Genomic DNA, 72,089 nt, shown 5'->3' with positions numbered 1-72,089 from the left:
TATAGCAAGAGTATAAACATAACACTAAGAGTGGGCAGAGGTAAGGAAAAAACGCAAAGGTGAGCAATAAATCAAATTTACTTAAATGTCAAATGGTTAATTATAAATTTTATTACAACAAAAACTTCTAAGTTTAGCAATAACTTTATATTTATTCTGTGATAAAATGATGCCCTTGCTATTTATGAGGTTTGGCTAGCACAGTAGATTTTTAGTAGTTGAGAAAATTTTAGCACTGGGAGTGCTTAAATTTCCAAGTTTTCTGTAATCCTCAGAAGTTCTGATAAGACCTCTCATTCTACAGGACAAATATAGACAGGAGCTGAGAAGTAACTGCTTTTGTTACTAACGGGCAAATTTAATAATGTCTAACTTACCTTCTTTATTCAATTATATCACCTGCCTATGCTTTGCTTAAGAAAATAAATCAATCTCAAATTTCCTTATAAATTTATATTACTAGAAGAAAGAAAAGAAAACTCATTATGGACCCTGATTAACATATCAATTATACTTGAAAGGGACAGCACATCAGCTTATCATTCTCTTCAGACATTTTATTTCAGGAAATGTTTTTTCTTTAACAATGTTCTGCTAAGTTCTTTCCAACTACCTGCCCAAAGAGATGACCTAATGCTGACACACCCTGTGTTAATGTACTGTTTAGGGGTTATACAGGTTTCCACAGAAGTTTCCATGGTCCTAATGAAAGCATTTACGCAACTTGACATCACTGGATTCTGCTTTGCAGCTGAGAAATTTAGTCCTTTTATTTAACAGCCTCACAAATACCAGTTCACTTTTCTCTAAGAAGAGGGTATATGTAATCTGCCTAAAGTCGCTCTCAATATTTTGTAGGTAAATGTCAATGTCCTCTGAGAAGGTTATGCTCTTCTACTCCAGTTGTAAATTATTTGCTTCAGAATTGACTTGACTCTGAGAAAATTCTTAAAATATATGTTTTAGATAAGTAAGTAAACTTATAGCCCTTATTCCGTTCTATCCCAAAGTAACCTTCAAACTCTCAAAAGAAGGAAATACAGGGTACAAAAATATTTAACCAGCCATTAGGAGGATGGTCCTCCTCTAACGCTTCCCCTTGACCTTGCTGAGGTGGGACCTTTCATGCCCAGGCATAACACACATTATTGTTACTGTGCTCAATTTCCCAAGATTGCCTTTGTCCCCCAGATTCTGTACACTCCCTCCTCCTCCTCCTCCTTCTCATCCTTCTTCTCCTCCTCTCCTTCCTCCTCTTCCTCCTCCTCCTGCAACTGCTGTTCCTTCTCTTTCTTCTTCTCCTTCTCTTTTTCCTCCTTCTTCCTTTTCCTCTTTTTCTTCTCTTCCGTCTCCTTCTCCTCCTTCTTCAAATTCTCTGTCTTCTTGAAATAAGGATCACATAAGTTTATTCCTGTACTTATTCATAAAAAAAAATCACCGCGAATTACGAAAAAATACAAAATTGGTATGTTGTTTTGGCTACTTAGCTATCACAAGTTGCAGTTACTATCAGTGTTGTGATTTGCCAAAAGGATGAACAGTTCTTGTTAAAGCTCTGCAATAACAAAGTACAATATTCCCTTAACCTCCACTACCATTCAATTTCCAGAAAAATCAGTTTATGCTAAAGCCATGCAAAATGTATAATTTGTGTTGATATGTAAAATGAGGTCAGGTTCTAGGTTAAGATAAGTAGTTTTTTACCTCAATGAATGTCTGGTGGAATATTTAATCATCATGTTATTGGGGCCTTTTTCACTGTGTGAGAATGAAAACACCTACATCTTTGACTCTAGCCCATTAAATGATAGTGTTACTTCCCACTCTTTTGACAACCAGTAAAGCCTCTGAAATTTTTTGGAACATGCCCTAGGACTGGGCAGTATTTCTCTGTTGAGAATGATTGCCCCAGACTAGTTCATTAACAATAGCTGGAAAGCCTCCTTCATCACAATTTCAAGGGTTCTACTCTCTCAACAGACATTATTTCGCTCTAGGCTATTTCCTACAACCCTGATAGTGGCAATTCTTTAATTCCAGTGGGACCTACAATTCAGCAAACACATTGCCTCTTCACTGTCCCTAAAATCCATTTGTTTCTTATGCTTTGCACCTGGGAACTCCTTCCAAAGGCTGCCCCTGAGCTCTGCAACCACTTTTCCCATTCATAGCAAGCCAGAAGTGCCTGGGAGTGTGGCATGTCCACCATAGGCAGCCCATAGCCAGCCCATAGCCAAAGACTGATGGTCCCGGAGTGTAAAAGCCTAGTTCTTTTGCTCCAAAGTTTGACAAGGCTTGAGCTGTAATTTGTTCTCTAGAACTCCCCCACTGTATCAAGGCAAAGCAGGGAGTTCACCTGTAATCACACCATTGTGTGGCTTATTCTCCTTCCTTGTCCTGTTGCCTTTACTCCTTTGCTGGTCTCTTCTGGGGAAGATCCCTTTGTTAATGATTTGAACATGACTACTCCTCCCAGAGCCTGCTTCTGGAGAATGCAACCAACGATACTGAACAGAATAACACAAAATCTCACTTCTGAAGGTAGGTGTCAGGACGTCAAGGAATGGTCTTGCCCTGCTTTACAAAGCTGAGACAAGGAGCACCTGGAATCTTAACTCATCTCTCCCAGAATCTGTCTACCCAGAGTTAGTTATGCTGCCCTAATCTTTCTTAGGTAAGGAATCCTTGGAAAATAAGCACATCCCTCAAAGCAGCCACCACCGAGCAAAGACACTGTGCTGGTCCAGCCATTTCCGTAAGAAGATTCTAGAAGAACTCTCATTTTGAGTCTTATTTATTTTACAAAGATCAGAGAGAATAAAAGATAGTTAGCTGGCTTCTCATTAAGAAAATAGAATTCATTATGGCAATGAACAGAGGCAAGAACAATCCGGGGTTAGAATGTTATTTCTCAACTCCCTAAAATGAATGCTTATTAATTAGATCCAATCACTCCTTTCTCAATGATCTCATAGCACATTGTGTGTTCCTTAACAAAGTCTCTTGTTTCAATTCTGTGACCTACAGCTACTTTTTTACTAATTGTCAGGTGTCTTTATCTTCATCATCTTTATAGATGCGCTACAACAACGAACTTCTTGGTCCGCCCAAAGTAAGCTCTCGATAAATGTCAGTCTGTTGACTGACTCACAGAGTGATTGGCTGAATATCCTTTTCATGCTCCTGTTGTGGGAGCGTATGACTCTCTTATTCATCAAGTCAATCACATTCTACCATTAGCACTAGTGAGTGTCTGTCATATCCACCCATCTTGCTTCATCCCTCCTGTCATAGCCCAGGATCAGGGTCAAGGTATATCTCACCTGAACTCTTGAAATCTCAGCCCTGTTGTCCTGGCTGTCACTGATCATTTTCAGCTTCAGTCTAGCTTCCTTGTTGTGGTGATCCTGACTCTGAAATCTGGATATGCCAATCATGTAAACCCGTTAGCGCTCCCTACACACCTCTCTAACTTCCTTTCCCATCACACCTATGATCTTCTTACAAATTCCAGCATTACTGAACAATGTCCAAACATGCACCTCCCTCAGACCTTTTATTTCCATAGGCCATTGCCTCCAATTGGAATGTGCACCTGCTTCCTGTAAGCCTGGGAATGCCGCCTCTCCCCAGTTCCTTCCAGCTCCAAAGTGCCTTCTTTGAAATCTTCTTACTGCTTTAGGAAGAACCACAAAAACTGACTTTCATATCTCCAATGTAGTTCTCTAGACACTGTAATGAAATTTCTGTTTGGAAGTGTTTTTCACCCATAGACTGTGAATTCCTCCATGGAGGAGGTTGTCTGTGTTCTGATTTGCATTCCTGGAACTTGGTAATAACAGTTTGAGGGAGCTTAGCACAGAGAAGTTAATTAATTCCGGTGGAATGCCGGGAAGAATGAGGGTTGACTATTTCTTGAGAACTTTATTCATTCATTCATTCTTCATTCATTTATTTTGATTATTCTTTTATTGAGTGATTCCTAAAAATGGATAGAATATTACAATGGAAGCTCCTGAGAGGCCTAATATCATAAAACATGAGGCCACTTGTCAGAGCCAGAAACACTGAAAGCCAAGGTCACTCATCTCAGGATTTTGCTTAGAGCCAACCATGTAAATATAATAAAAAGAATAATATAAATAAGAATAATAATGAGATCTCACATGCATATATTACTTAACAGTTGTGAAGCACTTATGTGTTTTCAATCTATCATATCTTTGGGAGAGGCTTCTGAGTTATAATAATCCCCATATTATTGACAGCAGAACAGATTACATGATTTGTCTAAGTTTACTTGTGTGACAGAGTATGGAAATAGCAGTTTTTCACTGATTTTTGTGCCCTTGGTTCTGGCTAGATCACTTTGCAATACTCCTACTCGGACTCTGGCTCCAGCCACATGACTTTCTCTGGTCCATGGAATGTCACTGAGTGTAATATTAGCAGGGTCTTGAAGAAACCCTGTACAATTGGGCTTGCTCACTCTTGCCCTCACCATAACCATGGAAAAGGACCTGACCAGGGTAGCCCGTAGTTCCCAGGGAAGAAGGAAAACTACCTACAACAGAGACCAACCATGTCAGTGATCCCAATCAAAGCTAAGAGTCCAGATATATGAGTGACCCGACCAAGACTAGAAGAGCTGCCCAGATGTGTCTGGACTAAATCACCAGCCCTGAGAATCATGAGTTAACTATATCTTATTGTTTTAAGGCACTCAATTTTGAGGTGGTTCCTTATAAAATATTAGTGTGACAGTCCATTCATTTAACAAAATCAAAGGTGGAACTAGAGAAGATAATGAGTAAAATATTATTTGTATAGTAGTACATCTTTATAGATATTGGCTACCCTGTTGGCCATTAGTGGCCTAGGCATTGAAGGTGCAACATAACCAATTTAAAGAGTTTCAATTTCCCTCCATTACCTGGAGGATTATCCATCTTGGATAGCTCTGTGACTTATCAGTGGGAAAGTACAGAGATACTTATTTACATCATGGACTCCTCATGGTTTTCTAACCTCTAAATTATCTTTCTTATTGTAAAAGTAATTTCTTAATAGCCAATTATCCCTAGCTATCCTACATTAAGAAATATGTATCTAGTCTAGTTATGAGTGGTGAACTATTGAGATGATGGCATTCACTAAGGAGTCAGAAGTTTTATATGTAAGTTTCAGGGGAAGAAATATAAGATATTAAGAGATGGCTAGAGAGGTCTGTAGAGGAGGTTTATTCCAAGTTCCCTCTTACAATCAGATATGAAGAGCCTAGAGAGAGACAAGAAGATCACAAGGCATGAGCTGAAATGTGGGATTTAGATGGGGTTTGGCCAGGTGGATCATGGCAGGGTTTGGGAAGAAGGCAGAGGTAATGCTTTGGAGCCCAAGTAACAACCTTTTTCAGTGGAACATAGAATATGGCTCTCATGAAATGAGAACAGAGTGGAACACAGCATATGCTTGTTAGTAGCCCTGGACTTTAACAGCAGTTGAACTACTGGGCAAAATCCCTCGGGGGGGGGCACAATACTCACTTATAGGGCTTGGCATCCATGATTCTGATACAAGCACTTGTCACATGCCTTATGGGTAACAAACACTAATGAAGTGACCAGAAGATTTCCACAGATTCAATGGATAACCCAGAATAATTAGGTGGCTTTAAAGTGGGTGTTAACACCCTGCATTTATGTAGGTGGGGGCAAGGAACAGCAAGTTTTGGTGTTAAATATTTAACCTACAGGCTGGCAATGTCAAAAGATTTGGGTTTCAATTATTAAAATTAAAACAAAATATCACCATGATATGCTACCCTATCTAAGAGAATGGCTATGATAAAAAAAAAAAAAGGACAGATAATACCATGTGTTGACAAGGATAAAATGCAACAGAAACTCTCACACAATGTTGGTGGGAGTGTAAATTTGTACAACCCCTGCTGGGCGGTGTCCACTAATGCAGAATCTATGCATATTCTCTGACTCAGTACTTCTGCTCCTAGATATGAACTCAATAGAAGTATGTGCCTGTGTTCACCAAAAGATATATAGAAAAATTTTCATGGCACTGCTATTTGTAATAGGCAAAAACTGAAGGCAACCCAAATGCCCATCAAATTATAAATAAATAAATAAATTCGGAAGTGCTCACACATGGAACAGTATAGAACAATGAGAATCAATAACTTATAGTCATATTCAATAATCTGAATGAAGCCCACAAACTTAATATTAACCAAGAAGAGGACAAAGAGTACACACCATATAATTCCATTTATGTAAAATTCAAAAAGGGGCAAAATGAAACAGTGCTGTCAGAAGTGAAGAGCATTGGTTATCTCAAGGGAAATGGGCAGTGGTATCTAAAAGTGGAATGAGGGGTTTGGGGAGAATGGCCATGCTCTGGTTCTTGATCTGGGTGCGTCTACGTTATGAAAATTCATAGAGTTGTATACTTTTGATTTGTACACTATTCTATATGTATATTATATTGGAATTAAACATCAAGTCAAAGCAATATGATGTGATAAAAATGTGGTTGTCTTACAAAGAGTTGACACTGTGTCTTCATTGCTGAACCAGTAAATTGTGATTTCCGAGTTTTAGCTTTCTCATTTTAAAAATGGGGATAATGGGCCGGGCGTGGTGGCTCACGCCTGTAATCTCAGCACTTTGGGAGACTGAGGCAGGTGGATCATGAGGTCAAGAGATCGAGACGATCCTGGCCAACATGGTGAAACCCCATCTCTACTAAAAATACAAAAAAATTAGTTGAGCGTGGTGGTGTGCGCCTGTAGTCCCAGCTACTCGGGAGGCTGAGGCAGGAGAATTGCTTGAACCCGGGAGGCGGAGGTTGCAGTGAGTTGAGGTCGCGCCACTGCACTCCAGCCTGGTGCCTGGGGACTGAGTGAGACTCTGTCTCAAAAAAAAAATGGGGATAATGCTATCTGTTCTGTTTATTCATATGGTTGATTTAACAATCAAGTGAGTTCATGAGCATTTAAAAAAAAAAGACACTTGGTAAACCGTGTAAATGTATACACATGGAAGTTATCCTTATTGGAACAAAAGCAAAAGAGGGTTTTCATTTTAATTTTTAAATTATTTTGCACTGTTAAGGAATACCTACCTCCCTTTGGCAAATGATAGTAATTGTAAGTGTTTTGGATCAAGTTTTAAAAAGCAGGTTTGTCGATTATATAATAGTCTTTAATGTACCCAGATTGTTGCTTTTGTTTCAGAAAACAGAAAATTACATGATAGCTTGTAAATGGCAGATTGAATTTCACACACTGAGAATGCTGAAAAGCGAAAGGTCCATATATAATGCAGGAACTCAAATTTAATGGCATCAAATGATACATAATTTGATTCATTCAACCACATTTCCAGAAATTAATCACTAAGTGTCAGTATCTTTCTGTCCTTCATGACTCGATACATCAAAAGCAAACTACCCTTTTTTGCCATCGCACTACTAATCAGTAATAGTTTTTTCCATTTAGCAATTCAGTCCAATGTTCAGCATCTGGAAACATTTTTAAAGGTTAGACTGCTACTTCCTTATTCAATTTTGTAAAGTTTCAAAAACCATAATGAGTTTTCTTTATGTGCCTCCCAACATGCTTAGAATCACCTTTAGAAATAAATGGAACCTTTGTTTGTTAAAGTAAAAATTGAAAGTAAAGATTAAGAGAGACAATTGAAATGCATGACTGGCAGTTTCTTCCTCCTCCACTGATGATTCTTTAGATCAGGGTTTCCCAACAGCATCACAATGGAACTTTGAGGATGGCTATGGTTACGTGCATTGCCTTGTGCCTTGAGGAATGTTTAGCAGCATTCCTGGCCTCTAGGCACCTGATGCCAGTAGCACCTCTGCCCTCGCTGTGACAAGCAAAACCAGATGTTTCCAGCTATTGCCAAATATCCCCTGGTGGGGAGAGGAGTTGGAGAAGAGTCTGTAAAATCTCCTCCAATTGAGAATTCCTGTTCTAGATGAATCTCTGCTAGCAAACTTGGTCTTCAGATCTGCTTCCGCATACCTACACCTTCATGCAATTTCTTCCAGACTTTCTGGAAATCATTTGCATCTAAGGTGCCTTGATCAGAGAGTACATGTAGGCTGATGGTTTGGCAAACCCTGTATTTTTGCCTTGTTGTTCAGTGGGCGCAGTGGGTCACTTCTACTATGTCCACTTTCAGAGCATAACTCTATTGATGGTATTAAAATTTGAGAGGGTTAGAGAGGGCATTAAAGACAACACAGGAAAGAAGGCAATCCTTGAGGAGAATAAGGATAATATTCAGGTCTCCCTGAGAAGGAACTTCATGATGCTATGCTGTGTGTCTCTGGGTACCTGGTGCATACTGGTGTAAGAGTCCCTTACACATTCAAGTGCAAGAGAGATGACTTCCAATTACCAGCAAGTAAGATTCTTGCCTTTTTTTTCTTCTGGCCACAGAACCACATTCAGTTCATGAGCAGGGGCTGAATATAGGTACTAGGAAACTAGTTTCTCTGAGAACACCTGCAGTCTTTGATGGATGGAAACTGGCAGATAATGATTTCGGCTCTCTTGTGCCTTGATGAATGGGAGATAGTAAATAATGACTTCAGCTCCCTCCACCCCTCATCAGGCTATCCCTGCCAGTTCCCCCAGGCAGGATTGAGCTCTGCTGACCACAGGGTAACATGGTTGCCTCCTCTGCTTTGTTTCATTTCACTACTTCACTACAGAGTTTCCTCCGATCATTGCAGAATAAATTACTTTCACTTGAATCCTGTTTAGGGGTTGGTTTTGAGGAAAACTAAAACAAGAGGATGTGGTAGGATATGGCTTTGTGCTGTTACATTGGGCTCCTGTATGCCCCAAGCCCGTGAAGCTAACCTTGAGAGAATCCAAATCCATGGGGCTTATCCTGGCCCAAGTTATTATTTGATCAGAAAGAATACTTTCTCCAGCTATGCACAGGAGAATTTAATCTTTTCTTCCTTGCTAGGATTTGCACAACAATACATATTTTCAAAAGGAAAACAACATAACACAACTGGGTGGTGTTTTCTTAGTCTATTTTGTCATTTACTCAGATAGACACAAAATGTTGCATGGTAATTCCAAGCCCTATGAACTGTAATTTAATTTTATTAGGTTATAATCTAGGAACAAACAATTTAGAATGTCTGTATAAAGGGGAAAGATAATTCTATAGGATCCTGAAACACCGCAGACACAAAATAAGTTATCTTAGAGAAGAAAATGTACTTGTTTTACTTTTCAAACATAATTTAGTCATATTTCCAGTTGATCAAATACAATGACTTTTACTATAACGTCCAAGTTTGAGAATCTCTCCACGTACAACTCTTTAGCATGTTTTCATCAAAATTCAACCAAAAGTGATTTTACATGATGAACTGAGCTGATTGTAAAGGAATGCAGTGAAAAATGTACATGTGAACTACAAATGTTGAATGGACAATGAGTGGTAGGAAGGGAACATTTATCAATATTGTATGCCTATGAGGACTTGCTTACTTAATCTTTTTGAAATTGGGTTGCCTTTAAATATTTTTGGAACTCAAGACAAAGCATAAAGTCTAACACATTGCATCTGTTTACTGACTGCTTACTTAAGCAAAGATTGCATTCATTTTTGTTATTTATTCATATAATCAAGTTTAAACAGGAGTTTTCAAAGTATAAAAATGACTGAAACACACACACACACACACACACACACACACACACACAATAGTTCCAAACAACAGGATACTAATAAAACTTCAAGGGAAGCCATTTAGTTTGAAAAAAAAAAAAAAAGAAAAAAAGAAAAAGAAAAGAAAAAAGAAACAAAAAGGAGATCAACACTGCAATAACTAAGATAGATAATGTTTCAGAATGAGAGCAACCGAAATGGACAGAATAAAACATGGTAGGGCTAACTGAATAAAGCACTATGTGTAGTAGATTGAATATGCTAATACCAGTATCCGTTCCCTTTGGTAGTGTTCTCCCACATTGACTCTGGGCTCATCTTTGGGAATTGCTTTGGCCAATGAAACAGTGGAAACTTGATGCAATATGACTCGAAAGTGTGCTTCCTGCTTCATTTGGTCTCTCATGTCCCAGCAGGCTAGCCTGGCTTTGTTCTCAGAGCAGTGGCAGCCTTCGAAGAGAGACCACATGGAGCAGAACTGAGTTGTTTCATTTGAGGCTCTCCTAGACCAACCAGCCCCCAGGCACCCACCCACTAAATAATAATGCTTGAGAGAGATTAATGGAGACTGGCCCAGAAACAAAACTTTCCAGCAGACCTATGACTTAACGGAAGTAATAAAGATGAATTTAAAGCCACTAAGTCTTGAAGTACTCAGCAATGCTAAGTAAACCTGCTAGGTTCAGATAATGAATAATCACTGGAGTAGAAAACAAGATGGGAAATATTGGTTAAGCAAGTGGGTTAGCCTTCATACTTGTCATAGAGGGTATTGGACACAAGAGTTAATACATCAAATAAATATAGGCATAATGAAAAGGTTTCCTGGTCCACTGTCAGAGCCCTTCCTATATTAGGAGATTTGTTAAACAATTATAAAGGTAAAAAATCTTTGGGATCCACTGGGGCCTCCAGAATTGATATAAAAATTATTGTAAAATAAAGATATTCGAGATTCAATAGCTACAGAAAGAAGTCTTCCCAGGGCTTCCTTTATCTCAATAAAAACAAAAACTTCTGGGAATGAAGCTGCCATAAATACCCTCTCTGAGGGAGTTTTATAGCTATGGAGAAAAAAATGGAGAAGGCCACTTGGACCTGCATAAACACACAGTATTACAAACTTTTATCTCCTATTGGTGTTCCTAGAAACCCATTTGTTTTTCCCATAGAAGCCTTTTCTCCACACACCATAAAATTATGCATATAAACCCTCATCATTAGCTATTTATAGAGCCACAACTTTAGTACATTCCCACATGCATATGGATAAACTTTGTTTATTTTCCTGTGAATATGTCAGTTTCAGTTTAGTTTACATGTCCCCAAACACTGAACCTAAGAGGGTAGAGGCAAAGTTTTTCCTCCTCAATAAAACATATTCAGAAGTGCTAGTACTCAATAGATCAAGTGCTGAGATTAAATTCTTACCTGAAGGCTGGGCATGATGTCTCAGGCCTCTAAACCTAGCAGTTTGGGAGGCCAGTGGATCCCGTGAGCTCAGGAGTTCGAGACCAGCTTGGGCAACCCCAGCGAGAGCCATGATGAAACCCTTTCTCTACAAAAAAAATTAAAAAATTAGCTGGGGGTGGTGGCCTGAGCTTGTGGTCCCAGTTACTTGGGAGGCTGAGGGCCAGGTGGAGGTCTCTGTGCTGAGAATGTGCCACTGCACTCTAGCCTGGGTGACAAAGTGAGACCTTGTTTCAAAAAAAAAAAAAATTCTTACTTGGAATCATCCATTTACATCTGAACTCATGGTCATATTAATTAAAGCATTGACATTTTACTAGCAATTATTAATTTTATTAAAATATACCAGTGATGTACATGTACCATGCATACTATTTATGCTACAGCACCAGTATATTTCAGTATGATTTTTAGATGATGTCGGTTTTAAATAAAGAAAATATGAGAACAATTGCCACAGATTTTGTAATATCAAAGTTCTGATCATGCTTTTTTAAATATGTAGATAAGTGAGACTAGCAATTCTTAAACTTTGCTACATATTAGAATCACCTAAAGACCTTTAAAAAGACTCTCAATGCCTGGGTAGCACCCCAGACCAAATATGCTGGAATTATGAAACTGCAATATGGGTGTCAAAAATGTTTCAAGTTTCAAGTAATTCCAATGTGCAGCCAAGTTTGAGAACCAACAACCTAGTCCTAGATCTATGCTTTCCAGTAAAATAGCCATGAGTCACATGCAGCTAGTACGTATTTGAAATATGGCTAGTCTGAATCAAGATGAGCTGTAAGTGGAAAATACAGACCAGATTTTGAAGATGTAGTATAGAAAAAAGTAAAATATCTTGTTAATAATATTTTTATACTTATTACATGTTGAAGTAATAATATATTGATATTTGAGTTAAATACATTATTAAATTATCTGTTTTGTTTTACTTTTTGTTTTATTTTTGTTTTCTTTTATTGTATGCAAATATTGTATATAGTTCTATCATCATATATAGATAATTTTGTATATTATATTTTTTTTATTATACTTTAAGTTCTGGAATACATGTGCAGAACATGCAGGTTTGTTACATAGGTATACACACGCCATGGTGGTTTGCTGCACCCATCAACCCGTCAACTACATTAGGCAATTCTCCTAATGCTATCCCTCCCCTAGTCCCCCACACCCTGACAGGTCCTGGTGTGTGATGTTCCACTCCCTGTGTCCATGTTTTCTCATTGTTCAACTCCCACTTATGAGTGAGAACATGCAATGCTTAGTTTTCTGTTCCTCTGTTAGTTTGCTGATAATAGTGGTTTCTACCTCCTCCACGTCCCTGCAAAGGACATGAACCCAACCTTTTTTATGGCTGCATAGTATTCCATGTGTATATGTGCCACATTTTCTTTATCCAGTCTATCACTGATAGGCATTTGGGTTGGTTCCAAGTCTTTGCTATTGTGAATAGTGCTGCAATAAACATACTTGCGCATGTGTCTTTATAGTAGAATGATTTATAATCCTTTGGGTATACATCTAGTTATGGGACTGCTGGGTCAAATGGTATTTCTGGTTGTAGATTCTTAAGGAATTGTCACACTGTCTCCCACAATGGTTGAACTAAATTACAGTCTCACCAACAGTATAAAAGTGTTCCTATTTCTCCACATCCTCTCAAGCATCTGTCGTTTCCTGACTTTTTAATAATCACCATTCTAACTGGCATGAGATAGTATTTCATTGTGGTTTTGATTTGCATTTCTCTAATGACCAGTGATGATGAGTTTCTTTTCACATGTTTGTTGGCTGCATAAAAGTCTCCTTTTGAGAAGTGTCTGTTCATATCTTTTGCCCACTTTTTGATGGAGTTTTTTTTTTTCTTGTAAATTTGTTGAATTTCTTGTAGACTCTAGGTATTAGTCCTTTGTCAGATAGATAGATTGCAAAAAATTTGCCCAATTCTGTAGGCTGCCTGTTCACTCTGATGATGGTTTCTTTTGCTGTGCAGAAGCTCTTTAGTTTAATTAGATCCCATTTGTCAATTTTGGCTTTTGTTGCCATTGCTTTTAGTGTTTTAGTCATGAAGTCTTTGCCTATGCCTATGTCCTGAATGGTATTGCCTAGGTTTTCTTCTAGGGTTTTTGTGGTTTTATGTCTTTCATTTAAGTCTTTAATCCATCTTGAGTTAATTTTTGTATAAGGTGTAAAAAGGGGGTTCAATTTCAGTTTTCTGCATATGGCTAGCCAGTTTTCCCAATATCATTTATTAAATAGGAAATCCTTTCCCTGTTGCTTTTGTCAGGTTTGTCAAAGTTCAGATAGTTGTAGATGTGTGGTGTTATTTCTGAGGCCTCTGTTTTGTTCCATTGGTCTATATATCTGTTTTGGTACCAGTACCATGCTGTTTTGGTTACTGTAGCCTTGCAGTATAGTTTGAAGTCCAGTAGCGTGATGCCTCCAGCTTTGTTCTTTTTGTTTAGGATTCTCTTGGCTATACAGGCTTTTCGTTGGTTCTATATGAAATTTAAAGTAGTTTTTTCTAATTCTGTGAAGAAAGTCAATAGTAGTTTGACGGGGATAGCACTGAATCTATAAATTACTTTGGGCAGGAAGTCCATTTTGACAATATTGATTATTCCTATCCATGAGCATGGAATGTTTTTCCATTTGTTTGTGTCCTCTCTTATTTTCTGGAGCAGTGGTTTGTAGTTCTCCTTGAAGAGGTCCTTCACATCCCTTGTAAGTTGTATTTCTAGCTATAATTTTTCTCTTTTTAGCAATTGTGAATTGGAGTTTATTCATGATTTGGCTCTCTGTTTGTCTATTAATGAACTATACAGGAATGCTTGTGATTTTTGCACATTGACTTTGTATCCTGAAACTTTACTTTTTAAGATGCTACTACTAGAGAATGTAAAATTACTTATGTATCTCACATTTATGGTCCATATTTTTTTTCCATTAAACAGCACTAATCTAAACTGCCTCACTAAACTAGAATATGATGTATGGAAATACTTATTTTAATATTCATGTAATTTTACAAAAACTGACTTAATGAAGTATGTGTATACATTCTAGAAAACTGGATATAATATTCTATAGGAAGTTCATTTTCGAAGAAAAACTATAAGCCAACACTGGGTTTCTTGTCCTGCTTTTGTTGTTGCTTATGCAAAATAATTTATATCCATTTAATTGTTATGATTATACTCAACATAGTACTTTCAATGTTCCATTTACGTAAAGTTAACACAGAATTCAAGTTACAGATGTCATGAAAATTTGCAAAAGCCATCTTATTGAACAGTTGTGTGTCAACCAATCATATTTTGTCAAATAAAATCTTAAAGGTAACAGGAGATAGAACCTGTAAAAAATAGTCAATATTGTGCCTGCTAGGCATTTTATTAAATTTGGATTTTTTCATGATCAAGTACTCTTCCATAGATGCTCCTCAATTTACAGTGGAGTTACAGGCCAATAAAGTCATCGTAAGTTGAAAACAAAATAAGTGGAAAATGCGTTTAATATACCTAATCTACCAAACATAGTAGCTTAGCTTAGCCTATCTCAAACATGTTTGGAACACTTACATTAACCTAGGGTTGGGCAAAGCCATCTAACACAAATGCTATTTTATAATAAAGTGTTTAATATTTCATGTAATTTGTCAAATGTAGTACACTGTAGAGTATCAGTTGTTACCCTTGTGATCAAGTAGCTAACCGGGAGCTGTGGCTGACTTCCTAGCATAGTGAGAGAATATCGGGCCAAATATTGCTAGCCTGGGAACAGGCCAAAATTAAAAATTCAAATTACAATTTCTACTGAATTCGCATCATCATAAATAAAAAATTGTAAATCTAATCATTAAAAGTTAGGGACCATTTGTAGTAAGAAACCCCTACATTACCAGTCTCTTTATTGAGTGGGCAGCAGTCTACCCGTAATACTGATGTGGTTGAATTTTTTTGAATAGCATCGATAAAAAGAAAGACCAAGAACGGGAGAATGCTGCATATGAATAATGTATGGCTAATTCTGTTTTCAGTCTAATTTTAAACCATTTAGAGCTAGCACATTGATTAAATTTGCAAGGCACCATGCCACATTTATACGCATATATATTTAAAACTCTGGCCCAGTATATATTTTAACTTATTTCACATCTCCTAGTATAATCCTATTATTTATCAGATGTGGAGACAAAAGTGGCTCCATCTTGGATGCTAATCTGCAGTGTTAATTTCTGATGAGCCTCAGGCCTGTGAATATCTCCTGATTCCTACTTTACTTACTGTCCCTAGTGTAAGAAACGATACTCCTGTTTTTAGAGTAAAGCAACCTTGATGTTATCATACATATTATAGATTGTGACAAACATAGCACTCTTTCTTGTTTTGAACAATTGCGTTTCTATGTCTTGCTCGAATACATATACATTTTCCCTATAGTATATAAGTCTTGGCTCTGGGAAGTAACAGGTGCAGAGATCTACTTGTCTTATGGCCACCCAAGGCCATGTTTTCTGTCTTTAAGTCTCCGAATAAATCCACCAACACTGAAAAACTAAATTTGTCTGCCTCCTCTTTGGCTTCTTGGCTCCTTTAGCATTTAGATGTTGCTTTGCTTATATGACTCTTTCATGGAACATCAGATGATAATTATCATCCACGACTTGAGGCCATTTCTTTCAATTTCTAAAACATTTTCTTTCGTAGTACAGGGCTTCCTTTAATTCCAGATACATTATTTCCCAGGCCATTGTGGCAAAACTCATAAAATTAATATATTCACAAATTCTCATAATGAAATATCATCCTGATAATTTAAAATATGGGTATTTTCCCCAAATCATTTGCTTTTGTCAGTCCTCGAGTTTGCTTGTTCTTATGCATGGTGGAATATTTCATTCTCAGCCAAAAGGAAAAAGGAGTCACCTGTGACAACACTGGTCATAGGATAAACATGATTGTCATCTTTGTCCATCTGGTTAATGATTTCCAATTCAATCATTCATCACCCTTTCATAAATCCAAACCCCTACCTTTTCTTATCTTCATATTAGTTTCTATGTATTTTGCTCATAAATCCTCATTAAGTCAAAAAAATTATCTGTAATTTTTTTCACTCTAAAGTGAAATCTCCCTTAAACAAAATAGCTAAGACAAATGATGAGGACGAATAGGAGAAACTGTTACATTTGAATGGATTGTGTCTCTCCTGCCTCACCCTCTCTAACTGTATCCCACAAACGTGTACTGAGAAGCAAAAGTGTCAGTGAAATGAGAATGTTGACTTACTTGATGTTTACCAACTTTGCTCAAAACATATTTACAAGATGCTCATGTATATCATTGGCTTTTACCATAAGAAAATGTGTAAAGCTAGGATCCACTATGGAGGCACGATTAGGAAAGTGAGCCCTCAGTATTAGCTACCTGAGCAAGGTACAATTTGCCCAACCATTGACCAACCATTTATGTTCCCCTTAAGGTACTTGTCACATTCTGCCTTCAATTATAGTTATAGTTACACATTTTTCTTAGCCATTTGATAAATTCTCTGAAGGCAGGATGCTGCCTAGTACATAACAAATGGTACTATTTGTAGAATAAATGGAATATTTTAATCACTTTTGCATACTCCCCATAATAATAAGCTCATCTTGGTGGGGCACGGTGGCTCATGTCTGTAATTCCAGCACTTTAGGAGGCCAAGGTGGGTGGATCACCTGAAGTCAGGAGTTAGAGAACAGTCTGACAAAGATGGAGAAACCTTGTCTCTACTAAAAATACAAAATTAGCCGGGAATGGTGGCACATGCTTATCATCTCAGCTACTCGGGAGGCTGAGGCAGGAAAATCACTTAAACCCAGGAGGCAGAGGTTGCAGTGAGCCAAGATCGTGCCATTGCACTCCAGCCTGGGAAACAAGAGCGAAACTCCATCTCAAAAACAAAACAAAACAATAAGCTCACCCAGAAGCCTATTCAACAAACACATTGATTGAGTGCTTTAGCATGCACCTACTCTGAGATAGGGAATTATTTCAAAAGGAAGCTCTTTCCATGTTTCTCCTTCCTAGTAGCAAGCAGAGTGACTTCAACTGGAACTTAAATTGGAGTAAACTGTTCAGATATGAATTCATATCTCCACTTTGCATGTTTAGTGTTTTAGAGTGCAACCAGGGTCTATCTTTAGTTAATGGCTCTTAAGGAATTTATTTTGAAGTAATTGCAATATTTATCAGATTTTTAGTGTGTCAGAGCTAGGGACACCAAAATTTTCTTTTACCTCTTAAATTTGGTTTTTACATATTTATTACCCAGTGAACTGAGAAAAGGCTTTCAAAGTGCTAATATCTATCCTATCTCTTCGTTGGTTTTTCCCTTCAGTGTTCATTCACAAGTAATAGCTGTCATTTACTCAGACTCTGCTATAAACTGGGTGCTTTATACACTTGTGTTTAATTTTTTACAGCTTCACAAGTTAAAGATTACAATGCTTGTTTTTCAGATGAGAATTAATTTACATAATCTTCATAACCTTTCAAGGTATTAGCTAGAGTTCTCCAGAGAAACAGAGCCAACAGGATGGATATATATCTACATATCTATTTTAAATATATGTCAATTAACATGATTTCTCCAAATTAAGTTCAAAAATCTGATTGGCTTTTATTAGCATTTCATGAACTTGGCAGCATCCAGTCTACAACGCAGAAAGAAATTCTGATGAGCTAAATAGAGTGGGTGATTTCTATAGGCAGAAAAAAGAAGAGAAAAGCAGAAATAAAGAACAAATAGAGGGTTGGTCATTTCAAGGCTACTTTCTTCTATAGATGTAAGCAAAATCTTGTTGGCTTAATGGGGTTTCACTGTTACCTCGATTTCTCAGAAGGTCAGATCTTGCAAGTAAATAACTCAAGTTTTTGTTTGGTTATGTGACACTAGGATGAGTGACTCCATTTTTTTTTCTTTTTTTCAGTTTAGAGAGAGAAAAATAGAAAGAGAGAGAAAGGTATTGGCTTATATGACTGTGGCTAATTTTAAGATACTGACTTACATGATTGTGGAGGCTTGACAACTCCAAAATCTGCAGAGTAGGTAGGCAGGCTGCAGGCCCAGGGAAAAGGTGCATGCCAATGGCTGTCTGCTGCCAGAATTCCTTCTTGCCTGGGGGAAGAAGTCAGCATTTTTCTACTAAGACCTTCAGTTGATTGGATGAAAATCATGCACATTATTAACAGTAATCAGCTTTACTCAAAGTCTACTGATTTCATTGTTAATCTCATCTAAAAAAAATACCTTCACTGAAACATCTAGACTCATGTTTGTCCAAATAACTGGTTACCATGACCTAGTCAAGTTGACACATAAAACTTACCACTATACAAGGCAAACATTATGATCCCATGTTACAGATGAACACAGTAAGGCTCACAGATAGTAAGGAATTTGGACAATATAGTTTATTATGAGGTGTTTGGACTTTAGCTAAGGGTTTTTTGTTTTCCAAAGCCTAAGTGTCTTTCACTATATACACCGTCTCTCAAATTAATGGTTTTTCACCTGGTTCTCCCAGGGCCAAACTCATTCTAAAAGAAGCATTTAATGGTCCTAACAGTATAGGTCCAATTTATCCACTGATACACATTTTGCCAAGGATGACGATCTAATCTAATGAGGTAGGCGCCCGTCATAATAAACATCTCTCTACCCAAGAGGTAGTGACATGAGTTAGGGAGTCATTCTGTCCTTCACAGTCTCTGGAAACTTTTAGATCCTTTCCACTCCTGATACCAACCGTTGAATTTAGGACCCTACTACTTCTTACCTGGAACACATACTACCGCATTTCTATCTCTAGTCTCCACTTTATATTCCTAAATTCTGCATTTAATTAAGCCACCACCGGGCTCCCCTTCTCCACCTTTTTCAGTGCCTCTCAATTATCCACGGAATAAAGCTGAAGTCTTATGCTAAGCATTAAAGATTATTTCCAGATGAGCTTCAACTACCTTTCCGGCCGCTGTTTTCATCCTCCATTGAGAACAATACACTCAGATTGAACTTGTCCCCGATAGGGTGCATGGGTTTATATGCTGTTTGACTTTTTTTTCCTTTTTTTTTTTATTTTTGCCACTTAACGTCGTTATGCTCACGTTTCCTCTTTCGCTTCTCAATGAAGTTTTCATCATCAATCCAGCCAGCAGCTACTCTCCTTCCCCAGATCGCTGAAGAGTGTAGTCGAGGTTTGCAATTGTAGGTATTATGAGACCCCTATTTACGCACACTCTTTGTCTATTAGAGAGGGCTGGCATCAGTGCCTGAAAAGGAGTCTCAAAGCCAAATGCAATCGGCCCCCTATTACCGGAGGATGCCCTGTATCCCGCGCATCCGCTCTGCCAGTGCGAGTGTTCCATAAATGCTTAATATATTCATTGATAAATGACCGACCGTGAGGGAAAAACTGCAGTTTGTGGGACAAGGACGAAGTCGCCTCTTAGAGACTGAGGAGTGCTGGCTCTCCTCTACCCTTCCCGCCTTCTCCAGGCCAGGGTTCCCGGGTTCCCGCCCACCCCTCCAACTTGAGGAAAGGATAGACATTGCGCATGCCCCGTATCCAGGGCCGCCTCCGGGAGCACCGCCCCTGCCGCCCCGCTCCCTCCCGGTGCTCGGGCACGCGCGCGCGCTCCCGCAGAGCGTGCCCTGCGTGCGGGTGCCCGCCGAGCCCGCCGGGCGCTGGATCTCCGAGTGCCCCGGCCGGGGCTTGAGGAGCGGGCACCGAGCAAGGCGGCGGACGACCGCGTCGCCCGAGGCGAGGAGGAGCGCGGGCGGTGAGTGAGGGCGCTGCGGGCGAGCGGGTCGGCGCCTCCGCGCGTGCGCAGCGCGGGACCGCCTGGGCAGGGGCGCGCGCCCGGCGGCCGGTCGGAGGGGCAGTGCGAGGCGAGGCGAGGCCAGGCCGGGGGCTTCAGGTCGGCCTCAGGCCCTGGGGTCCAGGGGATCCCACACCCGCCGCTCGGGCTGGAGAGGCGCTGGCCGCGCGGGCCGGCTACCCGAGGGGGTCCCAGTGGGGCGCGTCGGGCCCGCGCAGGGGTCCTGGTGTCCGGGGCGGAGGGGCAGGCTTGCCTCCGCCGAGGGACCCCGAGGAGGGGCGCACGAGCCTTCACGGCCTTGCAGACGCCCGCGGGGTGCGCGACCCCGGAGGTGGCTGAGGTCCAGGCGGGGGGCGCGGTCGGGGAGCCTCGGCGCCCAGCAGGTGGCGGGGGCCGCGCCCCTCTCCTGGGGAGGCGCGCGGTGGGAAGCGAAGCAAACTTCCCCTGAGTAACTTTCCTGAGGCGCTGCCGGCGGGGCGCGGGGAGCTCGGTCTCGGGGGCGGGGGACTCCTGGGACAGACCCTTCGGATTAGTGCGGCCTCGGGCACTGCGGGACCCCAACGAGTGGCGGTGGGCGATGGCGGGGGCGCTTCCTTCTGGGGCTGGAACTCGTCCTCCGAGTTCTGAGTGGCATTCGTGGCCCGTTTGCTCTTAAAATAAACGTAGAAGTTTGATGTTCGGGAAGACGGATGTTTGCGCTCTTGGGAAGAAATGGCTTCTGCCTCCTGGCCTTTTCAAAGAAAGTATTGTTCGGGCCTGCCGGGGTTCCCTATTTATCAAGCAACCCATTGTCCTGTGTGTGCCTGGTGAAAGCGAGCTAATTCTATTATTAGTCCTCAAAAGACCAAGGGAGATCACGGTGCTTTTTCTTTTTTAAACACTCCCCGCCACCTCACCAAATCCTGTAATACAGTTTCCCCAAACTTGGCTGCACAGAGGAGTCGCTGGGGAGTTTTAAAACTCTTCATGCCCAATCGCACTCCACACCAATTAACACAGTGTATTTTTTAAAGATCCCCAGGTGATCGCGCAGCCGAGTTTGGAAACACTGGTTTAATATAAGAAAGTCAAGAGTTTAGTTTCACATAGTAGTAGCAATCAGTTTGTAATTGGTGGCATGAAACTCAAATTCGTTTTCCTAGACAGGAACTCACAAATGTGGGGATTGTTTCACACCAAGGAGAGAGGGAAGCGTCTCTAATGGTTCAAACTTTATGAACTATAATGTGACTCTAGCACTCACAACAATTGTTGAGGTTACTAAGTCCGCTTTCACTGAACCCCTGCCCAGCCAAAGGCTTTTCCCCTTCTTTTAACCCTACCTCAGTCCCTCACTCTACGCTCCCCCAGATCCCCTGTTTTAACCCTAACCTCGGGAAGGCTCTTCCTCCCCTATACATTACTGGCTTTAAAGGGTTACTGCGGGTTCCCATAGCAACGAGTCCCCCAGGGGAAGTGGGCGGGTCCTCTTAACCTTGGGTTTCTAAATGGGACTCTTCCTTTTCGGAAGATTTTTGAATCACCCTTTTCATTTCTTGGTCTCAGCGCAGGTAAGGGTGAGCTTATACAGTTCCAAGATTTTCTAGGATACTTACATATTATTTTTTAATGCCATTGTATGGGATAACTACTAGCAGCTATGTTCGTTCTCGATTTTTCATTCTTTCCCAATTTTTGCACTGATAACTTGTTTAACAAACTTCCCAAATGAAGTGAAAACAATGTTTTCTTTTTATTTTTTAACAAGTTTTCTTAGAGGTGCACATGCCTAAGAATTGTATGTACTATTTCTCTAAAGTCCTAAATTATACCTTATGTTTAAAATTTTAAAAAGTGAAATATAACTCCATATCAGTGCGGGAAAACTTTTGATAATTTGTGGCAAAAAAGCCATTATTAGCTTTTTTTGCCAAGTCATCCTTGAATCTACAAAACATAGAGAAGAAAGAAAAGAAAAGAAAAGAAAAAGCCATTATTAGCTTTTAAGTTGTTTTGTTCCTAGAAAGCACTCTGCCAGCATTCTTTACAAAATGTTAAACCGCTTGTAATATAATACTTTAACAAAGGAAAGGCAGAATTAGTGTACACATTCCCCTACTTCTGCCCAAACACATGCATCCAAAGATCATTTTTTAAAATGTTCATTTTTTAATGCTCAAAGCAGGTATTCTATGGGCATCGAGTTCCAATTTGCCTTGCAAGGAACTTTTAAAACTCTTCTGAATAAAATAGTACAGAAATAGATCATTTACATATTTCAGGTTTTTAATTTTTTTAATCTTTTAAACTTTGGTATATAAGTAATCAGAATTTAGTCAATTCTAAAATGCCTTTAGGATTCCAATGATTGTGAGTTTGTGTTGGGAGTTGAAATGGTTTTCTCTTACTAAAATCTATTTTATGTGCTGTTTAAATTTCTGTTAACTGGGCTATCAAGCAAATCCTGTAAGGTGAATTATTCTCATTTTACTATGAGAAAGGAATAATGATGGAAATCCCTCTTATGTGATTAACCTTGTGGTTACAGCAGTGATGCTGGCTGCTAAAATAATAATCTCTCACCTAATCTTCCCTTCTTTCATCACACATTTAAATGTGATCTTTAAGTCTTTTCACTTTAGTATACCTTTCAACCTCGTTGTCCAGTCACAAATTCATTGAAAGTGTGCATTAATGTGCATTTATTGACATGTCCTTTGTTTTTTCAAATTAAGCAAATATAGTTGAGAATTTCTGTTGTTGCTATGTTTCTTTTAAAAAAATTAAAGTATTTCTTGTTGGAGACATTTTGCAAATCACTGAAAAAAATTAAGAAAGTAAAAATCATAGTCACATCATCCGTAAAGAAACAACTGATAATTAGATGATGTGCTTCCGTTTTACCCTTTTTGTTTGTCTGCATAGACATACTTTTAAACAAAATTTGCTTTTGTTTTTTTTAAGATGGAGTCTCACTTCGTCGCCAGGCTGGAGTGCAGTGTCACAGTCTTGGCTTACCGTAGCCTCCACCTCGTGGGTTCAAGTCATTCTCCTGCCTCAGCCTCCAAGTAGCTGGGACTACAAGTGTGCACCACGACCTCCAGATAATTTTTGTATTTTTAGTAGAGACGGGATTTCACCACGTTGGCCAGGATGGTCTCGATCTCTTGACCTTGTAATCTGTCTACCTTGGCCTCCCAAAGTGCTGGGATTACAGGCGTGAGCCACCGTGCCCAGCCGGCTTTTAATTTTATCCATAGTTTAAATATGCAATTTTATTTAATATGAGGCACTTATTAGAGATGTTTCCTTTTTTTGTAAACCCTTTGAAAATAAAGTTTTTCATGATAAATACACCCAAGTTTATTGAACTAATTTTCTATTGTTTTACATAATATTTTTATTTTTAGTGGCTGGGAATACAGTATTAAACCCTCTGATTGCAAATCCTAGCATGGCCACTTCCTAAGTGACCTTAATTACCTCTTTAATCGCATTTGCTTGGAATAAGGGTCATGGTGCCTGTACCATAGACTTTTGGTGAGATGGAATGAACTAAGTAGAGGAAGGCCAGCAGGGTCAACCAAAGGATGTAGGCTCAATAAGTAAAAGTTGACACACAGATGCAGCTGAGAAAAATGCCCTTGTCTGAAAGTTAAAGTATGTCAGACTTACTCAGGTTAGATTTATGGCAGTAGAAATCCTGGGGCAGAGGTAAACTCTTTTATGACTCTTGTGCCTTGTTGCCAAATTGCTTATGCCATCATATATTCCCTTACAGAGTGTATGGTCTGCCTGTAGTTTGTCAGCACTCCAGTGCTCATCACCTCCCCTGATTTTTATATAAAAATACAATCTTCTAGTTGATATTTTTTGGTAACTATTGAAGTTGATCATCTGCTTTTTTCTTTTGTTTTCCTTTTTGGAGCTCTCTCTTCTGGTACTTTGTCCACTTTTAAGTGACGATTAAAAAAACCTGTTTTTTATAAAAAAAATATTGCACCTTTATTATATTTTTAGTGTTTTTTTTTCTTCTCCACAGCTCATTATTTAATTCACTTTTTGGTGTTTTTCAAACAAAAAAAAAATATTTTATTTCTATATAAACAGGTCTCTACCTTGATTTTTTCCTTGTAAATGATCATGCTTGGAAAGCCCAGAAAGACCCTGCAAATGGCCTCAGTAAAACACTCAGGAGAAGCAATAAGCAGTCAGAAGTGGCTACCTCTGGGGAGGAAGACTGAGGTGATAAGGATGACCACTCATTTTACAATAAGGCTTTTAGACTTTTAAAACTATGCATGTATTGAATTTAATAATCTTTATCTGAAACGTGAGCTAAATGAAACAAAATTTTGGAAATATATTAGATCTTTTTACATTTAATTCTATAATTGTATGTGAATATGAAGTGCTCTTATACTGCGATTGCCTCCTTCTCTTTTTCCCTAGTTAGCGAGTTCTACCTGCACCATTTGTTAAATAGTTCCTCCTTTCTTCTTTGCTTTGTGGTCTTTATTAATTTTTAAGGTCTTGACTAGCTTTGGGGTCTGCTTCAGTGTTAGGTCTTGCTCATCTATGTGTTGATCACTAGTCAATCAGTGGCACATCTTTTTAATCATAAATTTAGAATACATAGAAATATCTGGCAGAGCACGTCACACTACTCTTTTAACATTACAGTTATATGCACCTGTCCTTTCAGATAAAGATTATTAAATTTAATACATGCACAGAGTTATAAGGCTCATTGTAAAATAAATGGTCTTTCATCTGCCTCCTCTTCCCCATTCCTTACTCTCCCTCCCCAGTGGCAGCCACTTTGGACTGTCTACTGTTTCTCCTGAGTTTTTCACTGGGGCCATTTGTAGGGTCTTCTTGGGCTGGTCACTGAATAGTCTTCTAGTGTTTTGCTGAGGAAAGGGTGTTATTTCCAGTGTTCATGGAGGAATCTGGCTGGGGTTTCAGCATCCTCTTTGTGTAGTTACTTCGGAGAAGGTTCACCATGGAGACTTGCCTGTTTTACCTACACTTCCAAGAACAAATCTGTAACCTTGCTGGGTTCTGGGATTGTCTGTCAATGGTCTACAGTGAGGAGGTGGGGAAGGCATCTAGGGAATTTAGAGCTTCTTGTACTTAGTCTTTGAGTAGACTGGAGTGAGTAGTACTTCTTGGCTTTTCTCACTGTTGGTGTAGCATTCCCTCTCTCAAGTTGGCTGAGACAGTTGCCACTTGTCCATCTGCTTTTCACTTTCATGATTTGTAGTTTCCATTACAGTTCTTTAAGTCCTTGGGTCTCCATGTCTTCTAGAAAGATCCCTTACTGTCACTTAAGTGGGGTTTAGGGAAAGGGTGTAATTGGATATGTGTGTTAAATTTGCCATCTTAATCAGGAAGGATCCAAAGATGAATCTTTAGAACTAAAAAAATACCAGATCATTTGCATTTTGTTTTGTTGGCAAGGACTGCCATCTGTAATTAGTGTTTCTTTTTTTTTTTTTTTTTAATTTTTTTTGCGACAGTTTCGCTCTATCGCCAGGCTGGAGTGCAGTGGCGCGATCCTGGCTCACTGCAACTTCTGTTTTCCGGTTTCAAGCAATTCTCCTGCCACAGCCTCCTGAGTAGCTGGGACTACAGGCACGTACCACCATACCTGGCTAATTTTTTGTATTTTTAGTAGAGACGGAGTTTCACCATGTTGGCCAGGATGGTCTTGATCTCTTGACCTCGTGATCCACATGCCTCTGCCTCCCAAAGTGTTGGGATTACAGGTGTGAACCACTGTGCCTGGCAATCAGTGTTTCTTTTAAGGGTCATGAAAGATTATTCAGACCTTTTATTTCTCAGCAGAGTTGTTTTCTTCATCTGAGTTCTAATGTTTACTCTTATAATTCTTCTTAGGTATTTGTTTTTGTAACTTCATGATGGGTTCTTCAAATTGGCTATTGGTAGTCTAAGATGGTGGTTGATTTTTGTGTATTTATTTTATAGCTGGCTCTTATGCTAAAAGCTTTGCAGTTTATTTTCGTATGTTCCCAAATTATATAATCAGTGGCAGATGATGACACTTTTATCTACTTCTAATAGTTATACCTTTTATTTTGGTCCTATGGCAGTTTGCACTAGATTTAGCGTTCTGGAACGTTATCACATGTTTCTGGAACATCATCAAATAGTGATGGCGATAATGTACAAACTTGTTCTTTATTTTAATAAGAAAAAGAGTAGTAGAATATTGGCTTTTTGGTTTATTACAGTTCTTTATCAGAACAAAGAAAATCTATCCTTTCATTTCCAAGTTGCCTAAAGGTAATTTTATGTTTTTAAGACATGGGAATTGAATATTAGCAAATGATCATTCTCATCTGCAGTTTATCAACTGGTATTTCTAAAAAGTCTACTGATTTGAGTCCCAAATATTAAATTGGATGAAAGTCTTCCTTATGGATGATTCTTTATAAAAACAAATTGAACGTATGGGAATAATGAAGTATAACATATTTAATGTATGAGCATGTTGTCTTGGTGGGGGTGGTATAGGAGATAGTCACTAGGGATTTTTCACAAGCAAGCATTCCAAGTTAAATCTAACACTCAAGTCACATCTTTACCTGTTGGCAGTGTTTGATATAATTTGTTATTCCTCCTTTTCTTTTTAAATATTCTTTCTTCATTTGATTCTTGAGGACACCACACTTTGGTGCCTTTCCTTCTATACTGCTCCCTCTGGTTTCTTTTCAGTTTTCAGATTTGTGCTGGTTTTCTCTTCTCACCAGCCTATGCATTTAGAATGTGCCAAGGCTCAGTTCTTGCCACGTTGTTGTCACAAATAGTCACAGGGCTTTAATAAAACACCATGTAGCTGCTTAAGACTCCTAAATATGTATTTCCACCTTAGACATCTCCAACTACTTTTTTTACTTAACTTGAATATGTCAAAGACACTTTGGTCTAAGTATGGCCAGAGCGAAAGTGCTGATGTTTCTCTGCAAACCTGCTCCATCTGCAGCCTGCCCCATTTTATTAGGTTGGTGCAAAAGTAATTGTGTTTTTTTTTCCACTAATAGCAAATTACTTTTGCACCAACCTAGTGGGTCTAAGCTCCATTTTTTCAGGTTATTTAAACCAAAAAAAAAACTGGGAATCCTTCTGATTCTTTTCTTTTGTTCCAACTTTATATCCAGGTTGTCAGCAAATCCTCTTGTTCTATCTCCAAAATGTATCCAGAATCCAGAGTTTAACTGCTTTTCCCATCTGTACTACCAGTATCTTTGTCCAAGTCTCCAGCATTTCTTGTCTGAATTATTGCAGTGGCCTCCTAGCAAATCACTGATCTCCTTTCTTCTTCCCTGGCTTCTCTTTAATTTTCCATCAACTTAACATCAGAGTGATCTTTTAAAAATGGAAGTCAAATTATACTTAACACCTTCCAATGGCTTCCATGTCACTCAGAATAAAGGCCAGTTTTCTTATAATTCATAAAACCCTACATGATCTGGACTGGGCACTGTGGCTCATGCCTGTACGTTAGGCCAACGTGGGCAGATCACTCGTGATCAGGAGTTCAAGACCAGCCTGGGCAACATGGTGAAACCCTGTCTCTACTAAAAATACAAAAATTAGCTGGGCATGGTGGCATGCACATGAAATTCCAGGTACTCAGAGGCCTGAGACAGGAGAATCGGTTGAACCCATGAGGCAGAGGTTGTAGTGAGCTGAGATTGTGTCATTGCACTCTAGCCTGAGCAACAGAGTAAAAGTCTGTCTCAAAAAGAAATTTAAAAAAATAGAGCCCTACATGATCTGATTCCCACTAACCAACTTCTTCTCCCACTTGTCTCCCACTCGTGCTTTCCATTGTAGTCATCCTTGCCTCCTTGCTAATCCTTGAACATGGCAGGTACATTTCCATTTTAGGTCTTTGCACTGGATTTTTTTCCTCTGCCTATAATATTTCATCCTACCCTCCAGCTCCCAGATACATTCATGGTCAACTCCCTCACCTCTTTCAGGTCTTCACTAAAATAGCATTTTGTTTGTGTGATTACGTTAGTTATAACTGCAATCTGTATCCTACATGTCTCTTGCAGTGCTCTGCATTTTATTTTTACATCCCATCTATTACCTTCTAAATTACTATTTATTTATTTTGTGAATTACCTCTCTTTCCCACCTCTGCTAGACTATAAGTTCCTTGAGGGTGAATATTTTATGTATGTTTGTTAATGTGTCCCAAGTGCCTAGCACATAGAAGGTGCTCAGTAAATATTTTTTGAATGAATGAATGTAGTCTACCTTCTCTACTTTTTTTTCAGTCAATTTTTCATGAAGCAACATATGCATAGCGTTTAAGCATTTGTGGATCTAACGTTGACTTATCCCACCAGCAAGGGAAAAGTTCAAGAACATTTATAATTTATAATGGAGATAATACAGAGAATGGTTACGAGAATTAAATAGAGTACTGTCTGTAAAGTACTAAACTATACTAGTGGGTAGGACCAGGTCACATAACTAACAAAAAAGCCTAGCCAAGTGCCCTGATTCACATCTGAATGATGTGAATTGTATTCTAGAATCTTCTCTCTTTATATTTCAATTTTTAATCAAGAGTAGGTATGGCATCACCTGGGAGCTTTTCAAAATATGCCTGGGTTCCCTGATAAATATCAATGATATACTGTTACTGTATTTTGTTCTTTAACCAGTCTGCAGATATTTGTCTCTTAATGTGAGCAATAACCATTTCTTTTCCCCTTTTTAATGCCTTTTTGCTGTTTAGGACATCTTTCATGGCCCCTTTAAGCTTTTTTCCTATGAGGATCTTGCCAAAATCACTTCTAAGGTGATTTTGAAATCCTCAAAGCCACCTGGATGCACATAATTGAACCATTTACTAAATCCACAAAATCAAAGGATCTCAGTCCATTACTTTCAGTTTTCTAGACAAGAGAATGTTGTAGTCATCCCTATGGCAACTGTTATAGCAGTCATTTTTATTTTTAAAATACATAATTTTTATATTTTTCATATGAATTATAATAATTATTATGCCCCCTCTAGTGCTCACACAAATCTGAGAAGTGGATGAGCACTGTATTTGATCTCTTGGACACTTCACTTTGTTTTCCATGGTTCCTTATGTCTCAGACTCTTGAGGTATTTGCATTCTTTTCTTTTCTAATTGTATTTTATTTTAAGTTTCGGGATACACGTGCAGGACGTGCAGATTTGTTAAACACAGGTAAACATGTGCCATGGTGGTTTGCTGAACCTATCATTCATTTTAAAGTTTTGCTTACTGTGTTTCTAGGCTCTTTTTGTGTCCTTCAAATCCAAGAATATGTCAAAAACATCAGACTCCCTTCTCTTTCTTAATAGAGCAAGAAATATTTGTATGATTTTTACTGTTGGAATTTACTATGCAAGTAAGTGGTGTGATTTGCAAGAAAAAAAGATGATTATTTTAGAGATTGTTTATGCAACTGAAGAATAGACAATAAAGAAAAACCATGATATATGTGTCTTTAGAAATGGGTAAGCCCCGCCCAGGCACAGTGACTCACACCTGTAATCTCAGCACTTTGGGATGCCAAGGTGGGCGAATCACCTGAGGTCAGGAGTTCAAGACCAACCTGGCCAACATGGTAAAACCCTGTTTGCATTAAAAATAAAATAATAAGCCAGGTGTGGTATTGTCCGCCTATAATCCCAACTACTCTGGAGGCTGAGGCAGGAGAATTGCTTGAACCTGGGAGGTTGGAGTGAGCTGAGATTGCGCCAGTGCACTCCAGCCTGGGTGAAAGAGTAAAACTCTCTCTAAAAAAACAAAGAAATGGATAAGGCCAGTAGCTGTTACCTATACACAAAAATGTGAAAATTTTCTTCAACTCTACTGTCAAAATAATTCAAGATATAGCTAGTTCGTTGTGTATATTTGATCTCGCCTTAATTTTTATGTGGTAGTACATAGTAAGAGCATTCCCCATGTTTAATTAGAAGGTGCAAACATTTAGCCATGATTACCTTACATATTAGAAATAAAATTTCACAAGTTCCATTGCTTTGAATGCATCTATCCTACCTGATGAATTTGCCTTGCCTTTGCAACCCTGATTGGATCTACTTTTTGTTGTCATGAAGACTCATTCTTTTGAAAATAGCACTGTTACAGATTCATTTTATGTTGAACCCTAAATAGTCAGTACTATTGGCCAAGGCTGAATGGAAAGCACTGGCCTACCTATCTTTCTTATGGTAAGTCACATTGCCCTCAGTTTAGGCCGTTAATGGACAGCCCAGTTGGAAAACACATCTTGGTAAAGTTCTGCACTTGCTTTGGAGACTTGTAAGTATTTGTTGCCTTTCTGAGAGTTTTTGTTTTATAATGCCACCTCATTTCTTTTGTTTTTTTTAAAGTGGTGGTCTTGCCTACCCATCACCAGCAAACATACTTACTCTATTAGTGAGGGACTAATTTTGGCCCTCTGCTGTTATTTTGTACTTTAGGTTTCTGTGGATAGAGAAGGACTTCAAATGTAGACTGCCACCTATTTTCATACCTTTGTTCCTAGAGCATGTAGCAAAAAGTCAAATATAGTAAAGTCTATCTACATGTAATGCGTTGTTGAAGAATGATCTATATTCCTTGAAAACCTGGAAATTGGTAAAATTCTTAATTGAGGTTGTATCAGGTGACTCTTCCCAAAATAATCTTATTTTCAGTAGAAAAATATGGTGAGAAGCTACCCAAAAGTCTCTCCTTCTGCTCAGGATGCAGGTTCAGGCTACAGGCAGCTGTTGGTAGCGTTCTCTTGCACAGCCCCATCCTCCTACACCACCACTTAGACACCAGTGTTGGTGAAGGTGCATTCCAGAGTGCTCTGTTTCTTCCTGTTTTTTTTTTTTTTTTTTTTTTGTTTGTTTTTTTTTTTTTTTGTTCACCATCTCTTGTGGCCTTGGGAGACAGGATAAATAAGTGCATGAAGTGGGCGCTCATCTGTTGGAGAGTGGGCTGCCATCTGAAAGTGGTCAGCAATGGAGGGAACGTGAACATGTGCAGTCACTTTTGATCCCCATGCAGTTACAGTCAGTCTCTCAAAGCGGACTTCCTCACCCCTCCCCAAGATGATTTCAGCACCTATTTAATAAATGCTATATAATTTACTTAAATTAGTAGATTGCCTAGTTAATACCACTCAATAAGTATTTCTGTAAGATCTGTGAGATCAACTCATGCATCCTTGAAATTTTTTTATTACTTTATTAGCTATTTTCTTTTATCAGTTGATCTCCCCAAAATGTCAGAATCAGTCCTGAACTCTTAGCTAGCAAATAGCTCCTAGTGTGTACTCAAGATCATCACCAGGTAGTGATGGATTTGACTAGGTGGGTGTGGGTTAGGGATATCAATAGATAATGGTGTTTGGGTTGACTTAGAGGAAAATGAGATGCTCAAGATAAGGACAACCTATATTTTGCGTTTACAATGTTTCCATAGTATTACGTAGTTATTGAGTGTGAAGTAGTTGTGAGGATCAGAATCCTACTAAAATGTACAACCTCTTAAAATTTTTTAAGGAGTAAAGATGGGAATATATTTGGATACTAGCTCTGGTAAAAGACTAGACCCTTGAACAACTTGAGCATAAAGAGGCACTGATGCCCCTCCCCCATCTCCCACCCCAAACAGTTGAAAATTCATGTATAACTTTTGACCCACAAAAACTTGACTACTAATAGCTTACTGTTGACCAGAAGCTTTATTGAGAACATTTAACAGTCAATTGACACATATTTTGTATATCATATGTATTATATACTACTATCTTAGAATAAACTAGGGAAAATAATATATTAAGAAAATAAGTGAAAATACATTTATAGAACTGTACTGTATTCATCAATATTGTAAGTTTACATCATCTGTTTACAAGATGAATCATCTGTCTGAAATGGTGAGTAACCACAGCTACAGACCTCAATCTACAGTACATATCAAGCAATTCAACTTTTTTCTTATAGTGTCTTTTCTATGCTTCTTGGAAGCACTTCCAGCATCACTAGTGGCACTTTGTATGGGTCTCCTGCTGTTATTCGTGTTTTACTATATTGCACTAAACATGATGAAAAATACGCAAGAACCACCAGAGATCACATTTTACTGCCATAAGCAATATATTGGAGAGAGAAAGTGCTCACGCTGAGATGGTTAGCATCACATGACATTATAGGCAAGTACTGGCAACACTTGAGTTCACCACAGGAACAACAGGAGATGGCTGTGAAATTATTACAGTAGTATAGTATATACTATAGTTAATTCTATGCCTTTATGATTTAATGCTGCATCTTAACATTTGTTTATATTTCTCTGGATTGGGAATGGCACTATATACAGACAGCATGTGTTTATGTGCATAAATTTTGATAACTCTGATGTGTGTATATTTTATGGTAGTAAATGATAAAATAGACTAATAGCTACATGGTTTATATATTCATGAAATACAAAACATGGAGTTCATCTGTTTTTTGAATTCTTACACAAATCTCCCAACTAATTTTCTAATATATTTATTGAAAAAAATCTACATATAAGTGGACCAGAGCAGTTCAAATCCATAGTGTTCAAGCGTTACCTGTATTTTTAAATGAAATGTTATTGTTGGTAAATTAAGTGTTTCTTTTGGACTTTTACAAAGTCCTAACCTAAACTTTATTTACAACAAATCATTTTCTTCTATTTAGTATGTAGGAAGATTTCAATATTGTATAGTATCAAATGCCATACTGTGTAGATATAATATATTAAAATAGCACTGTAGGAAGAGGCAGATTCTGCCTGCTATGTGTCTCTTTAAATGAAAGAAAAAAGTTAACAAATTATCTTAAACATTGGCAGCCATGCTTGCTTTAGGAGAACACCAAAGATCGCTAACTGAATCTCCTAAGGAGATATGATACAGGGGAAAGCAAATTTTCAGAGAGAGATGTTTGCTGTCTTGCTGGTTTATGTGAAGTTTCTAGGGATACTTGTCTACCTCAAAGCTCATTTATAGTTTTTTTTCTTAATATCTTTGATGTCAATTAATATGATATTGCAACTTATATTCTGTGAATTCTGTGAGGTTGGGGAGATGTCAAACAGTGCCACTGAAAAGATGGAATATTAGCTCTTTGACTGCTCTTAATTTTTTTTTTCTTTTTTTTGGTGGAGTTTTGCTCTTGTTGCGTGGGCTGGAGTACAGTGGCGTGATCTCAGCTCACTGCAACCTCTGCCTCCCGGGTTCAAACGATTCTCCTGCCTCAGCCTCCCGAGTAGCTGGCATTATAGGTACCTGCCACCACACCTGGCTAATTTTTTTTTTTTTAGTAGAGACCCAGTTTTGCCATATTGGCCAGGTGGTCTTGAACTCTTGACCTCAGATGATCCTCCCTTACAGGTGTGAGCCACTGTGCCTGGCCAGCTCTTAATTCTTGTGGCAGAGATTATCTCTTGTGTCCTTCATTCTGTCTACAATGTGCAAAAATATATTTTGGAGTGAATGCTTGAGAATTATTCTCTGAGAATTAGTTACTGTTTCCTAGGAGAGTGAAAGGAAAAAGCAGGTATATATAAAAACTTGGCCCTGATCATGTATAGTTTATGAGTTTTTTTTGTTAATAGCTGCATGAGTCCATTCTAACACTGCTATAAAGAACTACCTGAGACTTGAATTTAAAAAGAAAAGAGTTTTAATTGACTCATGGTTCTGCAGGCTTTACAGGAAGCATGGCTGCAGAGGCCTCAGGAAACTTACAGTCATGGCAGAAGGTGAATGGGAAGCAAGCACATCTTCACATGGTGGCAGGAAGGAGTGAGCAAAGGGGCAAGTGCTAGGCACTTTCAAACAGCCAGATCTGATGAGAATTCACACACTGTCAAGGGGGAAATCCACCCCTATGATCCAGTCACCTCCCACCAGGTCCCTCCCACAACATCGGGGGGTTACAATTCAACATGAAATGTGGGTAGGGACATCAATCCAAATCATATTAATAGCCTCTAGAGGCTTACCATTATGCTTACAATAAAATCCAAACTTCTTGTGAAGCTGGGCATCAGCAGTTCTCATACTTTCTGGTCTTGGGACCCTTTTATTCTCTTAATTATTTTCAAAAGCCCAGAAAACTTGTTTATAGGGGTCATATCTATTAATATTTACTGTAGTCAAAATTAAAGAAAATATTTAAGTGTGTATTTAAAAATAAATGTTTTTGTTGAAGCATATGAAGAAAATCTGGCGTCATGCAGATGTATAGCAGTAAAAGAATATTTTAATAGCATTTTCAAATGATTGTGGATATTTGATACCTCACCAAACTTCATAAATGATAGTTTCTTAAAGATTAATTGCTATATGGAATCAAACTGTATCAGTGAACATTTTGTACTCTCGTTATACTTTAAATCCATTGGTCGGTCTTGTACTTTAGATCTTTTATCAATACATGATTTTGTATTGTAATTGCTTTCTTATTAGAAAAGATTGGTTCACTAAGTTATGCAAATCTTTCAAGTGTTGACACATTTCATTATACAGTATCAAAAATCATGTTCATTTAATATCACTGCTCTTAACAGAACAGTCTTTTGAGTATTGGGAACCTGTCAGGTTCATGGTGGTGTAATCAAGGTTTCCAAATTCTAATTTTTGCTTGAAGTCTTGAATTTTATGATCGCAATAAATACTGTCAGTTTTCCTTACAGTGACAGGCTGACTTCATTCATTTTTGAGAAAAAGTCTGCCAAATACCTTAGTCTGAATAAGCGTGCTTTGCTTCTTCTGTCAAGTAACAATGGCTTTTCAACAAAAAAGCTGCTGGTTTGACTTGTAACACAAATAGTTGTACACGTGTTTTTTTTCTCAAGGAAACCATTCTATTTCAATTTCACCGGAAATGCTTTGTGCCTGTTTCCCAATTTCATGACGCAGAATATTTGAAAAGTGTGTACTCAACAGCTGAGGTTTATTAAAATCAATACTTTTTACTGTTGCAACTCCCAGAGATTCCCCAAGAAACAATACATTGATTATAGCAAAGGGGAATGCACAGTTGCTATTTTGCATTTACCCAGGTCGTTTTACCACTATGCCGAAATCCTCCATCATTCAGGTGTGGGTGAGGAGGACTGGGGAAAAGTAAGGCTCAAGACTTGACTGCTCCGTTGGCACTGTTCACTTTTGCTCAGTCACTGGGGTGACCTTCAAATGACTTAGAAACCAGCAGCATCAATAGTAAGAAAAGTTACAGAGCCAGACTATGGAACAATTTTTATATTTTGTAGTTCCTGGAGAAACTCTTGCCTTTTCTGTTTGGAGTAAATAATCCCTTCCATGGCAGCCTTCATTGTGCATCACCACTAGCAGATGTTGCTGGGAGGTTGCAGAGGGACTTGGTCACTTATTCTACTTAGATCCTTTCTTAGCCAGTGCAAGTCAGAACTGCTTTTAAGTCATATACACATCAAACAACAGGCACACACAGAATGAATTTACCTCACACTGCCTTCTAAGAAGTACACTTTTCTAGCCAGTGAATTCATCATTGAAAAATTCAAGCAGTTTTATTTATTTATTTTGGCCACCACAGAACTCAAACTATGACTTTAAAACAGTTTGTTTACATTTTTAACACTCTTAATGGTTTTTAAAATCATTGCTGGTGGTAAAGGTTCCATAAATACAACAGACCAGCAAGAGACTTTCTAGCTTTGGCCAAAAAATAAGTTATTCCACTGTTGATACCATCATTTCCATCTATTATCACTCCATTTTTTTTTTTGAAACAGTCTTCTTCTGTAGCCCAGGATGGAGTGCAATGGTGCTATCTCTGCTCGCTGCAACCTCCCAGTCCTGTGCTCAAGCTATTCTCCTGCCTCAGCCTCCCAAGTAGGCACGTGCCACCATGCCCAACTAATTTTTGTATTTTTAGTAGAGACAGGGTTTTGCCATGTTGGCCAGGCTAGTCTCGAACTCCTGACCTCAGGTGATCTGCCTACCTAAGCCTCCCAAAGTGGTGGGATTACTGACATGAGCCACCATGCCCAGCCTATTACTCCAATGTTGTAAGGGAATATATGGATGGAATTTGAGAATTCTTTATTTTTTGTAAGAAAAGTCAAACACCTGATTACTCGTCTGATTCTTCTTAGTGAAGTAAGACACAGAGACTCACACATTTAAGCAGTGTACTTTTCTACTTGTGCTTTTGCTCTGCAGTAATTTGAAATGAGACATTTCCTATCCTAGAAGTGTGGTTCATTTGCAGGGGAGGTCTGCATTTTCCTACTGCCCTGTACACACAGCCCATTTTATTACTTTGTTTGAAGATTGGAAGTGTCTAATGTAGTGGAAATTCATTGATTCAATGTTAAGTACAGACGAAACACATTTCAAGACCACATTAGAAAGTCTTTTTAATTACCTTTTTTTTGGATTATTCATATGACTGCTTTCTTCTTTTCATGTGAATTGCTGAGAATTTATCATTCTTTCCACTTCATTAAATCATTAAAATTCTTTACTAGCACTATAAATAAATATGCCAGGCCATGAATTGAGGCTGGTTGATAAAGGCAGCTTTGTCCTGGTAACCAGTTCTTTTTCCTGGTTAACCCACACTTCTCTGTGAATATCTCTACTACATTAAATTTAGAATTTTAATGAAGCAAGGCCTTACCTCTAAGCTTGTAGGGACTTGCTTTAAGTTGAGCTTCGGTGTTTTCAGTTGGATTAGTTGTGAGATTAATGTAGTATTTTATACTGCATTTGTGTTTAGACATGTTCAAGAGAGCCCCGGGACATGTTTAATAGGTATTCAGGTTATTTGCCACTGTACCTAGTCTAAGCTTGCATCTCAGTCAGCTAGAAACACCATAGACCTTAGTCTCAGACCATTTTGGTCTAGGACCAGTTGCACTCCACAAGTGTAATCTAGAATTCTAACTGGACTTGGAAGTATTGGGCTTTAAACTCCTCTTGTGTAACCATTGAAAGCCAGGTGTGTGGGCATGGCACTGTTGCAGATATGGAGATGCGTCCTCAGAGAAAGCACACTTTAATCTAGCAATATAAGGCAACATAGAATGTGAGAAAGTACTCAGTTGAGCATGATGAGTCTGGAAGCACCAGGAAACCTTCCTTGCTGAGGTGTATCCTTTGGACTGCATCTTGAAGGATGGGTGGATAGGCTTTTGATAAGTTGGGTTGTACAGAAGAAAGGGCAGTGAGGATGGCAGGAAGCAGTGGACTCATTTGTAGTGTTAAAACAGTCTGGTTTGCGGGGTGGGTGAATAAAGAGGATGAGTCAAAATAACTGTGAATCCAGCCAGTCATGGAGATCCAAAATGCATTGCATGCCATGCTTCCCCTCACTGGGAAAGGTGAGATGGAATTTCTTCCCTTCTTCTGTGGTGGATGCTTGTTTGCACTCCTCTGGCATGTGAGAGAAATCTTCCTCAATTCACATGATAGCCCCTTAAGGAAGAATTACAGAGTACAGTTAAAATTCGATCACTTGCCTCTTTTCGTCTCATTTTTGATGTCATATTTTAAATTTTACAAGACGATGTTACTTCAAGCAAATACTGTCATCAGCCTATACTGAAATCTTAGTAGAAATCATAGCATCTTTGCAGATGACAAGTAAAATCCTTATGCAGAGAGACCTGACTCAGATGTAAGTTGTGATCTCTATTTTCAGAGATTGTCTGTCCTTCCTTGGTCTGGTTCCAGTCATCATCACCATGGATTTTAATGAGTTCATATCTCTGTTAACTATAGTGGAGTGGTTGCTACTCTATGTATTATTTAAAAAAAATTAAGGTACTGACAGTCGAGTTGCCCCTCTTTGAAGGTATATTTTGACTTTAATGTTTTAATCTGCTTATTATGGTTAAGGTCCATACGTATTATAAATGCGGTCCTGCCTATTGTTATGTGATGTAGAGATTGGAGAAACTCAAATTTAAGAACATGTTTTCATGAACAGTCCCCACTTTCTAAGTGAGACTTATTTTTGCATTATTTCATGAGCAATTAGATTATTTTATTCTAAATCTCTGGGCAGTTCAAGTACTGACCTACTTATATAGTAGCTCTTAATTTAAATAATTATTTTTATTTTAGAGAATATTAGAGAATTGAATTTTTTTTGAAATACTTTATTTTCTTAGTTCTAATACATGTGATCAAGCTAGGTATAGAACCTCAGTTTTTATTCTGATTATAACAGCATGAGAATTCGAAGCAACAAAGAAGGGCTTTATCAGTGTCAAATTATTATTTCCTGCAGCAAATGGTGGTAGTCTATGAATATTACTTGATGTTGTTATATTTAAGGTTATACCAACATTTAAAGTACACTATGCCTTTCTATTGTGTACTTCACAACAGTTGACCAGGATTGTATACTTTTAAGCTAATTAAAAGTAGCATCAAATGGCCGGGCACAGTGGCTCACGCCTTAATTCCAGCACTTTGGGAGGCCAAAGCAGGTGGATCACCTGAGGTCAGGAGTTCAAGACCAGACTGACCAACATGGCGAAACGCCATCTTTACTAAAATAACAAAATTAGCCAGGCATGGTGGCACATACATGCCTGTAATCTCAGCTATTTGGGAAGCTGAGGCAGGAGAATCACTTGAATCCTGGAGGCGGAGGTTGCAGTGAGTCGAGATCATGCCGTTGCACTCCAGCCTGGGCAATAGAGTGAAACACCTTCTCAAAAAAAAAAAAAAAAAGGTAGCATAAAGCGTATCTTTTAATTTGGTTCTAGAACAGCTTTTACTGTGCTAAAAACTGGTTTCTATAATAATGTTCTATCACAGCCTTCTAATTCTACTTGAATTTTTTGTTAGGGGATATTATTGTTACTTATTTTAGAAATGTATGTGCCTTTTTTCATTTTCTTTTGGTGGTATCTACTCGAGAGAAGGTGTGTTAGAAATTGGGTGTGAAGCTGCTTTGTAACTTCATGGATGTCTATGTTTTCCCACAGCAAAATTTGTCAAATTTCACTCAGCATAGCAGACCTCTTAGAGTTAGGTCTTGTATTGTTTGCCCAAAATAACTATATTTCATTCTGGTCGCATATATTGTAAAAACAAAGCAAGGCATTTCATTAAATAGCAATTAATTAAGACCTTGCGGGATATGTGTATAGTGATTGTCAAAAGGTGAAATTGTAACTGGTCTTTTCTATGTGGCTTTGCAAAAAATAATAATACTAATAAAATAAAAAAATTTTTTTTTTCTATTTTTGCCTTTCCCAACCTATCCTGTTCATTTTACAGTGAGCACAATTTAAAATCTAAGGTAATTGATGTCATTCAGGTCTTTCGGTGTTGATAGTGGGAAGGCAGTAAATTGAAGGACAGGAGAGTAGTATTTATTTCTAAGCACTGAGTAACCTAAGTGTATAGCACTTAGTTGTGGATGTGGGGGAAATTTGGCTGTGACACTTGGAACCTCACTAATAATTAGGACTGACGTAGAATATCTGGTGGTTTCGGAGTTGTCTGGATTCTTTCTTCTCATCCCATGTGTTCTTTGGAAAAGGTGTTTTTCCCAAATAGAGCAAGATATTCTTTGGTTAACAAGTGAGAGAAGCTTAGGACTTTGATGATCTGATTGAGGAGATGTTCTTGATGACTATCTTTCGAATATCAGAAAAAAGAGAAAAAAAAACTTATTACTAGCCAAAGTAAAACATATCTTTGGAAACACTTTTTTTATTTGACCAAAACGTATTATTTTCTTCCTCTGTTATTTAAAGCCAACAAATGATCTGGAAAAAGCCATAGCAATGGTTGGGTGAGGTTGTTCCATTCCAGCATTTCCAGCAGGATTGAAGTCCTCTCTTGGAACAGCCCCATTCAGGCCTTTTTGAAAGGGACCTCCTGAGCCTTGGTTCTACTTTTCTTTGGATAGGCTATTTTCAGGTACCTAGTAGAGTCATAAGTATACTGGGATCATTGTGTTAATGATAACATTTCTCTCTCTTAAGCTAACATTTTAATATGGATTCTATTTGTTTGAAAGTAAGCAGTATCTTCTAAAGAGTCACTCAGCTCCAGATTTAACTTATATGTAAAGTAGTTGTAGGTTAATATATCTTGAATTGATTGAGAAAGTATCTTTAGCAAATAATACCCAGAGAGTTACAGGCTTATACTGATCAGTTTTATGTACATTTTATTTACAATTTTATGTACAATTGTGTGGCATGAGAAAATATTAGAAATGTATTGTATTAATGCTGGAATTCTTACCAGTCTTGGCAATGCAAATTCTCATTTTGAGATTTCCATCTAGATATTCTACCATATCAATGGTTGTCATAGTAGCAGTCTCAATTGAGAATTGTGATTATATACTTTATCAAATAACTACTTGATGAAAGCTCAATTATTGTAATGTAGTTCAGCCAGAATTCTGAGCCATCATCTTGTCTGGTTAAGGAAATAATTAACCACCTAAAGAAAAGATTTCTTTCTTCCTGTTGAATTGTACAAATTTTACCGTATTTCACTGACTGTAAGGTGCCATCAGGTGTAAGACATGCCATTATTTATGCACCACTAAGAAAGAAAAAAAGCCTAATAGTTAATACTCATGAGATGCCATCATTTAAAAGATACAAACCAGTTTCAGAGATGTTAAAGTGGCAAGAGTGGGGGAGGCACAAGGAATTTACAACCCATATCCTCTATGTGTGTACTTATATATATGTATATATATATACACACACACATAGAGTTTTAGTTGGGTATTGATCATCATATTAAAATGTAAAGAAAATTAAATAAATTGCTATTTCTGCCAAATATTATACAGATTTTTTAAATCCTAGAAACCTATAATTGGGAAAGATAGGCAAACATGTAGTTAATACTTACACCTGAGGAAATGTACCATGAGCTCATCTAGAGCAGAGTTGTCTCATCTTTTGGCTTCCCTGGGCCACGTTGGAAGAATAATTGTCCTGGGCCACACATAAAATACGTTAACACTAACGATAGCCGATGAGCTAAAAAAAAAATCTCATAATGTTTTAAGAAAGGTAATGAGTTTGATTTGGGCTGCATTCAAAGCCGTCTTAGGCCTCTTGCGGGCTGTGGGTTGGACAAGCTTGGAGTATGTAAAACTTAGAAATTGATTGCTTTTTTTATTGAAGTATCATCAACTTTACAAAAGAAATTACAGTATTCCTTTTAATAGCCATCTTCAGAGTATCTCCTGGTAAACTTCCATACCCCTTTTCAAGATCACTTAAATGTATGGAAGATAATAATTTGGGATTTAGATGAGTTGTTCAGTATTCCAAACCAGGTGCACACTAAGACACAGTGTATATGTAAGAGCTGTAATCACCAAATGTCATGCTAAATGCCATATAGAATTTTAAAAAGAATCATCGTTCCCTGCCTTCTAAGAATTACCACATTCTACCTTTGGGCACTCCCCCCACCACCCCACCCAAATCTAAAGTACAATTCAAGGTTAACTGGAGCTCTGTGTCATGAAAAGGTGACTTAATGAAACTGACCGTGAACCTTATCCTTGTAGACAGCACTGAGGTATACCTTGACCAAATACTTGCCTTAGTTATCACCCTTGGTGCTGGAATTCAAACTGGGTCATTGTTAAGAGAGGCCAAATTGAGTTGCTAGTGAGATATGCCTGGGTGGCTAAATGGACTCTTTGCAGGAGGCTATCTCAGGAGGTGGGTACAGCAGTGCATCAGCCAACAGGCAGCCTCCTGGAGGTTTGAAGACCACAATGGGCACCCATCCTGAAGTGTGGGTTCAAGTGCAGGGTTGGAAATAACACTGTGGGTTTTGGACATTGGGTGTGGACCCAATCACAGTGCACAGCACAAATCTTGATTATTATTCAACATTCCCTGCAAAATCAAAGATTCATAGCAAATGGGACCTGCTTGGCCCACAGGTGAGGCTAGAGGAAGCCTGCAGATAGGATGAAATGTCCGTAGCTATGCAGTCTGAAAGAGTACAAGAATGAGGAGCTAGATTAATCTTTGAGTTTTTGTGTTTTAGATATTGCATTACAAACGTTTTTTGCTTTGGGTACAATTGCTGCTAATGGTTAAAGCTTACCTTTGTAGAGTGCTTTTGACTAAAGTGCTTTCACAAAACATATAATCTTGCCTTCACAATAAACCTGAGGGTATAGCTGGGACTAATTACCCCATTTTGCAGATGAGGAAAATGAGGCTCACAGAAACTAATCTTAAGGTCACTTGTTATTGGCTCTTGCTTTTTTCACTATGCTTTTCTGCCAGTGCTTGACTCCATATTTCCAAATTTAGAAAGTGTATATAGTCTGTTTTACAGCAGCTGCTGCTGACTTTGGGAATGCCAACATTTTGTTGCTTATCTTTTTACCTCCCAAATCAGAAGCATAATTTTTACTCAGTATTGAAGGAACAAATAAACAAAAACAAAACACGATTTCATCATAACTTACCAGGTTAAACTACTCTCTTTTGTTAGGCTTATGTTAATCATTTTTGGAAGTGATGGGTATTTCTTCAGTCTGCCTTACCCGTTTAAACCTCTGTTAGCCTCACTGCTGTTGCTTTTTAGTTGCTTTGTAGTAAACCGTGTACAAGTCAGGCAAGGAGTCCAGGGTTAGAGCAAGTTAAACAAGAGTTGCCAGCATCATTAGTTGTTGACATAGAAGTTGGTGTTAACTGTGAATAGTTGGTTTCTAACTTTATTTTACCTGGAGAGCCTCTTCTGTTTTTGAGCAGCATCCTCACTGCTGTTCCTTCCTTCCATCTCATTCCACAAGTATCCTTTCAGCATTCTTAGCTGTAGTGTCCCCCTACAGGGGTGCAGACTACATATGTTCATGTCATCTTTGTAAACTTTAAAAGAAAGCTTTTTCTTTTAAGTAGATTAGAAATATAAAAGTAGAGCATTTTTTAAGTATGTGAGGTAATCACCTATACTGATTACCTGACATACTTACAAAAAAGTAGGGACTCACTAGAGTGAGCAAAGCAAACAACATGACAAGCCAGGAGATCCGTCTTGTAGTCCAGGTGTTGCCCCCTTCTTTACTGTGGAATTTTCACAAACACCTTGTACTTCCTACACCCAGTTGCCATACCTGTGAGAAAAAGAGTTGCATTAAATGATCTCTGGAGTCCCTTTCAGTTTCAAACCTCATTCAAGTCTCCAAACTGAATATATAAGATTGTATTAAATAAAGGTAGGATTGCTGACAAACCCTCCAGTGGTGAAAAGATGATCTAAGTGAGCTTAAAATCTGTTGATAATTTTGTTATTATTGAGAATTGAATGGAAATAGGTTAACACTGATTCAGCTTTCTGGCAATTATAAAGTCAACTGAAACCCACTATTATTAACCAACCTTTTATGTTTGGTTTTTAGTCTTGCTCACCACCATATGCCCAACACCTAATACACTATATGTTTTATTTTGGGAATACTTTCATAAAACTTTGATGGGCTTCTTGGCCTATTTACTCATTTGGGGCAGACTAACCATGTCTCAAACAGCTCTAAAATTCAGGAGGTGTGGAAACAGGTGATAAAATGCCAATTGGAAAGAAATTTTAGGGGCAAAATGTGGCAGTAGACATCAGGCTGCTTATCCTTTTTGACCCCTCAACCCAGTGGGTGATGTTTCTGGGTTACAGACTCAACAGATGGAGTTTTAACTATTTGTATTTAATCAAGGAGGAAAAGAAGCCATAATTTGTATTTAATATAATAGACTATAGAAATGAAAGAGAATATATTCAAATCAATCTTACATTTTCATAACATTTTAACCCTAACATTTTGTTGTATTTGGGTTGCAATTACTCAGGGCAGATGAATGCTATGGTTTCACTTTCTAGAAAAATAAATGCACACATACTGCCAGTTTCACATATAGTTTGAGGAGTTTCATGAACCTGTCATCATCTGATGGTCTCTAGTCCGAATTCTTGATGGAAAAGAACCTAGCATGTTAAACCTTAAATGCCCTTATAAATAACCTAGACCAGTGTTTCTTAAACTGTGGTCTTAAGATAAGTTGAATGGATTATGACCAACATTAAAAAGAAAAGAAGAAAGAATAAAATAAAAAATACCAGAGTGTATATCATAACATGCTAAGCATAACTTTGGTTTTGTGAACCATGCCTGTATGTGTGTTTATGTTTAGTACTAAGTCAGAATGTAAAATGCGTTTCTTACTGTGGATTGAGTGTAAAGCTTGAAAACAGTTTATTATGGGTGAATCTCTTCATTTTATAGCTGAGGAAAACTGAGGCCTTAAAGGCTAAATGATTCGTTCGAATACTCCCCTTTCTCTGTTTAAGTGGCCCAGCCAGGACTGAACTAGATTGATTGCTAATTTTACCATGGTACATTGCTAATTTGTTGAAATGGAATTGTGAATTAGACCATTTAAAAATATTAAGTGATTTGTCTGCTTCATAGTTTACATTTTTTGATCCCTTATTTTTCCAGCTGAAATCATCACTATCATTATCTTTTAAAATAATCGGGGCTGGTGCTTTCTTTCCAGAGAATGGTCAGATATCTTGGTCCCTCTTAGTTGGCTGTCTGCATACCTCAATCCTGGAATTTGACATTTGGGGCCTAATCAGAAGAATTTCAGAACAAGATGTGAGGGAATGTTAAGTTTTTAATGTCAAAACCATATTTAATTATTTTGAATTATTTTCAATTCGCCTGATAGTTGAATGCAACCTATGGCACCAGATGTTGATGCTGGATCATTGGGAAGAGATCCTAGTAGTCCGTAGTTATCTATGTGAGGTTTTTTCAACTTGAATTCCATATGAAATGCAGATTCTGATCCAGAGTCTGGCTGAGATTCTGGGTAACTTACAGCCTCCCTGTGGATGCTGCTGCTGATCCTTCAACTGCATTTTCAGTAGCAAGAACCTGTATTACCTGCTTTTTTACCGCGGTAAGAAAAAGTAGCCATCAGATAATTTTTCTGTCTTGATTTTAAACAGCCACGCTCATCAGTCTTCATATACATTGGAGTAATAATGCCCCTCTTTGTAGCACTGTTCTGGATGATTCAAATTTAGCACTACTTCATTTAACTATTATCAGAATTTTCTACAAAAAATTATTTTTCTAAATAACTGTAATCTTTAATTTCAGAAAATATTTTCTAAAACATTGCATAATTCTCTTTCTCAAACTGTTGTATGCACTTTACTTTTTCTTTCTTTAACTTAGCATTGTAACAGCCATGTTTTTTGGAGACTTATTGGTGGTATTGAGCTATATGCAAAATGAGTAAAGATCACAAAGCCTTCTAAGTTCTTCTGTGTTTTATGTTTTTTCTATTTTGTCTCCATCCAGTTACCAATTAATAGTATGTCTGACTCAAAGCAGCTAGTTTCCCTTTCCATTCTAATTGACTACTTCTGACCTGAAAAGTCAGATATTAGATTTGTTAGAAATATCTATGAGATTAATCCCAGTCAAAAGACCTACCTGGCGTGGGGGCTTTCCTGAGAGGGAAGTGGTCAGGAAGTGCAGTAGCAGTTGAGCCGGAGAGAAATCCTTTAGTGTTAACCCTGTTCTGAATAGTTAAGTCAATAGGAGCTTATTTGTTTCTTCATGCATTTCTCTGTGCTCTTTTTAAACTGGTTTCTAGATCCCTTTCTCATTAGAGTGTTTGTGTGTTAAAGTGTATGTGATTTGGAGGTGTCTGTATGTATGTGCATGTTAGTTCTGCTATTGAGAACATAATAAATAAGGAGCACTTTAGGATCCTTCTAAAATGGAGACAGGTAACTGTGCCAAAGGCCCTGTTTCTCTTACAGAGTATGTTTTGCAGAGGCTTTGCAAACGGTTTTGAGAATAATAACAACAACTATAAAGAGGATATTTCTTGGTTCCGTTTAGTGTTCTAGGGTTCTAGGGATTTAAAGACCGATTTCTGGTAACTGCCTTTAGCAGATTATTAATTATAACAATGACAGTCCTAACTCTTACTTGCTGAGCACTCACTGTGTCAGGCAGTCGTTATTCAGACAGATGTTGTTACAACAAGGAGGGCTGTGGTCCTGAAGGGTGCGTTTGCCTGGGGGGTAGCAAATGGCTGCTATGCTTTGAATAAATGAGAGTGATCCAGATAGATAGGGGTGAGATTAAATCTCTTCCTTAGTCCCTCTTTACAATAAATAAGCATGCATAGAACCTGTCGCAGGTGTTTGTGTTTTGTTTTTTTTTTTACTCACCAACGCTAGAAATTTTTGAAGGATTCACATCTATAAAAATCAAATAGTAGCTTATATTCTTCTAATGCAAAACAGGAGAACCTGTTTACATTTTAACTAGGTGGAATCAGAACACTTATCATTTTGAATAGCCTTGTTATTGGTTCTGTGTTAGAAGTTGTAGATTATATTCTTTAAAAGGAAGATAAGACTAAATGTAGCCTTAACAGTTAAGTTGAATTTTGAGATCCTGAACAGGGCCCCATCTGAAATATTTTTAGTGAATTACAGCCTTTAAACATTGATCATCAGATTGTTTATATTTGAACCTTATTTTTACTTCTAGAGTTTATCTTATGCATCAGTGCAGTTAGATGTACTGATATAATCTTAATCTAATTAACAGTATCTTGTGACCTGAGACTCCTGTCAAAGACCATTATAGAAGGTAGAAAACATTGGGAGGAAAACTGAACACATGGCCTCAGTTCTCTTCTTTAGCACTAGAATATGACTTGCACTCAAAGAGACTGAGAAAAAGAAAAATAACGTCCTTTGCCTTTAAAGTGTAATAAATGTGTTTGCTATTAATAACCCTTTTCAGTTTATAGACTGGAGGATTTTGTTTGAAGTATTTGAAACCAAAATGCTGCCGGGAAAAAGATTTTAGTAGAAATAATAGGGTAGATATCTGTCCCTACCCTTTGTTAATTGATCCTGCTTAACTGGGGAAATAATGTATGTCCACTGAAGAGAAATCTGTGGGCATAAACTCCTCCCTTCCTGTTGTCAAATATGTTTTGTATGTTGTTTATCTTATTTAAATATACAGTAGACGAGAGAATGCAAGTGCTGTTCCTTTAATATCAGAACTATGCATGCTACAATAGGTGTCACTGTTTTGCTTGGTCCAATCATGATTGGTGACTTCAGCTATTGGCTCGGAGCACTGGCTGTCTGACTCCATCTGCAGGGCTGTAATACCTACTCTCCTCCGATCCATTCACCACACAACTTCAGCCGGCTGAACAGACTCGCGCAGCTCCAGCCCATCTTGCTAACCTAATTCAGAAAACAAGTGCTACAGCTCTGTGCCTGTCATCTTTGCAGTGTAGGATTTCAGGTGATCTAGGAAACAGTTATTTTTATGAGCAAATAAGAGAAACAGGAATCATGATGGGGATATATTTAACAGACCCAGTACTGGATAAAACTTAAAACCAGTTTCTATTCAACATAGTGAAAAGGTCACCTTGCCTGGCTGAGAAAAGCAGCAAAATAGCAGCTTGTTGGTTTCAGTTAACCTCTTAGCTCGGGCTCATCTCTTTTCCTTGATGTTCAAATCAATTTGGGATATCTAACTCCAAAGAGAGACACACTGTACTCATGGTAGATGACAAGGAAAAGAACATGAAATGTCTCACCTTCTTCTTGATGCTTCCAGAGACGGTAAAGAACAGGTCCAAGAAAAGCTCGAAGAAAGCAAATACCAGCAGCAGCAGTAGCAACAGCAGCAAGTTGCCCCCAGTTTGTTATGAAATAATTACCTTGAAGACTAAAAAGAAGAAGATGGCTGCTGATATATTTCCCCGTAAAAAGCCAGCCAACTCCAGCAGCACCAGCGTCCAGCAGTACCACCAGCAGAATCTCAGTAATAACAACCTTATCCCAGCCCCAAACTGGCAGGGTCTTTATCCCACCATTAGAGAGAGGTAAGTGCTGGGCTAGTCTGTTTACTTTAAAAGTTTTCCTGTGTTGAAGTTTCTGCTTCTGCAAAATGTGTAATGTATTTTAACACAAATCTATGTTTCCTCTTTTCCCAGAAGCTTTTTATTGGTAATGGAAAATTGCCTTGTGTCTTTTCCAAAACAGTACAGCTGTTTTCCTCTTAGATAAAAATGTTTTTGCAAGCTGTAACATTTAAGTGACAGGGTTGCCTATGGACCATAGAAGATAGGAAGCTTTTTTTGTCCTTAGCCTTATTAAAAGTTTGTGTAACTTTTATTTTAAACTTTAGTTACTTCCCATGTGTTTGAAATGATTACGAACAGTTGTTTAGTTAGAACCTTTATTTGTTGTTTTGCCTTGAAGTTACTGAACTGTTGCTTAGCTTGCAAGTCTTTTGTGGGTTTTCTATGCCGGGGAAAGGGGGTATTAAAAATGCAGGCTGCTGTGAATTAATGAGTTGCCTCTGTTTATAGAAATGCGGTGATGTTCAATAATGATTTGATGGCAGATGTACATTTTGTGGTTGGGCCACCAGGTGGGACTCAGCGGTTGCCAGGACACAAAGTAAGCAACAGCTGCATGACCGGTTTAGTCCTGAGGTTTACAAAGAGGGACCCTCTCCATAAGCCTGGAACTTGGTGTGGGCAGCTTGCCGATATCAGGCAGTGCATGTTTCACTCGATTAGGGAAAGAGCGCACCCTTTCCAGAGGGCTTTGGCCACGCTTAATTTTTTCTTTGTTTCCTTCTATACTGCTTTGTATCTCACACATACCCTCTTAACTCTCCAGTCATGGGAAGTTGTGACAGGTTAGGAAAGTCATATGTTTACCCTTCTCCTAGAATTCAGTTATGTAAGCTTTTATTGTATGTATTTAGTAATGAGGGGACACGTGCATTAATCTCTTAAAGCTTTGAGATAATTAGCAGCATGGTCCTATGCTTCTATGGCAAGATACCCTGTGTACCTTTGGCTTTTTCAAAGCAGTGGGTTTAGGTACACTATATCTAGTAAACCTGATTGCCTAGGGTTGTTTTTCTGAATTGATTTGCTGGAAATGCCTTCAATTTAGTATGAAATAAGATTTCCCTTTCTACACAGTATGTTTTAGCTGTTGGGAGCTCTGTGTTCCATGCGATGTTTTACGGAGAACTTGCAGAGGACAAAGATGAAATCCGTATACCAGATGTCGAACCTGCTGCTTTTCTTGCTATGCTGAAGTAAGCATCATTTGTATGTTTGGAAAGAGTTTGTTTATGCTGTATTTGTACCCTGCTGGTTTCACAGTTAAATTTAAGTTGTACATAACAGAAAAGAAGACTGATGAAGAAAGAGGGTGCTACATGCCTTGTAAATGTTTTTGGAAAAAAACACTTTATCTTTCAGTGGAAACCATATGGAATTATGCAGCATTTATAATCACACCTTGACATACAATTTGGGAGCAAGTGGAATGTGTAGTGATCTGATTTTTAACAACTTATGATTAAAGACAAATAACTTTCTGGCATTAGCATTATCTAATAGAACATGTTCTCTCTGAAAGTATTGTGTGTGAAAAAGTCTTTAAAGAAATAAATGTTTTTGCTTCACAATTTCAGAAATTACTTGCTTTATTTAAATATCACCAGTTGGGAGATTTCTGAGTGTTCTAAGAGTTACTGTCTCCTAAGACCAAATGAAATATCTGTTGAAATAATCTGATCTTTGTGTACACGTACATATACATACTCTTATATAAAATCAGACACTCTTTCTCTAGGGTAAAAAGTATTTGCATTTGATATTAGAGGGGAGATCCTAGAAAGATACAGATAGTCTCGTACAGTTTTGTGTGGTTTTATACAGAAAAGCTTTCATTTCACATGTGAAACTGTAAGATATGTATTTATAAAAAAGACAGTTTTCTGTCTGGTGGGTTTTCTGCAGGCTCCAGTATATGTTCACCACGTTATAGAATTAGCTTCTTTATCATGTATGGTACTAGACAATGTGGTAGTCCACTAAGTGATCAAAATCTAATTATTGTTCTAAGTAATATTTATATAATTTTTCCTAATCTTTATTCTAGCACAGCAAAGTATATAACTTTAAGGTTGTCTCTTGCTCTAGGGATTTCAGTTCATTTGAATAAGTAAAATGTTTGTTGAAAAATATTCAGTGGGTCAACAAGTTGGGCAATACTCCTACATATGGTGAAAATGTTGCCGTACATTGTTTGCTGTCTCCTGAAAAATAAGTATTAGAGTTAGTTCTAGCACTTAAAAGTTTTTAATTCCTTATTCATAATACAGTTTTGAAATCTTTAATTGTCACTGACAAGAACTTTCATAGTGGGAGATAGGGAAATTAAAGGCAAGTGAGCATGTGAAGTACCAAAATATAAACTAATCTGCTACTTTTAACCTTTGTATGCTTTTGGAGATATATGTACAGAAACCAATTTTACCTGCAAGGATCCCCACTGCATGAATCAGCTTTGTATTTTTGACAGTGTTCTCTGTTGCTGAGATTGCTAGCACTAGTTCAGCATATTGTCTTCACTGCAGTCAAACAGGATGTTGTATCATTCCTGATATATACATAATTAGGAAACATGAGCAAGAATGGCAGAGAATTACATCTCACCAAAGTCATTTGATTATCATTTGACAGGTATCTTTTCCCACAGATGTATTGCCTGTAGTATATATTGATACAGCTTTATAAAATGATACATGCAATCCACAAAAAGTGATAAGATCAGAAATGAGTCAGGTACCATTTGCTCTAATGCTGTCGTTGGGAAAGTGGTGGCCTGCTACATCAAATATGAGTAGCCAGTGTTCTTGGGGTTGTCAGAAAAAGAGAACAGCTGCTCCCTTGACAGTTCCAGGGTAAGAGCTAGAAAGTGCTGACCATGTTCTAGGATCCTCCCCAGGGTCCTGGCTCACGGTTAGAGCATCACTGAGCTGCAGGTATGTTGTCAAGTGGCCTTGCCAGTAGTAGGTGACTTAGCCTATCAGAGAAGAGAAAGGTTCCTGCAAGCAAAAAGGCAGGTTTCATTTGTGATTGTGGACATTTTTTCTCATTGCCATATATATATTTTTTTCTTATAGAAGCTATTGCTAATTTCTTAAGTTATATATGTTTCACTAAGGTGAAATATAATAACTAAAGGAAAACTCAAGATAAACTAGCTGTGGACCTCAGGTAGAAGAGAAGCAGATGATGGCCACCTTTACGTGCCTCTTTGGGAGACTGCCACTATCTCCCAAAAAATGTATCCCATGAAGTATATTATCTCCTGAAGTAAGGACAGTTCACAGAAGCACAGGAATCATACACATTTAAGCTTTCCTACTTTGTCTTTTATTCAGTATATCTGGAAATAATGTAATCTTTAATTCTGAAGATAGAAGGAATGTGTGTAGAAGGAAGAGTTTTGAGTTTAAAAAACAAAAACAAAAAGTTTATTATTGGATTCTATGTAACATTAACTAGAAGATAGCATTGCAGTCCATATTTGATAATCCACTGAACTTGGAACTATTTGAAAAATATTTAATCTCAGATTTTATTTTGTGTTTAGGAAAACTCCAAAAGCATCAAGATGCAATAATTGCTGACATCATAGTATTAAAAGCATTGTTTTTATCTAAATGTACAGAAAGAAAACTTCACAGTAAAACCATATATATTGCTCTTAAAATGGGACCATTCTTGTAATAGAATTTTGCTTTTTTTTGGTAATGTTGACTATCTCCAATATGCAGTTCTTTTTCAGTTTCAGTTGCTTCTGTTTTGTGGAGATGACACTGAATGCAGTTTATAAAATAGAGGCTAGAATGGTAGCACAAAGTTAATATCTTTAATTTTTACTACTGGGTTGAAATACTAATTATTAATATGTTTCAGATGTTTCTTTGCTCTCCAAACATGTTTATAATAACTGTCACATAAGATGACGTTTTCAGAACAAACTTGAAAGTGGTTGTATCTTTTCTTGCTGGATGTACTCATTTTGTAAAAATTCCACTTACAAGTTATGTGCTTTTTTCAGATATATCTATTGTGATGAAATTGACTTGGCTGCTGACACAGTGCTGGCCACACTTTATGCTGCCAAAAAGTACATTGTCCCTCACCTTGCCAGAGCCTGTGTTAATTTCCTGGAGACCAGCCTGAGTGCCAAAAATGCCTGTGTGCTCCTCTCCCAGAGCTGCCTGTTCGAGGAACCAGACCTGACCCAGCGTTGCTGGGAGGTGATCGATGCCCAGGCTGAGTTAGCTCTCAAGTCTGAGGGATTCTGCGATATCGACTTCCAGACTCTAGAAAGTATTCTCCGTAGGGAAACTCTGAATGCCAAAGAAATTGTGGTTTTTGAGGCAGCTCTCAACTGGGCTGAAGTAGAATGCCAACGACAAGATCTAGCATTGAGCATTGAAAATAAACGCAAGGTCCTAGGAAAGGCACTTTACTTGATCCGCATACCCACGATGGCCCTCGATGATTTTGCAAATGGTGCTGCACAGTCCGGAGTATTAACTCTCAATGAGACCAACGACATCTTCCTCTGGTATACTGCAGCCAAAAAGCCTGAGCTACAGTTTGTGAGTAAAGCCCGCAAGGGCCTGGTTCCCCAGCGCTGTCACCGTTTCCAGTCGTGTGCCTATCGAAGCAACCAGTGGCGCTATCGGGGTCGCTGTGACAGCATCCAGTTTGCAGTTGATAAAAGAGTGTTCATTGCTGGCTTTGGGCTATATGGCTCCAGCTGTGGTTCTGCAGAATATAGTGCCAAGATTGAACTTAAGCGGCAGGGCGTTGTGCTGGGGCAGAACTTGAGCAAGTACTTCTCAGATGGGTCCAGCAATACCTTTCCGGTATGGTTTGAATACCCGGTGCAGATCGAGCCAGACACTTTCTACACAGCCAGTGTGATACTGGATGGCAATGAACTCAGCTACTTTGGACAAGAAGGCATGACAGAAGTTCAGTGTGGCAAAGTGACTGTCCAGTTTCAGTGCTCCTCAGATAGCACCAATGGCACTGGGGTACAAGGAGGGCAGATCCCTGAACTTATATTCTATGCTTGAAAACTCACTTCCTGAAGCAGCGTGAGCTCCGAAGTACACATATGGTTCCAACTTGCTTAGCTCGTCTGCAAATATGTGATCAGTGCCGGTAATTTGTAATGAATGAATCGGTAGGCAGGTTCTAATTTCTTTGAACCTTTTAATTATGTACAGGCAAAAATGCAGCATTCCGCTTTTAACTATATGCTTAAAAGAGCTAAGGCTTTTTAGTGGTTTTAGAGTTGCATCTATATACCTGGGGATATCATATGCTTTCCCAAGCGTTCCACCACCCTCTCAGTTTTGTCCCTCTGAAGATAATTTTAGATCACCTTGAATTTCCTTTTGAATGTTATTTGATGAACAGAAATAAAGTGATAATGAGTTATTTTTAAACAGAACTCCTCTTCCCCCGATCCCCAAAGAAACAGATAAACCTCAGTATACAATTTTGAAAGAAGTGTTTGCCTTGTAATGAGTAATTTAGAAAGTAGACAGTGGTCATGTTTGGCTCTTGTTTTATTCCTTTTACATTTGTTGCTTCTGGGATTAAAAAAAAATCTAAATTCATAAGATTGTTCGGTATTAAACACTTCAGAGTATAAATGCAAAATTGGAAAATAAGGAATTGGGCATTTGTTTAGGCCATGACTTCTACAAGCAGATTTATACTATTTTAGTTTAGAAGACAAAAAATTTCAATATAGATACTTCTTTTAGAAGTAATTGAATTTTGTCAATAGAAAAAAGTTAAAGTCCTACAAATTTAAACTAAGTTTAAAAAGGAAGCCTAAAAAAGACTTATACTACAAATAATTGAATTGATGGCACATAAGAATATGCAGTTTGAAAAAGCCAAACTCTTCTCCCCACTTAGCTTTTGATCCCAACTGTTTGCTTATTTGTATAAGTCACACTGTGTAGAATTCCTATTTTCTTTTTCCCCATTAAAAGAGGACCAAACAATTCTTTATACAAATGGAGTAACAACTAGTTTTGTAGCACTACGTGTTAATGTAATAAGATACATTTGTTCATTTTTTAAAATCTGAAATATACTTTACCCGATCCACTTTGATTATATACTATATTCTTTGTTAATTTAAATTTTGTCCTGTTCCTAGACTGCTAGAATCTGGTCCCTGGCCATCTTAAAGTACCAACATAGGCCTGCAGGGTGTATAAAAAATGGTCTGGAGTGACACATTTGATTATACCTAATATTCACTGCATCAGCATCACATCTGGCTCTCTTACTTGTCCACGTGTAATGTAAACAAAGGAGGGAAAAGCTTATTAAAAAATTCTCCTTCACTGTTGGCTTGTTCTGGTTTAGTGCCTATGTCCCTGGCAGTGTCCAGTGTGCTCACTTCCAGTTGAAGTGTTCATGTGTTTCTGGGCAGCTTTTCTGCTCAGTGTGATCCTGAGATGGCTTCTCCCCCGCCACCCAGAGTGTGGTCCCTGGCCGCCTCCTGCTCCTGCTCTGCAAACCAGAACCTGGCTTGTCTGGAGCCAGGAGTTAGTCCTGGGGTGTGTGTGTGTGCCTGCGCACCCATGCGCATGCAAGTGTGTTTGCCAGCTCAGGAACTGTCTCCTCTCTGCCTTGCTTACTAGTAAGAGGTGGGACAGTAATGATCCTCCTGCTGGCCCCAGCAAGGCCCATGAGTGACTGCCCTTACTTACTCGCTGTGCTTCTGGGCCACTTCTTCCCTTACAGATGTGGGCTTGTTGCCTTTAGCCGGCTTCCCTGAGGGAGGATAACACTGGATTATTGGAAATGTTTCAATCACTCTTGCCATTACCTACATCTATTAGCATAGATGATGAAAAACTGTTACTGGTGATGATAGATGAGTATTTCCAGGACAACTTGCTAAAATTATAATTATTTCTTAATAGGGAGATTACAGGTAGTTTGGCAAAGCATTGATGAAATACAAAGGTACATTTTCAGTTAAAAAACATACTTCTACAAAAAAAATTTGGTTTTTAAATTATGGTTAAACATTTCAGTAACTCATAGCTATGGTGCAGGTTGGTAGACCTGATTAGAAGGCATTAGTTTTTAAGCCAGAGGAGAAGAAACTTTAACACTAATTGCATCCTATCAGATTGTTGAGGTGAGTGTGATAGTCATAGAGTGCAGAGCGCGTTCATTCACTAACACTCACTGTCACTGCCCGTGTTAGCTAGCTGCCGCCATGTGACTAGCGAGCTGCTGGTGAAAGTTGCGTGAAATCCTGTACACTGTGTATAGAAGAATGTAATTTTATGTTAATTGTTACTACTTTAAAAGAAATCTACCATCTGATTGGCTGGTCCTGAGAGCTGTGGGTAAAATTTGAAAATTGTATTTAGAATAAGAAGTTTTACATTTTAAAACCTATTCTCCTTCATGCATTTTCAATGAAATGGAATGAACGCTAATGTGCTTGCTTTATTTTCTTTTGTAATCTTGGATTGTGTAGCTTTTAAAACTAGAAACCAGTGTTTCTGACAAAGCAGGCAACTCTATAAACACAATTTTATTAAGCAGAATACACTATAGATGCTTTTCCCCAGTGTATTTGGCAGTCTTTGTCGTTGTTCATCCTGGGGACAAAGGGTAACTAGGCTAGCAGTTCTAATGTAATATTCTTTAAGTATATCTTAAAATAGTATTCACGTAAATGGTCTAATTTCTACATAATTATTGCACTGAACTGTCTTTTTTTGTTTATTAAGGTGTTTAAATAAGCTCAGCTAATTCAAGACACTGTGGCCACTTGTGCATCAGCGTGCTTGAATTTAGTAGCTTACAACATTATTTATGAAGGAAAAAATATATAAATATGAAGTACCTCATGTTAAATGTTATTGTACTGTATTTTTAATGTAACAGTGCAGATCTTGTTAGACACCTGAATGTGTATAATCATGTTACATTCAAATAAAATAAAACTAGTTCATAGATTTGTTTTCCTTAATGTTTTTGTCACTCCCTTGAAATAGTCAGAAATTCATTCTGGCACTTTTGATGCCACTACATTTTGCAGAGACGGTTTCACAGAGGCATTTGTTTGCTAAGTGTTCAGATATCTTTGATCTCTAAAGAAGTAAAAATTTGAGGCAAAACCGTAACCAACAGTGAATGTGTTAATCAATTGCATTGTTCAAAGCCTGTTAAGTTAAGGAGAGGGAGTGAATCGGTGCATTTATATTTCTGTTATGGATTCGTCGTTGGTCCATGTTCCGAAGCTGTAGTTGCTCAAATGTCCAGATCTTCCTGTACTAAGGGGATGCTGATACTGAATGACATCTGGCTTCTGATATGACCAATGCTGCTTCTTCCTTTGTTACAGTAGCTTAAATCTAGGGATTTGAAAGAGTTTTGAATATAGTTTTTATGTGCCCAACTAGTTTTCCATTATATTTCTTCATATCAAACATTTATATATACACACATCCACATACTCATACATAACTATGCACATATACTTTTTTTTCCCTCTGTAGCTCCTGATGCTTTTCTACTGTAGTTTAGTGTGAAACCCTATATATTTGCTTAGCCACTTCATCTACGCAGGGTTTAGTTTCCATAACTTACCTGCTCAAAGGAGTTTTGGAATTACTCCAAAGAACAAAGGCACTGGAACTCCCCATTCTCATCAGTTCAATCACAGTTACAACCTGAGTTACAAAGATCTTTAATCCCAGAAAGCCTTAGCCATTATCTCTTCTTCGTTGCCACTTAATCCATCTATGTTTATTTTTCATTATTGCAAGACAGTTGGGAACGATCCTCCTTCAATGTTGGGACTTGGGATCTACATGTCATGGAGAGTACACTTTCTTCCCAGTTGACTCTGTGACTTACCTGTGAAAGCCATGGGTTTACACTTGGAAAAAAAAAAAAAAAAAAAAACAGGAGAAAAGCATTCCTGAGGAACTAAATGGCATAAAATATAGAGGCCAAAACAAGCCAGTAGCTCTGAAAACCTGTGGCTGAGTGTTGTTTATTAGAGCAGAGTTTTGAGTGCCTTGGAGGTGCTTCAGTAGAAGATGGACACACTGTGGATTCCTCATTAGTACATTTCAGCATTTTTACAGAGCCATTTACATTTATTCACTATTCACTTTGCTCTACACTTCATTTATCCTCTTCAGAATATTTTTTCTAAAAAACTAATACTAGGGAAAATTTCCAAAAATCTTTTCTTCATTTATTTCCATAACCAACATAAACACTGGTGGAAAGCCAGGTAGGTGAGATGGAGGTACCTGTGAAGAAGCGAAGACTGTGGCTGACCCTGCCACACTTCAGGCAGTGTAAGGCACTAGCAGTTACAGACTGGTCTCCAAAGAACGTTTGGGTACACTTTCCGAACGTGGGCTTCTCCCCCTGTTGCCTCGTAAACCTTTTTTTGAAAAGTGAAGGGCAGTAGGGAAGGTGTAATTCCTATTTTTGCCAACCCTACCCGTCCTCATGATCATTGTTTACATGCCTGTCTACTTCAGTGTCCAGTGGACGGCAGTTTTACTAGCAGATGCTGCTGTTTTATGCTCTACCATATAAAAAGTTCCTAACCTCAAGATAAATAGTGAAACCAAACAACCCACTCTTTGTCAAACCTGTACTTTAAATACGTCTGTGTGTAGGACATCATGAAAGTTACCTATTAGACTACTGGCCCTTAATACTCTCAATGGTCTCTCTTTAAGCTGTTGGGAGGAACCAGAGTGGGTGTGTGTTCAGAGTTACTACAAGGATGATGTCCTTTTTCACTTCATGTGACAACAGTACAGAAAATTAATTCAAATTAAGGCATATTTTTGTTGTTATGACTGGTGAGCAGTTTTATATTTAATGAACTCTTATTTCAATGATTTTAGAGTAAAATTACACCTGAAAGAAATTTAAGACATGTCATACTAGTGGCCTCCATGTTAACTTTCACATGGAGTGCTGCAATAAATCTATGAGCAGCCTTGGGAGAAACCAGGAAAGTCTACAAAATATTTTGATATGTAGCACCCTTTACTGTGGCTATACAATATGAAGTTTCTTTCCTAAACTATATTCAAAAAATAGTCAAAGATAATGACTAGGGAAGTTCAAATAATCTTTCAAAGCTTGAAGCAGAGGGTACCTTCTGCTATACTGTAGAATACGTAAAAACGTACTTTTGAGAGACATTCTAGGTGTCCTAGGGAATTTTTATTTTTGTGCTTGTCTTAAAACAGTTCTCAACTTTAAATTATCTTAGCACCCCTTATAATTTTGTTGAAACAGTGCACTGAACATTAACCAATTCAAAATTAAAGGCTGTTGTAGATATTCACTCGTCAAGAAAAATTCCAAGAATATTTGGAAGCATTAACGGACTAAAGAATATATTGTTTTTTGCATAATTTAGCTCCCTAGAAGAGATAGAAGGTTTAATGAATTTTAAGGGATCAACACACCATTCATTCACCAATCATTTATTGATCCTTTGCGTCATCCCAGGTGGTCACAGAGGTTCTAGAGAGTCAGAGACCAGTAAGAGGTGATGTGGCATACCTTGCGGTGGAACAGTGAGTTTCTTAGAGGAAATGGTGCTTGAGCCACGTTGTAAAGGATGCATTAGAATGATCTTGGTGAACACTGGTGATGCAAATTGTCATGAGGGGGAAGGACGGGGATGAAGGGAATTCCAGAAGAGGAAATATCAGCAGGAACAGAATGGCAGACAGCTTAATACAGTTCAGTAAAGGGAACCTGTGGAAGAATGAGACCACCTACTAGGTGCCAGATTTGGAGTAGGATGATGAGCTGGGCAGAGGCATGAAGTAAGCACTTTGTGTATTAGGCTAACTTGTCTGGCTTTTATCCAGAAAATAAAGCAGTGATAGAGATTTGAGTATACAGAAAACAAATTTTGTGTTTTAGAAACAGCTTTGGGAAGGGTATACCAGATCAGACTGGAGGAAAGAGGGGCAGTTTGGGCTGAGAGAGCCATGCCAATGCCAGTGAAGGCCAAAGGGGCAAGGGATGGAGAGAAGGATGGAGGTCCTAGGAGTGTAGAGGGGAGATACCCAGGGTGCAGTGGGGCTTTTCAACATAAGGGGCTTGTTGAAGTGGGACGCAGGCATTTGTCTTATATTTATCCTATGGAGAGGGAAGGCAGTTTTTTCTCTACCATTCTCTGTAGGTAGTTGGTATATAGATATCCACCCTTGATTGTATCTTTACAATATTTTAGGAAGAAGGTAAAACAAGATGGTCAACAGGGTAGAGGTAAATAATAGTTCAGACACTGGAGCCAGACCGAGGCCTGGTTTTGGACCGTGGGTCTAACCGCAGGTGACCTTGGGAAGTTACTTGACCTCTCTGAGCCTCAGTTCCCTCAAGAATGATGGCAGTAATAATAGTGCCTTCCTCACCTGGTTATTTTGACTATGAAATACATTATTTCTAAAGCACTTACAACAGTACGTGGCAAACAGGAAGTGTGCCCCATACATGTTCATTAAATGAAACAAAATGCTAAAAGCCACTGATTAAACCCATGCACTTTCCTCATTTGCATTTATGAGAACCAGTTTACGTATAGTTTATACATACTTCTAACAATTTGTCAGTGCAGACAAAAAGTGATTTTGTTGCTTTTTCAAATTGCTGTGGTCAATAGGGAGAATATAAAGCTACAGAGAGCTGTGTTATTGAGGAATTCTCACACTCTGACCAAACTTCTCATAAATATTTCAATTTTGTCATGTTAATGAGAGATAGAAATGATTTATTCTGATTAGATGGATTCTAGCACACCGGACAGCTTCTCTGCTAGACAATTGTGTAGGATTTCTCAGAAAATTACTTTGTAAAAGCTGAACGTGTGTGTGCATAACAAGTTTTAGACATTTTCTGAGAGGAGTCTATTTTGCAGGTAAAAAAATAGTATCACCTTTACTAGTTATGCTAGAGTCAAAATAAGCCCTTTCTGTGGCCTACAACCTTCGCAATTTTAGATATAACCCCTTCTCCAAATATTTTGAGATTGAAATCAGTTTTAGCATTGACTTTATTTGTTATATGTTGAAAGCAGGTTTGACCTTTATTAGAGTAATGTGAATGTTACAGGGAATATTTGAATGGCGAATTGTTTTTATTCAAGTGAACACAGGTGTGCTGAAGCACTCGCAACTTTATTTGGGTGTCCCCATGGTTGTTGGCGCTTCATCTCTGTCTTCCCCACAAATGTCCTCATGTGCAGTCTCACGTAGTTCATGAGCCAGTGCTTGGACTTCATTTCCCGAGGGCTCTATCATCCCAGAAGCTAATTCTCTGTCTCCTTTTCAGGACCAGATTCTCCTCTATTTTGCAAAGTAAACCCGTAAGAGCCTCCTCCACCCTATCTCCAGAGATTCTCATTTAGGAGGTCTTGGGCACAGCCAGTCCTCTTTGTTTATATGAAGCTGGAGAGGGGTAGTAAGGTTTCTGCTAACGCACATAAAAGGTTGAGAATCCTGAGGTAGACAAATTCTGGAACCTTCCTTTATAGCCACTGGACTTCCAGCTTCAGCACTGTGATCCTTGCTGGAGACCCTGGCACCATTCACTTTGAGAAATCAAAGTGTACTGGTACTTAATTATATCCTGAACCTGTGACCCTGGCACCATCTCCAACAAAACCATCATCTGCATCCGGGAAGGATAGACTGGATCATGCTGGAGGCCAGAGAAGCAGTTAGGGCAGTGAGAGCCATGCCAGTGAAGACCACAGGGGTCAGGGGATGGGGAGAAGGATGACGATCCTGGAAGTGTGGAGATGAGATCCCCAGGGTGCAGTGGGGCTACGAAAGGCCCAGTCGCTGACCCTTAACTTTTTGATCCTGATCTCTGCTAGTTGATCTGGCTCCTACCTGTTCATCTCCCTATCTCGTCATCCTTCCATCTGCTCTTCAGAGGCCCAGAGATCCAGTCTGATCAGCAGTGTGCTGATTCTAGCTTATGCACTTGACATGCCACCTACTTAAGGTCTAATCACCATGAACTGGTCTTAGTGTCTGCCCATGCTTGGAACTGTCTCTGTTCCAAGCATTGCACTTCCTCCAGCTATCTGCTGGCCTGTAGTGCCTCCTCTCCCAGCCTCCAAATCCAAGCTCACTAATTTGCCCACTAGGCTTCACAGCGCCCCTGTCCAGCCTGTTCTGTAGCCCCAATTTCTGTCTTTTTCCTTCTTGCTTCTGACCTGCCACCCAGAATGTCAAAATTAAAATACATTTGTGTCAGCTTTCTTTTTACCCAGATAATACAAAACAAACACAAAACCTCAGTCACATATTGCAATACATTTGTGCATCCACAGGTTGTCTAGGCAGCTTTGCAGATCTTGACTGGGCTTACTCACACCTGTGAGGGTTGACTGCCCTCTGCTAAGGCAGGTTTACTCATTGTCTCTCATCCTCCAGCAAGCTAGCCCGAGCACATCTTCGTGGCACATGCAGCAGGAAGAAACACACGTGGCCTCTTGAGACTTTGGCTCAAAACTCGTAAATTGTCACTACTGCTGCATTCTATTGGCCAAAGCAAGTCACAAGGCCTCCCAGGTGTATGGGGTAGAGAATTAGACTCTACTTCTTTCCTGAAAAATGCAAGTCACACAGACAGGGCTGTGGGTGGCAGAGGGGGGTGGCTTATTTGGCTCTATATACAGTCATCTGACCACAACTTTAACCTAGGCTTGGAGAAGCCTACAGATGGACACTCTGCTCCTTGTGAACCTGGACCCTAGACTTACTGCCACTTGAAGTTATCTTCAGAGAATTGACTTGCACCAAAAGCATTAGTGAACTGAGGATTTTACTGAAGCTTTTATAGAGAAGAGGAGAAATCTCCCTCATACTCAGCACAAACTGTCCAAATATCCATGTGATCGTTCTCCTTCCATGTAACTAGTTGATTCTGCTGATAAAGAGTTGCTTCTCAGGCCCCAACCATCAAGCCACAGCTGTAGCTTTCCACTGGACTGTGTCTCACCTCCCAACGCTGACTCCTCAAGCTGGAACTTGCATCTGGAGTTAGGAAACATCTCATTAGATGTAATTTTTATCTTGTCACTTATGAACTTAACTTCAATCTTGTATACCGCCCTGCTCGCATCACTGCACAATATAACTCAGGAAATGTGACCTTAGTAAAAGCAAAAAAAGGTTGTGGAGGCGAACAGGGAGGATCTTTTCTCCTGTGTGTTTTATTATTGTTCATAGCAACACCCCAAGGAAACCTTAGATGGTCCATCTGCTTCTTCCAGATACAGGAAGGAGGGGAGAGACTGTGTGCTTTTGAGAAAACAGTGCAGTCAACCCTTGGAGCCAGAGGGAACTGTAGAAGGATTGGCTGGAAAAGGGAGGAAAAATGGGGCTCAGGTTAGCAAGAAGCCTCACACAGCTTTTTACCTAGAGCTTGTCTCCCATTTCTTCTCTTCAGGACTCCTTGGCATGGGCCCAATTCACAGTGTTCAACCTGGGGAAGCTCAGCACGTGGGAAAAGTCTAGGTAGGGCTAGTTCATGAGCCACTGGTCTGGACACATCACTCTTACTCCTAAGCAGTGTTTGACAAGGACTTCCTTTATCTTGTCTGCATTTTGTGACCATATCACCAAGGCCTCCTCAACAGAATAGGTTTCTTATGTGGGCTTTCCTACACTAGTGTGACTTGGTGCCCTTTGACAGCTTCCACATGCATTTGCATGTCAGCTCTTTGCTCTGTGGCCTTAGGGGAGGTACCACAATGTCATTGATTGTGCTTGTGTTTCTTTCCTTTCTGAAGGATGCTTCTCTTGCCAGTGGCCCTAGAGGGAAGCCCTGGCTGCTTTCTCACTGTCCTTCCACATAACAGAAAGTTTTGACTTTTGGAGTGTCTCAGATCCTGCATTCCTTACTGTCCTAGACAGTTCAGCCTATGATAACAAAATATCTAGGTGGTTTATAAACAATAGAAATTGATTTCTTACAGTTCTGGGCTTGGAGTTCCAAGGTCGAGGTGCTAGCAGATTCAGTGTCTGGTGAGAGTCCACTCTCTAATTCACAGGTGGCATCTTGATGTATCCTCACAGGGTGAAATGGGTGAAGTGACTCTCAGGCTTTTTTCTAAGGGCACTAATACATTCATGAGGGGCTTCACCCTCCTGAACAAATTACCTCCTACTACCTGAAGACCCCACCTCATAATACCATCAGTTGGAGGTTAGGATCTCAACATACGAATTTTGAAAGGACATAGACATTCAGACTATAGCATTTAACCAAAGAATCATATTTGCTTTTTAACCAGCCAAAAAGTCAACTGCAGAGTTGCTAAATCACTTCATTCATTCCTCAAATTTGAGATTTACTTGCCACAGAGGTTTACCAGAAATCAAGAGAGGGCAGCTCAAGAAATTTAACTTGTTTGGGCTTTGAACACTTATTTTCCTTAAATAAAGTTATACTAAAATAGAGCAAATGTGATATAGTTCAAATATTTTCAAGTTCACCAATGAGTAGTTTTAGGTCTTATAAAAATGCCATGACTGTAGGTATAGTTTGGGTTGGTGGTAGCATTCAACATGAATGAGAGCCACATGCCATGGCAGCTTCCCAGAGGTTGGCTCCATCACTCACCCCAATCAGAAAACCAGCACTGCAGTTGAGGATAGATCTCTTCCCAGCTGCAGAATGTTAAAGCTTCTCACCCCCTTTTTGTTACCCTCTCCTGCTACATTCAGGAAGAACCCATCTTCCCATAAAGACAAATACCCCAAGAAAGCATAACCAAGCAGAGGTAGCTACATCCATTTCTAATACGTTCCAATGTATACACATAATACATATGCAAGAAAGTCCTACATGACATTTTTTTGGATATTTGTGGTGGGTCTTCTTGTCATTCTTTAATGTCTCATTTATGGAGATAGAGTCCAGGTAGTAAATGGACTGAACTCTTTCTTACAGTTGCAAAGAAACACCCGCCTTGTCAGTTGAATAGTTATTCGATCAATAAAACAAACTCTTCCATATATGTAAGTCAGATTGGCCTCTGACTCAAGAAAACTCCAGAAAGGAGCATGGATGTGGCCTAACTTGAAACAAGATAGCACAGGTGTCTTAGTTTACTTTGTGTTGCTATAACAGAATATGGTAGGCTGGGTGATTTATAGATAAAATAGGTTTATTTAGCTTATGATTCTGGGAAGTCCAACAGCATGGTGCTGGCATCTGCTCAGCTTCTGAAGATAACCATGTACTGCATCAATACATGGCAGAGAAGCAGCAAGAACAGCAGGTGTGTGCAAAGAGGGACCACACATGAGGAAGAAACTTGCTTTACAACAACCTGCTCTTGCAGTAACTAATCCATTCCCAAGAGAGCAAGAACTCACTCCTTCTCACAAGATGACATTAATCTATTGGTTAAGGATCTGTCCCCGTGACCACAAAATTAGCCATTATACCTCACCTTCTATTGCCGCCGCACTGGCAATTAAACTTCAACATGACTTTTGGTGGGAACACACAATATCCAAACAATAGCTGCAGGCAAAATAAATCAGGAAAGGAATAGGGATGGAAAAGAGAGAGAGCACAGAGAGAGGAGAGAGGAGAGAGAGAGAGAGAGAGAGAGAGAGAGAGAGAGAGAGAGAGAGACCATTTCCCGAGATGCAAAGTCGTTGGAAGAAGGATGAAGGAAAGGAGTCAGCTTCTTTTGGGTGAAGCGGGGGATGTCGCACAGTCACAAGCTGCCAGGGTTAGGGAGGTGTCTGTGTTAGACCTTGCTGGCCTCCTGCCCAAAATGTGTAAGGAGCCTTTGTGGATTTGCCAAGCCTCAGCTGGAGTCCCATGAATGATTTTTGTAGATCTTTTCCTTGGGGAATTTTCAGCGGCTGGGCCTCCAAGTAGAGCCTGGAGTACAGGCCAGATCCACCAGCCATTCAGGATAAAGAGAATAGGCAAGAAACCAGGCCCCTCCTGACTCCTCTTCACGGAGTGCCACCCTCAGGTCTTGCAGCAGCTGAAAAGATGTATGTGCTTTGTTCCTCACCAAAATGTGCCCAGTCTTGCTCACAGCAGCCTGAGACATAACCAGAGTCCAGAAGATGGTGTCAAAGTTACTTTCCTGTCCGCTTTGCTGTTCTGTCATTCTGGGTAAAACCAGCCTCACATGAGGAGCTAGAGGTCCTCTTGGATACCCTCATCCCTCCTTTTCTATCCTTCCTTTCTCAGTGGCCTCACCAGTGCTGCTCACTGACCTCCTGTTATAGCCTTTGGACTTGGGCAGCCTGTTCCACTTCCTGCCCCATCTTCATCCCCACATTCAGCAAAGATTGAAGGTGAAAGAACATTTATCTTGCAGATTGGCAAGACTACTTCACAACAGGTGGGAGAGTAAGGAGGGACCAGGTTGCTGGATGAGACCAGGGGGCCATATTGTCACAGTGATGGAGATGGGTGGGAAGAAAGAGCTTAATGTCACCAGACACATGACGAGTGGCTTCTTACAGCCTAGATAAATAAAATGTGCCAACTCTTGGGCTTTGCCATGTGACTGTCATTTGCACGGGAGTCATGCAGTTTACCCAAACCCTTGCTAAGTCACCCTGGTTAGAAAAACAAATTACTCCTTGTGGTCAGAATGCAGTCTTTCATAGGTCATTGGCAGAACAGGTCTCTTGTCAATAGTATGTCTGATTGGGAGCAGCTCTCTGAGCCATTTAGCTTTTCTTGTCAGGGAAGCTTTTTAACTGCTTCCTGCTGTCCTGTCATTTTGCGCTAACCCCAAATGGCTTTGTTAAATTGATGTCACCTTTCCAATTTCTTCCCAGAAGCATTTTACTTTCTGGTTAACAATGGAAGCATTTATGCAATAATCAGGGGAGAAGAGTAGCCACACCTGAATGCTGTGAAAATCCGTATGTGGAATGAATGTATTTATTTATCTATTTATCTGTAGATGTCCATTGGGGAGCAGGTCTCCATCATTCTGGTTGACACAAAGAAGAAAGATGAAACTCATTCAGGTAGCTAAAGGAAAAAAAGAAACAAAAGCAACCCCAAACCAAGAAAAAACCCCATTGCCTTCAGTCAAAAAGAGAATTCTACTTTAGACTAGTGTGGCATTATCACCAAACAAAAAATTGAAGGAAATGTTGGTGATTGTTGAAATGGGTGAGGGTTACATTGTTTCATTGTACAATCTACGTTTCTTTATCTTTGAAAATTTTCATAATAAAATATATTTTAAATTGTAGTAGGGATTAAATCAAAGAATTCATACATGGCATGAAATTCCTGAGCAGAGATAATTTTTCCCCTAAATTTAATTTGCAATGCTAACAGGAGCCACTCCAATAACTTATAGTTGAAAATATGTTTGAAAGTAAACCTGGCTTGTTACAGATACTCCTGTGAACAAAAAGGTCTCTGTGATCAACCAAGCTCTAGCATCTTACGACATAGACTAATGTTTTTACGAACACTAGACTCCTGAATTTTAAAACTTAAATAATGCATCCCATTAAATGTAGAGATTGAGATTTATGCTTAGCTGCTTACTTAAGGACTCCTACTTCATAAAATTCCTAATTAAATAGAAAAGCATTCTCGATCTTTGTTAATCATATCTGGGAGAGGTCTGGAAGTTTAGATCATGATTTCATTAGGGCATTCTCATAGTTCCCTGGTGGCAACATAATCTAATTTTTGCAAATTTTAATTGCCAGTGCAGCAAGGGTTTCCATGGATTGGAGTTGAGGCTCAGATATTGTGGCTTCTGGAGGTAGCTATACTGTCCCACCTCAGACCCTTCATCTGGCCATGCCCAACCCTAAGAGTTAGAGAACCCAGAACAATTGAACAAATGTCTACCTACATATTATATGTCAAAATATTAAAAGTTATAAATTAAGCTAACAAACTGCTAAATAAAATATATTCTACCATCCTAATCAAGATGAAAAACTGCTAAATAAAATATGTTCTAGTATTCTACCCTGACAAATATGACTTTGTAGAAGCCTGGGAAGCAAGGTTCAAGTTTTGAATTCTCAGCGTCTCTGAGTTCTGCACCAAGGAATGTGGTGGTTGATGAGAGGTGGTTCCTGAGTCCTGTGCCCCTGCTCAGAGCTTACACCCTTTCTCTTACCACCCCTGACTTTATTTCAAAGCACTAAAGGTCTCCCTACTTATGTATGGTCTCGCTAGATCATGCATTCAACTCAGTCCCTCCCAATCCAACACCAAAGAACTGACCTTAGGAACTACGTATACACACAATGGCTGCATGGTCTGTCTATCTGAGAAAGGGAGCTCAAGACCCTGAGGACAGAGAATGCCAGGTTCTGTATAACTGCATAATGGAGAGGTTGCAGCGTAAGTTCAAGGTGGACATGTCCCCTTGACTAATTTGCGAGGGACTCAGATGATCCCTGGAAAAGAACTTCATTGATTCCTCCTTTATCACACTCCCTAAATATTGGAGTGTCCCTGAGGGCTTGGTATTGAGCCCTTTAATCTTTCTTCTAGTACTTTCTCCCTAAGGGATCTCATCTGCTTCCATGGATTGATATCCCTTATTCATTCATTCATTCATTCATTCAACAAATATACTTATTTCTAGGTAGCAGGGTTTGGCAGTTAATCTTGTGTCAACTTGACTGGGCTGAGGGATGTCCAGATAGCTGGTAAAGCATTGTTTCTGGGTGTGCCTGTGAGAATGTTTCCAGAAGAGATTAGCATTTGAATCAGTAGATTGAGTGAAGATCTGCTCTCACCAGTATGGATGGGCATCATCCAATCTATTGAGGGCCTGAATAGAACAAAAAGGCAGAGGAATGATGAATTCTCCTTCACTCTTCTTGGTCTGGTACCTCTGACTTCTCTTGCCCTCAGACATTGGAGGTCATGGTTATCAGGACTTTGGACTCTGGGCCTTATACCAGTGGCTCTCCCGGTTCTCAGGCATTCAGATTCAGACAGAATTACACCACCAGTGTTCTGGCTTTCCAGTGTGCAAACAGCTGGCAGGGAACTTCCTAGCCTCCATAATCATGTGAGCGAATGCCCATAAGAAATTTCTTTTAAATTATTTTTAAAGAGATGAGGTCTCACTCTGTCTCCCAATCTGGAGTGCAGTGACACCATCATAGCTCACTGTAGCCTCAAACTCCTGGACTCAAGTCGTCCTCCCCACTCAGCCTCCAAAGTAGCTGGCATGTACCATGACACCCAGCTATTTCATAATTTTTTTGTAGAGACAGAGTCTTGCTATGTTGCCCAGGCTGATCTTGAACCCCTGAGCTCATGGGATCCTCATGCCTCAGCTTCCCAAAGTGCTGAAGTTACTAACAGGTGTGAGTTACTCCACTGCACTATAAACCTTCATTTATACATTTCTCTATATATCCTGTTGGTTCTATTTCTCCGAAGAACTGTGACTAATACATGGGATACAGCAGTTCCTGTGTCACAGAGCTTAATTTCTAGTGAGGGAGATGATGAGTAAGATGTGGTAGCTTTAAGAATGATCTTAAATTCTTTGCTACTTCATCCTGTACAAGATAGAGTCAATGTCTACTCCCTTGAACTTGGGTAGCTCACAGTGCCCAGGGGAAGTGATGCTGTGTGACTCTTAAGGCTAGTTCATCAAAGGCCACTACTTTGGTCACTGGGAATACTTGCTCTTGGAGGGCTACATGATCCTATAAGAGATGGGCTACCCTGATACATCACATTGGCATCCTGGTCAACGTTTCCAGCTGAGTCAGGCCTTCAGCCCAGGGAAGAGGGATGGGAGAGGGGAAGTCACCTTGGAAGTGGATCCTCCAGGCTCAGCTGTTCCAGCCTCAGCCATTCAAGTCACTCCCAGCTGAAGCCCTAGATATCAGGGAACATGGAGGGTCTGTACTCACTGTACCCTGTCCAGTACAGATCCCTCAAATCTGTAAACAGAATAAAATGATCATTGTTCATGCCGCTAAGTATTGGGGCAGGATCTATAATGAATTCTCAATGATGTCTCCCGCCAGGACCTGAGTTTACATATATGTTTAGCTGCTTTCTCACAGCTCCATTTGGATCTCTAAGTGGACATTTTAAAATGTCCATTTCCAAAATGAAAGTCTTGATTAATACAACTCCTCCCAAATCAAAACCAAAACAGATAAAAATGACTTGATCATCTTCCCAATCTTAATTAAAAAAAATACAACTCCCAGCCTAACTGCTGAAGAGAGAATCATCCTGGATTCTTTTTCCATCATATCCCATATCTTATCCACTGGCAAATCCTACTGTTTTGATGTTGAAAACATATCTTTAATCTGTCCATTTCTCCACAACTCCACTGTCCTCATGTGAGCCCTCACTGCAGGTGTCTCTTACCTGAAACAGCCTCCTAACACATTGCCTGGTACTTAAACCTAGCCCACTCTAGCAGCCAGGAAGTTCTTTCAAAAGTATAAATCAGGATTTCCTGGTCAGTGTGAGGTGCTGAGTGAAAGCTTCATCGCTTTCCACTCTCCTTCTTGGTTCTCTAAACAAATAGTAACAAAGGTTATATGTTAAAAGTGAGAAATTGAAAAGACAAACTCGGGATTAAATATAGAATAAACATGTCCAGGAAAAAGAAATGGAATGATACACACACACATATACATGCACAGTGAGGAAGCTGGAAGCTCCAGCCTTGCTATCTTAAGGTATTAATACAAGAAGCAGGTCCTAGAAAGGTCCATGCTCCATGAGATATTTCTGCAGAGCAGCCCGCTGCTTGAAGCCATAGGCTGGAAGTGGGTTCTCAAACTCATAAAAGGAGAAGGGAAAAACGACCCATACAATTACAGTTGCCTCTGACTATAGCTCCTGGCAGTTGCAGATATGGGGAGATAAATAGCACAGATATAGCCTTGAGACCAAGAGCTGAGCCAAGCCACCCCCAGCTCTGCACCACCATCTGAGATGTAGTTCTGGATTGTTCTGCAGAAACACAGACAGCAAGAGGATGCACAAAAGGAAGGAGGTATGTGTTGGAGGAGAATTTCCCATTTAAAATAAGTCTTTAAACAAAAAGTCCCATAAACATGAAATAATTGAACACTAAAAAAGACAATAAAATAAAAAATCAGCAAGTAAATGTGCTTTTAGAAGAGCTGTATATCAGTTAGTTATTGCTATGTAACAAATCACCCCCAAACTAAGTTGTCTTTAAATAGTTACTTTTATAAAAGATTATAATGAAGATGTTCAGCATTATTAATATTTATTTATCAATAGATATATTTACTTGCACGAGAAAGAGAATAAGAATTTATGAACACAGAGTTCAGACATACAAAGACACATCTAATAGACTTGAAAGATGGGGCAGTGGAAGCTAGATTGCAGAAAGTGTCATGGGGTCAAGAGGGGGGAAGATTATGATAAATAAGGAAGACTACTGGTTATAATCAGTAGCTGGGCTGAAAGAGGACAGCAGAAGTCTTAGATTTAGTCTCAGATCTCCAATTGGTGGAGTACCCCTGCACCACAGTAAAGAGAGAGAGGTAGACTAAAATAGGGAAACACGTTTCACTCAGGAACCAAGCAGCTTTCTCTACACAAAAGAATGTATACAGCACATATGCATACATGCACGTGAAGAGAAAGAGAGCTCCTTTCAGCCTGAAAAGTGGGCACCAGAGCTCAAGGCAAGGCCTGTGGTTCTGAAAGCATGACCCAGTGTAAGCCTCTTCAAAACAAGGGTATCTAGGGCAACTGGGGATGGGAGTTCAAATGGCAGTGGCAGCAATATCAGTGACATCAGAGTGAATAAGTCACCAGGATAGGTTTGTGCAGATATAGTAGTATGAACTAATGAGCTAAGAGAGGCAACTGTCATGGACATAGCAGGGGTTAGAAAGAACTGAATGTGAGACAAGATAAGACCAACCTCTGCCAACTCTGGTGCCTGCTAGAGAGATACAGGACAGGCATGAGCTGAATCCTGCCATTTGGCTGTGGTAGCCAATAAATCCATGGACTTTAGAACAAATTGTTGAAGTAGCATCTTCTGGGAGCTGCATGCTGGTAAGGCCTAAGGGATAGTCACCTACAGCTCTCATCCTTGAAAGTCTAAATCTACAAAATCGTCAAGCAGCCCCTAAGATGGCCTCCAGTAATCTTCAAGTTCTGGTATTCAAACCACTGTGTGACTGACCTATGAAACCTGTAGAATATTGCACAAATAGTGGTGTGTTACTTTAGAGACTAGGTCATAAAAGACATTATAGCTTCTGAGTTGCTTTGTTGGACAACTTGCTCTATGGGAAGCCAATGGTCATGTTGTGAAGCCACTCAAGGCACAAGCCATCCTATAGAGAGATCCAAGTGGTATAGAATGGGAGCCTCTGCTGACAGCCAGTAAGGACCTGAGGTCTCCTAATACCAATCTTGAGAGCAAGACTTCCTGGAAGTAGATCCTCAGCCCTAGGCCATCCTTCAGCTGACTGCGGCTTCAGCCAAAATCTTGACTTCATGAGAAACCCCAAACCAGAACCACCCTGCTAAGATACACCCAGATTTCTGAATGTTTTGTATTTTCTAAGCCCTTGCATTTTAGGGCAATTTATTATGCAGCAAAAAAATAACTATTATAGATTTTGGTACCAGAAATGAGGTCAGACAAAAGGCCCTTTAAAGATTTTGAGGATGTGCCTTCTCATAGATACTATGGATGCAATATTCTTGGGATTTTAAACCCCATTAAGGCGGGATGATTTCATTCTGCTTCATGTGGCTACAAGCTAGTCTGAGCTTGCATACATCATCGTGACAGGAACCCAAGGAAAGAAGGAGAAAACAAACAAACACTTTTTAAGCCTCTGCTTTGGTCAAATTTTCTTCTGCCCTATTGGCCAAAGGGAATTGCATGGCCAAGCACAGAGTCACCTGGTAGTGTGATACTCATCTATGGATATA

At 39.0% G+C, this 72,089-nt stretch overlaps 1 protein-coding gene across 3 annotated transcripts; it reads left to right on the top strand.

Moving 5' to 3' along the window:
• The first annotated feature begins 19,899 nt into the window (after positions 1 to 19,899).
• Positions 19,900 to 56,086, top strand: BTBD3 (BTB domain containing 3). 3 transcript variants are annotated; one of them, XM_064379090.1, is made up of 5 exons: positions 19,900 to 20,038; positions 47,798 to 48,065; positions 48,555 to 48,645; positions 49,182 to 49,300; positions 52,123 to 56,086. In XM_064379090.1, the coding sequence occupies exons 2-5, from the start codon at positions 47,923 to 47,925 to the stop codon at positions 53,153 to 53,155; spliced, it is 1,386 nt and encodes a 461-aa protein (XP_064235160.1). In that variant the 5' UTR covers positions 19,900 to 20,038; positions 47,798 to 47,922; the 3' UTR covers positions 53,156 to 56,086. The 3 variants fall into 3 exon arrangements, with proteins under 3 accessions (XP_064235160.1, XP_064235112.1, XP_012330521.1); XM_064379042.1 differs by lacking the exon at positions 19,900 to 20,038 and adding an exon at positions 45,284 to 47,476; XM_012475098.3 differs by lacking the exon at positions 19,900 to 20,038 and having other exon boundaries at positions 47,483 to 48,065.
• Positions 56,087 to 72,089: the final 16,003 nt, after the last annotated feature.

The sequence above is a fragment of the Aotus nancymaae genome, unplaced genomic scaffold (genome assembly GCF_030222135.1).
Source record: "Aotus nancymaae isolate 86718 unplaced genomic scaffold, 86718_ANA_hifiasm-v0.15.2.pri h1tg000001l, whole genome shotgun sequence".
Lineage (NCBI taxonomy): Eukaryota > Metazoa > Chordata > Mammalia > Primates > Aotidae > Aotus > Aotus nancymaae.
The sequence above is the reverse complement of the archived record's forward strand: the minus strand, read 5'-3'. Positions and strand labels throughout refer to the sequence as shown.

Excerpts from the sequence above, each read along its gene's own strand:
- BTBD3 (XM_012475098.3), top strand. The coding sequence starts at position 47,740 with ATGGTAGATGACAAGGAAAAGAACATGAAATGTCTCACCTTCTTCTTG. Across the intron at positions 48,646-49,181 it reads AGCGGTTGCCAGGACACAAA|TATGTTTTAGCTGTTGGGAG; the intron begins GTAAGCAACAGC and ends CTTTCTACACAG. Across the intron at positions 49,301-52,122 it reads GCTTTTCTTGCTATGCTGAA|ATATATCTATTGTGATGAAA; the intron begins GTAAGCATCATT and ends TGCTTTTTTCAG.